General features: G+C 43.7%; 2 protein-coding genes across 2 annotated transcripts in view; both read left to right on the top strand.

Moving 5' to 3' along the window:
• The first annotated feature begins 15,138 nt into the window (after positions 1–15,138).
• DGKD (diacylglycerol kinase, delta 130kDa) lies at positions 15,139–57,932 on the top strand. The gene is made up of 29 exons (XM_009886521.1): positions 15,139–15,243; positions 16,063–16,143; positions 31,084–31,188; positions 32,032–32,164; positions 33,046–33,152; positions 33,714–33,839; positions 34,925–35,027; positions 35,552–35,714; positions 38,904–39,012; positions 39,768–39,907; positions 40,651–40,735; positions 41,293–41,387; positions 41,487–41,586; positions 41,741–42,014; positions 43,877–44,038; positions 44,822–44,950; positions 45,904–46,000; positions 46,901–47,011; positions 47,744–47,840; positions 48,613–48,720; positions 49,330–49,443; positions 49,849–49,983; positions 52,601–52,752; positions 53,532–53,643; positions 53,807–53,899; positions 54,277–54,396; positions 54,731–54,848; positions 56,093–56,223; positions 57,379–57,932. Exons 1-29 carry the CDS (start codon positions 15,151–15,153, stop codon positions 57,466–57,468), a joined length of 3,483 nt encoding a protein of 1,160 aa, XP_009884823.1. The 5' UTR covers positions 15,139–15,150; the 3' UTR covers positions 57,469–57,932.
• An 8,278-nt stretch (positions 57,933–66,210) lies between these two features.
• The window catches only part of PROC (protein C (inactivator of coagulation factors Va and VIIIa)), a 9,701-nt gene continuing 9,143 nt past the window's right edge, over positions 66,211–66,768 (top strand). The window contains exons 1-2 of the mRNA XM_009886520.1: positions 66,211–66,277; positions 66,656–66,766. Coding sequence (XP_009884822.1) covers positions 66,211–66,277; positions 66,656–66,766 — 178 coding nt within the window. The remainder of the gene's footprint in view (positions 66,278–66,655; positions 66,767–66,768) is intronic.

The raw sequence follows: 66,768 nt of genomic DNA, 5'->3' as shown, positions 1-66,768 counted from the left end.
CAACACCGCCCCTCATAGACCTCATGACAACAACCCCCTCTCCCCCAACAGCTTTTCATGGCTTGCGAACTCCTAAATGCTCCTCAGGGAACCCCGTAACAGACTGTTTCCCGGGTGCCTGTCAACAGCTGCCCTGAAATGTCGTTCAGGGTCTGCCAACGACCCCCTAACGGCCCCAGGGCCTCCTGGAATTGTCTCCAGCCACCAAGCAGGTACCATCCCCAAACTGCCTCTCTGAAGCCATGTAGGAACCTCCCCAGTAGCCCATCTTAGGCCACCTTCTTCCCAGTGCCCAGGTTCAGACCTGCCAGGGCGCCTCTCTGTCCGAATGGCGATCAGCGTGCCCAGGCTCAGCAGGACCCTGCCTTACCTCTTTCCTTCCTTACTCTCTCCCCCTGTAATATTTTCTTGGAGTCATGGAAGTCAATTTTGGGCTCCTGCTCCCTGGTGCTGCCCTGCGTTGCCTGATATTTGAGCTCTAAGGACATCCTGTCCCTTCCTACCCCCTGAAGCAGGATCTCCCCTTTTTTCCCCCCATATCAGAGTTGCTACTAGGGGCTCTCTCCTGCCTTCCCCGAGGGCCCCTGCACAGCCCAGCCGTATCTCCCTGTCACATTGTGCCCTCCCACGTTACCACTTTCCTAATCCCCCTCCTCTGGCCCTGTTGGACATGGCACAGGCCATTGTCTCATATTCAGAGCTCTGTGCTCTGAAAGGTGCAGCCCACGCTGTTGTCCCTTACAGTCAGCTTGTGCCTCCCTCAGCATCCTTCCATCCTTTTCATGGTTGCATCCCAATTTTCCCCCTCTTGTACTGCGCCAATTTTCCTTTCTATAGCCATACGGCAATGTTTAGTCTCCTGTCTACTCAAACAGCGATCTTATGACTAGTTAGTCTTTGTTCCCAGCTTTTTCTGCCTTGCTTTGCCTGCCTGGTCAGGTAACAATCCTTTCCAGCCTGATTCTCTTGGCTCAGTCGGATTTTACCCCTCTGTGGCTCATTCTGGAACAATAACGCCATTTTAGGGGCAGTAACAGTATTCTGCAACTACAACTGTAGTTCCTCTGTATTGTTACTGTAAGAGAAGATGCAAAGATTTCCTTCAGCCGTAGGCTAGGAACCACCCACAGGGAGTTGCCGCCTTCTGTACTATTTTTACTATAGCTGCATGATTTTTCTTTGTAGCCCTTAAAGTCCTGTATAACTCAAGGACATAATCAGAGAATCATAGAATTGTTTAGGTTGGAAGGGACCTTAAAGATCATCTAGTCCATGGGCAGGGACACCTCCCACCAGCCCAGGTTGCTCAAGCCCCATTCTGGCCTTGCTTATCTTGTATTCATAGCGAAGGAGAGTAAATGTCTCTGCATAATGCAATGTCTGAAGCGTTATTCGTAGGAATCTTTTTTTCTGCTGGCTGGTTTGCCATGCTTTCAAACACAACGTATCATCATTCTGCTGCTTGTCGTCGTTTTGCTATATTGGTCCCAGTTCTGAAAAATCCCGTGACAAAGTACGGTCATACGTGAGGACCATGTGCTCACTTCATTACGCATGGCTGGGCTGTTTCCTCTGTCTGTGAAGTGCTGCTTACACCGTCACTCGCTTCTTGAATTAAGGCACTGAGGGTCTGGGCTGCGTGAGTGAGATGGTTCTATTGGCCACAGCAGGAAATGGTGAAGCCCTCTAGGTGGGTTGATGTTCAGTGTATCAAGCAGATCTCAGCCGGGGTGTAGCATCAGATGACCTGATCTAGTCTGTTAACCTGCTATGAAAAAAATTAGCCTTTTGGGATCTTTTCCCGCAGACAGGGTGCTGAATTTCAGAAATCTGTCTTGCTGGAGATGGGGTGAACCTTGTGATTTCTCCATACCACTTGTGGCAGGGGTCCTACGTGGGAAGGGAGGAAGGATGCCATAGTCAGTCTTTAATATCTATGTGGTGGTGTCTGTGATAAGAGCTAGGACATTAACTTTCTCAGTGCTAGAGCGGGGGAACTCTTGCTTGCAGTAGGGTGTTAAAGATGCTAAGGTAAAAGGTGCATTGGATTTTACTTTTGTTTGAATGTAGCAGAACACGTCCCCATGTCCCTGCTTAATCATTTGTCCTGTTTTACATCACTTCCTGCGTCAGCATGGCTGGAAAAAGCCTAAACCAGCCACTTGTACTATGCGAACATAAACATGTTAAGAACAGGGATTATAAACAGATATTGTCTACAGCTATTAAGCCTCCTGTGCGTTAATCTGCAGAAGACCTTCAACTAAACAGTGTCAAATTTTCCAAGTAAGCCCAGGTATTATGATATCAAGGATTGATTCATTCTGTTGCTTGTTGACGTCTTTTTGTTTCGTCCTCATCTTTTTTGCATGCTGCTCTATGTGTACTTTTTCCTTGCCCTGAGGGCAAGGAGCAAAGACAACTTTGTGAGTAATCATAGTTCTGATGAGACTTCGAGGAGGTTGCAGCTTGCTTCCTCTGTAAAGGCAGATCTAATTTTGAATTTGTCTATTGAATGACAGAGCAGACTGCCAGGAGCTGTAGAAGCTGTTGGGCAGGTCTGTCAGAGTGGCAGTAAGGGATGCAGGCAGACTTTTATTGTGCCCTGAGGATATAAATCTCTTCTAACCACATCTTTTGCTGTAGTTAGCTGAAGACCATGGCTGTAAGTACAGTTAAATCACTGTGGAAGCTTGCTGTTACGACAGCTTGAGCGCAAAGTCTGCTGTAGACATGGAGTTCTTCTGAACTGACTTGTTTGTCACAGTCACAAACACTTTGAAGATGAGTGTTTCTTCCTCTGGTCCTGTCATCTGTTTTCCCAAGAAACGCTGTAAAATTAAGCTGCTTGCTTACAAGACCGTAAAACTTCAGTGAACTTGTTTCTGAACCCACAGGTTGCCCAACTGCGTTTGGCTGAAACACATTGGTGTGGTCGTACTGTAGCGCAAAAAGAATTGTTGGATGTATAGGTACCATGACTTCGATGTGTCAGTGCCTGAAGGTAAATCATAGCTAACATTAGTTTAGCTGAAAAATCTGTCCCTTGTGAAGATACAGAGCAGGGGAAGGGGGAACAGAAAGCTAAGCATTTTGAACATGAAGTAACATGTTTTAATGTACTTACTTGTTTTTAGGTAGAAAGAATTTTTAAGGAAGAGAAGAAGGTGTAAGAGAACTATGTTTAGGAGTCTCTTAGTGATTATTATTTTGGGTAAAGAAAACCTCATATGATCAGGTATAGCTGGTAGTATAACTGCTGTTGTCTCAGCTGGCAAAGTAGTAGAGGCTGCACGGAGTGCTTGATCAGCCATTTTGAGACCTGTCGGACCTGTACCAGCATCAGACTTCATAGTGCACTGCTTTTAGCCTCTCTCCTGGTCTCAGGCTGGCATTGGTGCAGCAAGAGAAAGTGTTGGTCAACTAAGATAAAGTGGGTTTGAATGGATGGGAATTAGGAAAGCGTTGAAATAAAAAAAAGAAGGATGATGTGTGTGAGGAGGTGCAACAGCAGGAGCCTTGCTCCCCACCTTCTAAGCAGTATTGAGGACTCCACTGGAAGCAGCTGAAGTGGTAATATCATCTCAGTTGTCATCTGGCATGGATGAAGATAGAGTAATATCAAAAAGGTCCTGGGAGACGAGGGTGTGAAACAGAGGAGCACGGCACCTTTTATGAGCTCTGACAGTTAAGCACACTTCTTTCTTTGCACTTGGCCTTTCATTGCAAGCGTCACATTACAAACCTCAGAAAGCAGGAGAGTGGATGAATAGCCCGTCTTCTCATTTCATTCATCAGTTTGGTGTGATTTCCAGCGCGCTAGCTTTGGTATGTTGAGATCTCCGTTTGTTTACCAGACAGGATTTCAGCAGTGTCCTTGGGTGGCATCAGGAGGACTTCTTGTTTAGACTAATTCAGTCTGACTTCTGTTTACTTTTATGAGCAATTTCGCTGTAATATTTTAGATTTTATAGCCATTTATCGTTGCCTTGAACTTTTTAAGACAAGTTTGCAGTATATATTTCAACAGAGTTGCAAACAGAGCAAGCAGCTGTCTAGCTCCAGTAGCAGAGATATGTCAGGTTAATTTATATTATGAAAAGTACGATAAATTTACTAGTACTAAGCTTTATGCTGCGGTGGACAAACTTTGTTCAGTATCTGAACTAGTGAGTTTCCGATTTCTGTGCTGTGTAGCAGTCTGTGGTACAGATAACTTTCGCACTATGGGAGGTTGTGATTTTCTTTCTGATTAGTACCTTTGAGGTCTAGGAGCCACCCTGAAGCATACAGGCAAGAAAAAACAGGAGAAAGCAAAATATTTCTCCTCGTTTTTGTGCAGGTCTCCAGAGCAGACTAAACTGACTTCTCAAGTCGTATGGTAGGCAACATGAGCAATTAAAGAAAGCTCATTTTGTTTCTTCTTGTATTGCCTAATAGATAAAATGTCCTTTTTATAGGTAAAGAAATATTATTTTTATTTCTGGAGGGCAAATGTTTTAAGGTTTTCTGAGATGAGATTAGAGTGAGAAAACTGAGAAGTTCATTAGTTTGATACAAGTATTGAAAGAAGTATTATTATGAGAAGCAAAGCATTTCAGTAAAGAGGCAATGTAAAAGATATATGCAACAAATGAGGGATTTTTCAGGAATTTATAGCTTAATTCACGTTCTCTCTGTGGCATTTAAAACATTAAAATGTCTGTCTGGTTTTGTTATGCTGCCTTCTAACAGGGTGTCTAAAAGAGGACATTTTAGGAGTTTCACATGTCGTGAACTGGCATGGCTTGTGCCATAGTCCAGGTAGAAACTAGGAACGCTTCACTTAAAAAGAGAGATAATTGTTGCAAAAGAAGCTCTTGTGATTGAATTAAAACTGAACATCTTGAGCACAGGTTTTAAGGACATGAATTTTCTTGAGTTAACACCACAAACAGACTAGTTCCTTCTCTGAGCACTAAGGAAAAAGGTAGGATTTTAGGCCACGGTACATGGCTGTAAGAATATTTCTGTCCCTTAACTCAGTCTTCATTGCTTTGCTTGCTCCTCAGGCTCATCTGTTCTGACAAAATTTGGGAAGCCTCCCAGTGCTGTGTTACCACTGGTGTACTGTAGGTTTGCCTCGCTGCTGGAGAGTTTTGGATGCTATGTGAAAGCAACAGCTGTTACTTCCTTTTTAAAAAAAAAACAAAACAAAGCACAAAACCACACACACTTGTAGCTTTTCTCATTCCTTCTAACTATAGTTCAGGTTCCAGGAACTAAAGAGCTAACATTAAACTTTTGCATGTTTTGAGAACATGGATTTACTGAGACCGCATTGCTCAAAAGTACATTGCCAGACAAGTAATGGTTCTCTCAAATAAAATTAGAGACAAAATAAAATGGGTGTTAAAGGGTTTTTTGATTTTTTTAAAATAAAACTAAGTCAAATATTTAGAGTATTTCCCCCTACCCAAAACCTGTTACTACAAAAAAATCATTGATGTTTTACTTTGGAGGAGTACTGGATCATAGATGAAGACTATAAATGGAAACTGTAAAATGTCTATCTCCAGATTACCTGATTAGAAAATCCAGTATACCATGTAAGACTCTGCATAACTTTACTTTCTTTAATTACAAATCCAGGGTGATTCTTTCTAAAATCGCAGAAAACCTGCATACTTAAGAGAAAGCAGAAGTGAGATAAAGAAAGATTTTTGTATTCCTTATTTTCTTGAAAGCTTAAGGTTTACACTAGATAGTGTCACAGCGGCATCGGAAGTTTCAGGGAAAAATACTGTCCCAGTGAAAAGCACCTTCCTCTTGGAAAGTGTTTTTTCAAGATTTCAAACACACAAACCATTATTTAACGGAATTTTTATTAACTCTCCACTTAAACCATTTGCTCCCCGCTTTTTCCCCACTGAGTGGTTATTGCTTCTTGTTTCACTAAGAATTTATGTGTCTCTTAAAGAAAGAAGATGCTTCTGTTTGGTTCTGCAGCCCTGCGGGACAATTATCCAGGGACAGTTCAGCTTCAGGCAGACAAATAATTGAGGCAGCAGCAGCGATCCACATCAGCTGCCATCTTCCGTGGTCCCTTCTCACACGCTTTTATGTAAAGCACTCGGGAAAGTAACGAACTTATTGTGTGCATGCCTGCTTCAGCAGTCTGCACCTCCACTTCCAGTCCAGTGCTTCCACAGGGTATGGCGCTTACTGTCTGCGGTCCCTGCGCTACACCTGCACGGGAAAGCAGTTATACAGAGGAGGAGGTCCAAAACCTGCTGCCCGCCTTTCATCCAGAGAGGAAAAAGGTGGCTTGCCTGGCTAAAAGATTAGTAATTGATTAATACGTGATTACTCCATTTGGGTTTAGAGGAAATCTTTTTATTTCCTCGCAGTCTCATTGCTAAGTTGGAAAGCTTTACATCTGATACCTGTTCTGATGTTGTGGTTTGCTTTTTTTGAAAACAGAAGCGCCGTCTTGATTACATGATGTTTGCATCAAGCATGTTGTATTTAAGTCTTGCAAGTTTTAATAAATTTAACCACGTAATATTCTAGCAAGGAGAAGGGATACCACCTCAATTTCCCATACAGGGAATAGACATCCATACTTCTTGTATGAAATGCACAAAATCGCACAGGGCGTCCCCAGGGGATCTGAGGCAGGTATTACAAGCTCGGGGGTGATGTCTTGACTCGTGGGACAGCTGCCTTCGCATGGTCTTGAAAGGCAGAATTGTGGCTGATAAAATAGAGAGGGTGTGTTGCCTGCTTTTCAAACTGCTGTCTGCTGAGGCAAGTCAGAGCACTCATTCAGAATGTGTAGATCTATTGCTGAGATTTTATTAAAAATCAGTATTCTGGGAACTCGTGCCAGCCCCTTCTGTTCTGTTTAGCTGAAAGTTAACAAAATGGTGTTCCCAGGGCTGTGCTAATCTTCCTTGTTGTTACTGGTGCTGATCAAGATGTCTTGGCATGGTCAAAGGTATTTGCAGGACGTTAAAACAGGGAAAATGCAAAAACAAATTAAAAACTTTGGAGTATCCTTTAAAAATGATGTTAAATGGATGAGGAAAAAAAAACTTAAAAGCATAGGTTGTTTAATACATAAATATGGAAAATCTGATAAGGACAATTGTTACAGATGAGATAAAAATAAATTCTAAGATACCTTAAGTATTAATTAAATGGCTGAAGGCCAAAAGCCGCTTTCTACTCTCAACAGTGTAATCCCATTGGAATACCAGTTGGAGTAAAAGGATCAGGATTTGGCCCTACATCTACCAGTCACTACCAAATAAGGCTTCTTGCAGAATTCAGTAGCGGAGTTGATGGGAATCCAGACACAGTGGGAGGAAGCTGTCGTTCTCTCAGCCTCCTCGACACAAGGGCAAAGGATTCAGTTATCTTCCTCAAGGTATAACTTTCACTTTCCCGTGTCCTGAAGTTCTCGTACCAGTGCTTTCTGCTGGCTTTTCCTTCCTACTTGGCCAAGATCTCCATGACGTTTAGCAGTATGGGAAGGATGGGGTGGTTATGATTGCGAGGATGAGATCCGCAGCTGTATTCTGGATGTGCTTTCCCTTATGTTCGCTATTCTCGTAATAGCACCGATCGCGCCTTCCCAGCCTGACACTCTTATATCAAATGGCCCTGACATGCCGCTATGGTAAGTGCCTGCCTCATTCTACCAGCTGGTGAAGTGGATGGGCGGGCTTAGATGGGCAACAGCACTTTTTGGCTCTCTTTGAGTGAATAAAAGTGTTATTTAAGATGTAGTGATACAGGCTATAGCATTAGAGGATTCTGTGTTCAACGCTGTGATTCACAGTGAGGTTGTATTGCTGAGTTTCGGCAGCAGGGCAGTGCGCTTCTGAGTTAATACAGGGGAGTCTGCGGTGCTGGTGCGTAGCTGTGTGACAGGCGCATCTCGGCGCTAAAGGTTTCACAGCAGGTAATGTGTTTTGATATTTTTTGTGTATGGGAAAAATGCCCTAAGGAAGGGGTGTAGTTGTGTATGTAATTTAAGATGGTAGAAAAAATAACAGCATGTTTTTCATGTAATGTATAAAGTTCATGTTTAATTAGTACCCTTTAAAATTTTACTCCATGCCAAAGTTTTCAGGTGGCTTTTAAACTGTTGCCTTTTTGGCTTTGATTATCTCTGTGGGTGGATTTGAGCCCTTATCTTCCAGCTTTGTTACAGTTTGCTGAGATGACTTGAGCTTCGTGCTCAATTCTCCTCTTTTGATAAATGTGTTTGGGAAGGATGCCTGGAGCCTATGGAAAGCATACTGAGGGCTTAAGCAGTAGCGTGCCAGGAGTTGTCCAGCTACTCATCCTGAATCAGAGTGTACTGGTGTGTTTTTCATTCTCTCTTCTAAGTAGCTGACCAGAGTATTCTTCTATTTTAAGTACTTTGCTCAGAGCTCTCTAACTGAGCTTATTTTACCAGGGAGCTGTGTGATGATACGCTGGTATGTTGTATTTCCTTTCCCATATACGTGCAATCTTTCTGCATGCTTTCAAATTTGTTTTTCTTTGTTAATTTTTTCATTTTAGCTAGGAGTGCTTGTTCGTTTTAGAACAGAATTGTTCACAATAGTAGCAGCTGAACATGGTATTGGAAAGAAGCTGGTTCAAAGACCTATTCTTTGTTTACTGGCTGCAGCATTAACTCAAGGAAGAATGAGGTGTTGGAACGTTTGTTTATCTGTGCCAAGGCACATCCTCTAAGTCAAACCCCATTTCAGTATTTTATTTGATTCAAACTCCTGTTTTTCACTGCTGATCCGCAGAATAAGCTTGCATTTCCTGTTGCAGTGACATCTCGGCTACACGATCAACAACAGATCGCTGCACGCTGCTCTGAATTCTGCTTGTCTTAGTAGTTGCAGAGAGGCTGTAGCGAGAGCCGTTGGCCGAGCTCACCCTTAGTCTCTTACTGGCTACGCAGAGTTCAACTAACACCGCAGAGCTGGAGCTTAGAAAAGAGGGGGGATAGGGAGGGTGGTTGTTAGGGGAGATTTTGCAGGTTCTCCCTTGTTATTATACAGAGGTCTGTGCTGTAACCTGATATGGGTGCTTCCCAGTTTATAAAGCATAGGTTATTAGAACAGAATGGTATTGAACAATGTACACTAAAAGCCTAGACAGTATCCCCTTCATCAGTGGAGAGCTCAGCTTCTGTTACTGGATCGTTGACTCACAACCCTAGCTTCTATTTTGGCATTTGATTCCTGTGGCTGACCTGATTTTCTTTTCTTTTTTCCCTCTTCTGGTGTCCTTTTGTTGCAGTCAGTTCAGATAATGTCTTGTCCTTTTCATACCAGTGAAAGAAGTCCCGAACAGGACTATGCAACCTGTAAATTTGTCCTCCCCTATAGATTTGTAGGGCTTTCTGTGTGTCCTGTACTTAGAATTGCTTTACTGATCCAGATTTCCCCCCTCCGAGCTTCCTGGAGTTAATTTGCAGGGTGTGACCACTGTCTGGTGGAAGGATGTTGCTCTTGGATTAGCTTGTTAACCCCGAGCCTTTTGACCTTTCATGTCTTGTTCTACGGGGTTGGTTAGATTTATTCCTGTAATTTCTTTGTTGGATTTGCTGTATTTCACTTGATTTCTAAATAATTATGAGTTCTGTATTTATGACCACAAAGAGCTTTTATGAAACCAGCTACTAAAACCGTTTTACCTACAAGGTACAGCACTCCAGATTTGTACCTGCCCTAGCATGGCAAAACTATCTTGACATGTTTAAGTGACTGCAGTTCTACTCCCATCTTTTTTGCCACAGCACACTCGAAGTCAGTGACTAGATGAGGTTGGTTTGGTCCCTGGGGATCAACTGCCTGTAAAATTCCTTAGTAAGCATATATAAAGATAGCCTGTCAGTTCCGCATATGCTTTTTCATTTTGTTTTCTCCTTCTCTGTGCCTTTAGTGCTTTCTTTAGTGAGTTATTTGTTGTCTGGCATCAGCACCCTGCTCAATGTTTTATAGTACATACAAATAAAAACACTCTGTGCCCTGAAGTTTTTACATTCTGAAGACACATGGAAAACAGAGAAATCCAGATGTTGAGAACTTTGGGATTCTTTAGTTGCTGTTGAGGTAGTTTTGAATGATTTTGCTTTCACCTTGTATACAGTTCTTTGTCTGCGTTGGAAAGCAATATCAGTGAAGCAAGCTTCTTGTTTCAGACGTGCTGTACTGAATAACTGCCCCTGAGAATATGTCATGATCTCAGCTGCAAAATGGGTTGTATTGCGCTTCCTCTGTCTATATCAAACACAGTTTGGATCCTCCCTGTGCCAAAGGACACTTGCCAGCCTGACAGCTGGGTTGATAGTTGCCTTCAGTCTGGCTAATAGGCTCTTGATTTCCAGATTAGGAAATTAGTTATATCAAGAGCCCTATTTCCAAATGGGGCAAGAGGCTTAAGCTTCAGAGAGGGGTGAGCTGCTCCTGTGTTTCATGTAGTGAGCAGGAGAAAAAGTGTTGTGCTCTGAAAGCAGCTGAATTCTGACGTGATCGTCCTTAATGTTTTACTAGAATCATTCACATTATCAGTATAGAAAGCATTTAATCTGTGCTCTCTGATCTCCTGATGTGGGTTACTGGGTACAGAGACACTTCAGACAAGTAATTCTGCAAGAAATACGACTGTGTCTTGCTGGTTTTGTGAATGACTACTGTTAATCATTTGGCTTCTTGTTCTTACGAGGTGGGACTGCATGAGGGGGAAGCACTGAAGCACAAGGCTCTCCCTGTCTTAAGTCCTTGTTTTGAGTCCTTTGAGTTGTTTAAAACCATTCCTGTTGAGGTCAGCAGCAAAACTTTTCTTCTGTCAGTTCAGGATTAGGCCTAAACCCTGCACCCGTTTTGGCAGAAGAAATCTAAGAATGTATTATTTCTCTTCCTAAATGTCAGATTTTAAAAGGGGATGAGTTGTGGGGAGGGTTGTGTATTGCTTTCTGTGGACTGAATTTTTTTTTGCAGGAAGTTGCTTTTCTTCAAGGCCAAACATAAATAGCGAGATGTTAGAAATTTCCTAGGCCCTGCCTTTCTTCTGTCTAATTGTGTTCTTTGCAGAGACGCTTAAGACTCTCTGCTACGTACAGTGGTGCTTTAAATTGTCAGTTTGTTCAGTAACGTTCTTTACACTGTTCTGTAATATGATAAAAGGGGTCACTGTTGAAACTAGCAGCACATCAATTTAGGCTTGATCCAAGAAGATACTTCATTTTCACGGTGTTGTCTGCCTATGGAGTGCCATGCCACAGGACACCATGCTGGAGAGAAGCTCAGCGGGATAGAAAGCAGTCTGGATAGTTCCATCACAAACAATTTTTATATTTATCCTTGACAGGATGCATGTAATCAAACCTCATGATGTTTCAGGGCAGCAGCTTTTCCCATAGGATCCAATATATGACACTAAAACCAGATTTAACTCTCTCTTTTTGTTATGGCATAAGTAATTTCACTGTTGTCTTGATGAATTACATGGCTGTTAATCTGATCAGAGTAGATCTTCAATTAAAAAAGCTACAGAGAGGCTGGTGAGCAGAAATAACTTCAGCTCCGCCCTTTTATTTCATTCGATGTCACTTTGCTGTCAGGTCCTTTCCCCAGTTAATTTTCTTCAGCTGCATTCCTCTGCAAGTAGCAAGTCCTTTGGCTGTAAAATTAAAATAGAGGAGGAGAAAGGCAGCGATGTCTGAATCATTTTATAAAGTCATCTTGATCTTATCTCCAGCTCTTTCCGCCCAAACCCACCAAACTCTTTACTGAGCTGTGTGCCTATAAATAGAACAGCCGCTCTCGTGCAGAGATGGGCAGCTCTGAACCAGAGCCTTGTTTTCTCTGAGCAGCGCATGCATGCGAGAGCTCGCTTCTCACTGGCCTTTCATGTCTCACTTACGTAGCCGTGAGGTTTTCTATAGATAGAGGCTGGGGCCATTCTGTCTCTTCTGCTGGTGAAATCTCTGGGGAAAAAAAAAAAAAAAAAAAAAAAAAAAAAAAAAAAAAGAGGGTTCTGTTTAAAAGAGGAATGGAGGAATGCAGGTCTTGTGCAGAGGTGAGTGAGCCCTGCCGAGGTGAGGGAGCCGCCCGTGTGCGACACTCGGGAGCTGAGTATGGCAGATGGGAGCTGCGGGGAGCTGACGCAAAGCAGAGGTGGTGTTTTGCTGTGAGTTACTCTCCTGGTGGGCTGGACAAGAGTTTGAGTGGCCAGAGCGCGGCTGACCGAGCTTGGGGAGCGCCGGGCTCTGGCTGACCCCAGTTAAGCATATCTGTGAATAAGCGTAGCAACAGAGCTCTGAAATCTCCTCCTTCAAGTTGCTATTTTTTGATCAGATTCCTGGCTGACTTGATATCTTAGAGTTTTGCATCCTGGGAGTCTTCCTCAGGATTTTTAATTCCTCTTGAACTTCAGTTCAGGGCTTTGCAGAATTCAGTAGCAATTTTCTGTGTCATTTTTTAATTATATGTGGTTTTGTCCAAGGACTGCAAAAGATCTCTCCATGTTTCTGTCTTAATCTGGAAAATCTCTTGCTACTTTCCCATTTTCTGCTCTGTTGAAAGTGAACTGCAGAAATGTGTGATTTCCTTAGCATGGTAATTTAGATGCTGTTGCTTTACATTTGTCTTTGATACTCAGGTGTTAGAGGTTAAAGTAACTGATCAGATAGACACATATATATATATATTCTAGGAGGACTCCACAGAGTTGGGCAGTGCTGTTTGTTCCACTTGGCAGCTGGGAGATGGAGACATGCAGAGTGAAAATGGCTTTCCTGGGGTCTCGTAAAATGTCCGTGGTGGAGTAGAAGCCTGAATGCACCCTTCCCAATTCCAGATGTGTGCCTTCGGCTCTGGCCTCCCTTCAGGGTCGTTTCAGCAAGGGATGCTGGTGGGTCAGTCTTTGAACTCCATTTTCTCTTGCACTGAAGCTTCAGATTAAGATCATGGTTGAGTTTCAGATTCTTTGCGTAGCACCAGCTCTAAGTTAGTTTAAAATCTTGTTTCTCGGTGTCACTATGTTGTGTTTAACTTTCGGACCCTGAAGCTGTTCCTAGATGCCTTATGGCTTCTTAGAGTGAATTCCTACTGCTGTGTTCCTGTCGTGACTTGTGGAAAATGGGTTCCAAGGTGTCTTTCAGCAACTGCTTCAGAGCTGTGGGGAGCTGGTGAGGCAGCCAGCCATTTTTTGGTACAAGCTTAGTCTTCGATCGTGCATTTTCATTATCTGTTTTCATTCTGCTGAAAGTACCGTGGAGTTTGATGATTCCTGATTGAACCAGGCACACTAAGTTGGTGTTTGCCTGAGCACTGACAGGTATTTCTGCCAGTGTGCAGGTGGCTTTGTGAAACAGAGCACTGGGAAATAGTGAAGTCTGGGGTTCGGTAGCCTCAGAGTCGGCCAGGTCCCAGGCTCCAAGGTAGATGATCTTTCTTTTGGAGGAGATAGGGGAGCTCTCACCCTTTTCTCTTTCCCAACGGACCGTATATAATGGTTCCTATGGCCAGCGGCTCTCTTTCAGATCTGGGGGTATGTGGGAACCTGCTCTTCCCCAGCTGATTTGTGAGTAGAGACATCACCAAGGTGGTCCAGGCGCCGTGATCTCTTGGGCCAGTTTGAGGATGGCTCAATCTGGTAAGAGAGGAGCATGTATTGTCAGACGGATGTTTCTTCTTATAGTCAGCGTTTTTTTTCCAAGTGCTTTTTGAGGAAACTTTGAGCTTGGCAAGGGCCAGTGTGTGTGGAAAGTATTAAAATCTGCAGCTGTTTCAAAAAGGAAAGACCCACATTAGAAATATATATAGCATTTTAAAAGCAAGTTTAGTGCCCTGGAAAGGATTTCTAAAATGAACTAAACCCTGTGGATCAGCAAGAGTATTTATTCTGTGCTCTGTAGTAGCCTGGCAGTGTACATGTAATACTGTGTTTCTAATTAATTGATACTCATCAGTGACCTGACTTTGTTACAGCTCTGAGTTACACTGAGACCTCTGGTATGTTAAAGCTGTGTCATTTTCCTGGCATCAAGATACAGAATAACCTGTCTTACAAGATTGTTGACTATTTGTTTCCTGTGGCTTAACTGTGTGTTTATCGCATTGGTCTCTCTTGGCAGGCGCTGGGTTCCTGGGGGCTGTTTCTTGGGGAGAGAAGTAGGTTCCTCGTGGTACTGAGGCATGACAGCACTGTTAACAGTTCCTGGGCAATATCTTCAGTCATTAATTTGGGGCTGAACCCTCAGCTCTGACTCTTCTGCCTTTTGTCTTTCTAAACTGCAGTTTTTGAGATTATTTTCATGTAGCTGTCAGCATTCAAAATCTCTTCTCAGCGAAGGAATCAAATGTATTTGTCGAGGTAGAATGAAGTGCATGTGGATTAAATACATACCTCTATGTATGCATAGTATGTGAGTGAGCATATGGGACTGTGTATGCTGGTATGTCAATCTAGTTATAAAGCAGTTAAAGAAAAAAAAAAAAGGTCGTGTGCGTAGACAGTTTTGGCACTCCAGCCCTGGGAAATGGCAGGCAGCCAGAGAGTACTGAGGCAGGGCCAAGACTATCTGAAGAATACCAAATGCTGAAGTTGGATATAGCTCCTTCTTTGCTCTAGTTTCCCTCTTCACCCTGTGGGCCTGCAGCTTGCCAGCTCTGTGCCAGGTAGATGCTGCTAATTTCACATGGCAGGGATGGAGATAGGGATGGATACACTGTGGTGTGTATGTGCTTGTCATCAAATGGCAATTAAATGAAAGGCACAATTACCCACAACTGAAATCTGACCTCAGCGAGTTTAACTGTTACGCTCCCCGAGTCATTGTTAGACTTTGAAATGCTCATTCAGTCTTAAGTTATTTATCTTCTTTGGTATCGTGGTAGGACTGGAGACAAGGATAAAACCGCACCCCAGTGTAGATTATGCATTGTGATAGTTTAATCTTGTTAAATTCACTTGCTTATGTGCAATGAATTTGTTAAGCACTTCCAGCAGAGGGCACTAAGATTATTGATCTTAAACTCCAGTCTTTTTTGGTATGGGTGTATAGTGGGAGTGCATAAAAGATGCCTGTAAATAAAACGTATGTTTCACCCCTCTCCCCTCTTTGTGTTGTAGACTATCATAAAAGAGGGGATGCTGATGAAACAGACCAGCTCCTTCCAGCGCTGGAAGAGACGATATTTTAAGCTGCGAGGACGAACGCTCTACTATGCAAAAACTGCTAAGGTAAGGTCTTGGCAATATGTACGAGTCCAAGGGAAGAAAGTCAGTGGTGGAGTTTTTGGAGGCAGATGGGTGTCTGTGAGAAGGCAGCCCTCAGTAGAGAAAAGAGCACACGCTCTGAAAGCACCTGTCTTCAGGTTTTGTAGCTGCTAGAAGATCCCTGTGTTTTGCCTCATACTTGGAAATCCTTGGTTTTGAAGTGAAGCATCATGTGGACCTGTGATACTGTTTTTTACTTATTTTTTTCCCCTTGGTGCATTTTAGTAGGGAATGGGCTCTGAATCAATACAAGTTGAAAAAGAAGGGAGAAGATATGAATGAAAAGAGGAAATGGAGGAGATAAGCAAGGCTAGAATTTACCAAATCAGAGCTGCCGTGTATCTGGTTTAGTACATTGATAGTCAACTAGATAAATCTGTCTCCTTTCACAAGAACAAAGCCTATAATTATTTTTTTTTAAATGATCCCTTAATAAAAATAAAGTCATCATGTTCACTGACTGAAGACAGGCAAGTGCAAGCCCCAGTGTATGGAACATGTATGTAGACTTCCGAATCCTTCATGTTGTTGGTGCTGGGTCTTTCCTTCAAATCACAAAAGGCTGTGATGGGGTGTGCTACACAGACATGTATGTCCCTTTAGGTCTGCTGCTTATATCTGGGATTCACGTTGCACATGGCTCTGAGCAACCTGATTTAGTTGAAGATGTCTCTGCTCATTGGAAGGGGGTTGAACTAGATGGCCTTTAAAGGTCCCTTCCAATCCAAACGATTCTATGATTCTGTGAACAATTCATTGAGGCTTTGAATTTTTTCTTTCCAGTCCATTATTTTTGATGAGGTGGATCTGACCGATGCCAGTGTGGCAGAATCCAGCACTAAGAATGTCAACAACAGCTTCACGGTAGGATTTTTTGCATTGTTTTCTGTTCTTCTTGCATCTTTTCCCCCACATCCCTTCTCTTTTGCAGAGTTTAAAAACATCTGAACAATCTTCACAGCCTCCTTCACTAAAAAAAAAATAAAAAATCATAAACTTATTTTTCTTTGCAACATCAGAACTGATTTCCACATACAGGGGAAATACCTTGGGTTACTATGTATAGTGCTAAAACTTTGCATTCAGGGATTTTTTTTACCTATAAGCTAGGAGGGTTTGATAGAATCCATTTACACAGTGGGACAGAAAATTTTGTTCTGCTGAGGGAGTTAGGGGTGATGTTAAATGTTTATGTTGGAAATCTTCCTAAAGGAATTTAGTTTTCCCTTCAGGCCTTAAAACATGTAAACTTCTTTCTCTGACTTTATTTGTATGTGGCTGTATGTATGTTTATATATGCACACTATATATAGTGGCAAAGCAAAAGGAGGACAAAAAGAAGTTACACAGAAATAACTGGAATTGGTTTAGGATACTTTTTAGATGTGGAATACGTGCTAAATATTTGCAATCTGGAAATGTGGTGGTGTCAGTACTTCATTTTATCCAGGCTTAGTAACTGGGAGAAAAAATGATTATATTTCTGAGGGGCAGGTGTTCTGCAAGCTCCATTTTGGGGGAAACACCTGGTGTGCAGAAAAAAAGTCTTTAACAGCAGCCATGGAGGGCGAGTGTCGAGCAGCAGTGTGAACTTCAGAGTTGGCTAACAGCAGTAACCTCCGTACAGCCTCCGAAGGGCTCAAAAGGAAGGAGAGAGGAGGGTGTGGAGAAAGGGGGCGGTCTTGGTCTAAGGCAAGGTGAAGGGAGGAGCAATCCAGGTGGAGGGAGGAAGAGGAAGCTGATCCTGTAGGGTGGTGACCAAGACTGAGCAGCGTACCTTGCCGTGCAGCAGTAGTGACCCACTGCTTTAAACATCTAGCAAAGGATGTTTCTGTTACGTAGCTGTAAATTTTTGCTTTATCAGTACCTGTGCAAAGCAGCTGTGGTGCCCACCCTATGTCCAGATGAAACCCCAACACTTCCTCCAAGTTTGAAAACACTTTCTGCATTCATAATTGGATGAGTAGGAGGACATTTGGGTCTGATAGTAAATATTGATATCATGTGTCAGTGTGTGTGCACAGAGAGAAGAATATGGCAGTGATTTCAGTAGGGGATACATTTTCAAGAGTATGAAGTTATTTACCTATTAATAAAGCATTTTTTCTTGGGTCTTGCTTCAGTTTTCCCCCATGTAAATAAAGACTGATTTTTCAGGTAAGCAAATGTACTGCTACTGTTTTGCTTATTATTATAGTTGGGAGAGATCTAATCTCCATCAGGGACACGATGTGTAGGGCCAGGAGGAAATAGTGTGTTTGCTCTCTCAGATTGCCCCATCTGAGTCCAACAGTGAAGAGTTACTTCCATGACTATGGTATCGGGCTCTGCCAGTCCCTGCCTTCCCTAGGAGGTAAAGAGTATAGCATTGCTTTGAGGCTCCAGTAGCAGATACAGCTTGCGCTATCTCCAGCTGATCACTGTACCACAGGGCTCATCTTTCCTCTTAATTTCTATCTACTCTTTTGATTGATGGCTTACAGAGGGGTTTGACTATGGTTTACCATGAGCCTAGTCTTGCTGCTGTTTGGTCTGCCACATCACTGCCGTCAGTGCTTTCGATTCCTTGCAGTCTTGCCATTTGCTCTTGGTTTTCTTTGAGAGCACTGTTTCCCCCTCCACCGACCCAGCTCAATTCCTTTCTAAAATTCAGAGTTCTTTGATGCATTTTTTTTTTTTTCCTGTTTCAAATCAGCGGGACTCACTATTGAGTTTTTGTCCTAACCTGGAAATATCCAACATTTGTTGTACAGCAGAGACAGTTATTCTAGAGTTTTAGGTGTTCTAGTTTTCTTTTTGTTTCTGTGTTTTCTTCAATGGAGACTGGTAGTTTTGGATTTAATACAGAGTAGTTTCTTTCTGAGGAAACTCATCATCTTTCTAGGCATCTGTACTGCTTAATGTGTAGATTCTGAAGGTCAGGTTGCATGAATGACACTCCTGAGGTACTAACAAAGGAGACAGGAAACAAAAACACTAGATAAACCACTCGGAGGAGCAATGTGGATCCAAAGCAAGGAGGTAATAAGGGGTGACCAGTCAGAGGAGAGACTGGTGAAAGGGCAGTGAGGAGCACGGGGAGGCAGCACCATGAGAGAAGGAAACCAGAGCACAGAGCCAACAAAGATTATGTTGCATAAACAGAGGAATAAGGTTAAAAAATATAGCTGCCAGTAAACCTTTTACATGGGACATAAGTCAGACAGCTAGTTTGCTTGCTGCCAGTAGGCAGGAGAGTGAGAAAAGTGAGTATTAAGACACAGACCTCTTCCTCTAAAAAGAAGAGTGTGCAATACAGGTTCCACTGTTGTTTACTTAGTTAATCTTGCATAGATTTCTTCAGTAAATGTATCGTGTTTGCAATGGGGACAGTTTTCAGGACTGCTACCCAGAGTTGATGGATATGTGACTATAGCATGGGCTGGGAGCGTGTGACTAGGGGCATCTTTTAACTTAAGATGTTGTACAGCTCCATCCCCCGAGAGGTGTAAGGAAAAGCTTTATGTTTAGCTATTGTTCCTTTAGGTCAGGCAGTGTGGCTGCAGAGTTATTTAGCAGGAAGCCTCTGGGAACAAATCATGTAACAACCCCATGCCAGGTCTCTCTTCTCAGGAGGACTGTAGATGTAATATTTGCTGGTTCTGTCACATCTCTGCAACCTCTGTCCTTCGAAGTTGTCTGTCTACGAGGTAAATTCTTCTGGGATGTCTGGGCTGTGACTGGTTCTTTCCATGTACGATCCCTTAGTACCTGGTTTATAGATCCCTGACCAATGGATTTGGCTAGGGCTGCTGTCTTTCACAGGGCCTTGGAGAGGATCTGCTGTGGTGCAAACTCAATGATAACCATGTTGTCCTGGTACTTCAGACCCATTTATTTCAGAGAGTGGTCATCTTTTAGCCTGGATTCTTGCTGTCAGTGTGTCCCTACGTTTGTACTCCTTATGAAAGAGATCAGCAGCACTGGATGGTTGAGGTCAAAGCCTGACCCTAACTTCTGAGCAGAGCTTTCCTGGCCGTACCCTCAAAACCTCTTGTGATTTCTAAAAAGCAGATGATTTGGGATCACACTGGTACATTGGGTCTTCCCAGTGAAACTTCAGCTGTTTCCATGAACTGTTTTTTCTTGGACACTGCAATTTCACAGTAACTTGATTGGTTGATGTGCCTGTCTAAAGCATTAACCTGCAGTTACTCCAGGAGCATTAAAACAAAATACGTGATGAGGATGAGTTCCATACTTCAAACCTGGAATAGTTGTTTCTCTGGATCATGCCAGGAAGCCTGGGCTTTGGGGATAATTCTCCAAAGTGACTGCTTTACCCGTGTCGTGGACCTGAACCATCCAGTGTGCCCATTCTCCCCTACAAAGCCTGTAAGGTTTGGGGGAGCACCAGTTGCTCTATTGTCTATTGCTCAGGCCAGCACTTTGCCACCACGGCTGTCCCCCCCAGAGTCTTTGAAAGGACTTTGGGTCATCTCCTTAGGCCCATTTTTGTAAATGTTTGTGTGGTGAATAAATTCTTACTCCTCGGGTTGGTGTGTTGGCTGAAGATCTGCTCTTTTCTAGAAGCTGCCAACTGAATTGAGCCTACCGCCTTCAATGCAATTGGCACAGCCGATGGACTGATTCCTTATCAGTTCATTCACCCTTTCCTGCCTTGTGCAGGATTTGTATAAAGCTAAAGGGGGAAAAAAATCTCAAGTATCTGTTCTTTAATACTAATAAAAAATACCTGTCATCAACAGGAGAGGGCCCAGGAAGGACATCAGATCTTTCCAGGTATATATTTTGTGTTTTGATATGATTCTCACATGGTGTTTTTGTAAATGTTTTCCAGTTATTGCTAGCAAGTGGTGGTGTGGACTTTCACCCTCATTCACATAAGACATATTACAACATTCACTTCCCATCCCATCCCTTCTTATTCAGACCTTTGAGATCCCGTAGGAGAAAGCTCCTCTCTGTGGAGAGAGATGTGTGTAGTTTGGTTTCTTCTTTCTGACGCTTTAGTGGAAGTGAAGCTCCGTCAGAGCGTGGTGTTGAGTGCCAGGAGCCATGCTGTTGACCCCTCCTCCGTAGTTAAAGGCTTTTCACTGGAAGAGGTGGAGCTTGAACTCCTGAGCTCCTGTAAACCCTTTTCTGTTGGGAAGTACCTCTCAGCTCAGCCGCAGACAGGAAACAGCATATTATTACAGTCAGCGCCTGCCTCTCCACTTCACTGCCGTCAGAAGGAAACTTATCCCAGCTCCTCCTTAAGCAGACAGCTAATCAGCTTGTGGCCAATGGAACATAGCTCAGAAAGACTGACCACAGAGGAGGCTAATTCTATTAATTGCTTGTCAAGCAATCTGTTCAGGTTTTTTTTTCTGAGGGAGTAGTCTGCTCTGGACACTAGTTTAGAGGAAGATTGAACGTGAAAGGTAAGAGCAGGAGTCCGAGTTCTCTGGACTGAGCGTTGAGAAACATGGCACCTGTGCCAGCATAACAGATCAGCAGGAGCTCAGGTTCTTTGCAATAGGTTTGCTACAAGCTCTTACTGTTCAAGTGTTCTTTCCTCTGTGGATTTATGTAGATAAGTTCTCCAGAATCAGGGTAAAGGGAAATGTGCCTGCGGTGCTGTTGGAAGTGCTGCACCCATCAGTTAAGAAATCCTGTTTATTAGCTGATGATTCACCCTGACCAATGTCACAGGAGAGAGGAAGTATTGAGATTAGAGTAACACCTCTCTTTCAGAGCTCTTGCATGACTGGAGGCGACAATGGTTGTGCTAGCTTGAGGAACAGGGAGTTGCTGGTGCTCCTGAGTGAGAGCATGCTGTCATCTCTGAGAAGCAGTATGGATGTCATTCTCCAGCTGTACGGAAGCCTGAGGTGTGCTACAATTTTTTGTTACTACAATCTTGTTACTTAGTGCTGACTTTCTTCAGCAGCAAAGATGCCAGTTTCTGTCTTGTGAGGTTTTGTGAGACTGTCTGATCTCTTTCAGACTGTATTTTTTTGCTGTATTGTCCTAGGGCTTGTTGGGGCTGTGGAGAAATAGCATGAATCTTCATTTTGGGGTAATTAACCTTTCCTAAAAACACAGGGTAAAGTGCTTGAGCTTTAACAAAAGATAAAAGTACTGAGGGTGCTTTCTGATGGGCAGGGTATTGTTGTTGATGTCTGCAAATCCATTTCATAATGAAGTGAAAGTGCCTTTGCCTCTTCTGTGATTTTGTGTTAAGTAGAATTATTTGTATTGGTGCTTTTAAGTGAAAATACGTTCTCTGCAGAGTTTGGTTTTGAAAGAGTGAATAGAGCTGCTGAAACTACGTCGGGCAGCAAGTCTGCTGCTTGCGTCTAGCGCAGGAGCTGTGTGCCTGTAAGGCACTGTTGAAACAAGAGGAACCCAGATCAGAGGTTATTTGTGCTGGTTTGAAATACAAGCTTCGAGAAGGAGCATGTGACTTATTTTTATGAGGAGAAAGAATATAAGAACTTTTGTTACGAGCTGTTTGCAGAAAGTCAGACTTGGACTTCGAGCATGGGCTGATAGAGATCAGGGAAATTTGCGTGGTTTGACACTTACACAGATTCCCCAAACCTCAGCCCTTTGAAAAAGATGGGCTTGAATGTCTGCTGCGGGGAGTCAGTGGGCTGCCTAGCGAGGGAGGGGGGATCTTCCTCCCTTGCTTCCTCAGCGCGGGGGCGAGGGACCCAGAGGGAAGGCATCACCTCTCGGAAGCGGGCAAAAAGACTTCCTACTCTGGGGGCATAGTTAGTCAGGGGAGTCTCCAAGTGTCCTGGTTCCTCACCTTGCTTATTGTACAGTCATGGAATGCCTTGCGGAGGTATGGAAAAGGGAAAGATTAGAAAAGAAGGACTTTGTGAAAGGGATGATTCCTCCCTCCTTCTTTTTAAACTCTCTCCTCTAAATTGGACAAAGTTAGAGTGCACGTTGGAAAGTCTGGCTTTGCTGGGGGTTGTGTCTCTTCCACACCCATGTGTGTATACACGTTCAGGATTGTACACTCTCTGCTAGTGCTCTTACTCTGTTTACATTGGCAGCTGTCAGAATTTCCTTTATAAGCAAGTGAAAATATGAGTAGAGCCATGAATTGCCATGTCCAGAACTGCTCTGCTGTTCCCCCCCTCCCTTCATTAAGTGCAGTTCGGTCCCCATTTCCTGTCAGAACTGCTGCAGTTTCAAAATACTTTGCTATTTTAGTAGTTTGTAATCCAGACTTCAGGGCAGTTTTTTTCTGCTTGAGAAAAGGCCCTTTGGTAAACAGACCATTCTGAGTCACTGTTAGTCAGTGAAAATAGTCATTTAAAATCCTTTCATGTCAAGGATTTTTAGGACTCTTAATCCAGCCTTCTGCAGGAGCTGGTCGTTGTTCTGCTCGCACAAAAGAAGGAAAAATCTGGAGAAAAACCATCGAAGAGAAGATAAACATGGAAGAAGAGTTAGAGAGTCTGGAAGAAGTTGCTGTGGGTGGAGAGATCTGGCAATTGCTACTGTATGTTACAGAATGACCCCAAAATATGCTAGGAGTTTTTGAGAAAGATGAAGCTACTGTAAGAGAAAGAGGTCAGGCTGTGCTTTATGTATTTTACTGTGAGACAGGGTAGATAGAGAGCTGGAAAGTGAAGGCAACTGTTTGTGAAGAGCTTTTGTTTCTCTAAAGGGAAGTTTACTGCTTTGAAATTAGTCTCTGTTATTGCCCTTGTGCCTGAACACTAGGAGCTTTTGTTTGATAATCTCTTTGCTCTTTGTAACCTTCCTGTCTCGTTGGTGCTTTATCTACCTTCCTGAGCAAGACTGCAGATGCCAGCGTCTTCTCCCCCTCCCAGGTGAGGACAGAAAGGTAGAACAACCTATGATAAACAGGAGGTCATTTGAGAACGCGATGGGTTTAGGTTTACATAGGAGTTGCTTTAGAAGGAAAAGATTTCTTGTTATGCACATCTTTACTCTGGTCACTTTGACAAGCAGGGAGAGGCTTGCTAATATTATTTGCAGAAATGAGGTCTCCCTACTTGCGGTGCTTGTCGTGGTTTCGCTGTTGCGGTGCATGAAACAAGACTTGTCTTTGCCTGGTGACCTAGTGTGGAAAGCTACTGGGTTCATCAAGTCCTTGAAAGCTATTAGTTTCCTTTCGTGCTAGCGACCAGCCTCTTTTCAACACAGCTGAGGTTAGGGGGCTGCGAGGAGCTGTTACGAACAATAAGCTGTCAGTAACGGGTCATTTTCCTACCGTGGACAAGGTCTTTTGTTGCTCAATCCTGTGATTTATTAGCTGCTAACCTTGATGTGTATGAGCCCACTGAGACAGCAGCTCTACCACTGGGGAACATTGACCTGCCCCTCTGTTCTCCATGGTTTTGCTTCTGTTTGAGTGAGCAGGAAGGTTTCTCTGAAATATCCTTTACGTTCCCAAATATGCTGCCCTTTCTGAACAGGGTAGTTCTGTTTGGGAACTCTTTTCCTGGCAGGACTGCATCCGTTGGACAACAGATGAAGAAGGGATGTGTGTGCGCGCATCTGCTGCACGAAGTGGAGGGCGGGTGGGTAACAGAGCTTTGCTAAGGTGCTCTGGCAGTCGGCATGGCAGCCCTGTCCATTCCCATCTGGTGCCACTTCCATGTAGATCTCTAGTGATTAATATGCATGAATTACCAGGATTGTCTGCATTTATACCTGCTAACAGTGGCAAAGGCGTTCTTGCATACTCTAGGTTTTGACATGTTAAGTGGTTGCAAAAGTCCTAAAATCCTCTCCTCGTCTGTACTCCTCTTACCAATTGCCAAGACCAGGAATGTGCCTTGTTTAGGAACAGATTTTCCAGAAGCATGTAGGAATGTGACCCTGGTATGAGAGATGATAATTTTCCCAGGGAACGCTCTGTCTGGTCTGCTTTCCCGCTGCAGCATCGGGGAAGATAGGGAGTGGGAGAGAGCACAGATGGAGGGTCAGCGTGAGTTGAACTTGATCTGCGGGCACAGCGTAGCGGCGGTAAGTGCCAATGACAGTGCTCAGAGAAGATGCGCTTGTAATGTGCAGCCCCCTGGCAGATGAGGTATATATTGCAAGATGAATGAACTTAATAATATAAAAATGGTCCTGAAGAGACCATGATGCGTGCTGTACCTATTTTCCTATGCAAATGAGCTGTCCTGGATTTTACAGGTTGAAAATTAAAGTAAAGCAGTCACGTGGAAGTTGGGGATAAAATACCCAGCATAGTGCAAACAAAGATTTGGGCACTTGAGGAAAATCTTGTTATTGCTATTTAAAAAAAAAAAAAAAAGGCAGAATTGGTATAACTATAAGAACATTAATGACTGGTTTTATTTGGTGGAAATGAGAGTTTCCGTAGGTGGAAGATGGTCATTTTAGCAGGAAATCTTGCACTATAAAAATAAATGTAAAACTGGTGCATTCCTCCAGTGTCATATGAAAAGCTTCTTCTTTCTTTCCCCTTCAGGGTAGCATCAGGTTTTGAGGAAAGAGAATCGGAGCAATTCTAGAGAGCTCTAACTGACCTCTGCAGTGAGTTAACAGGACTGAATTTGTTGGCAAAACTGGGTGAAAGCTGAGTTGCAAATGGGAAGAGGGATATTGTCTGTGGAGGAAGGCAAGCCTCGGTCCCCCATGAGTCTAAGCATTGATACTTGTATTATTTCTCGCTTCCAAACTATAGAGACCTAATGAAATCACACTGACTTGCGCTCTAAGGCTTTACGGGCCTGATGCTCAGCTCCAGATTGTTTCGGAAGCTGACATCAATGAGACAGGCTTTTAAGATTTTTAGTGTAAAGGACTGGATTGAGTCTGAAACTCATGCTTTCATCTTCCTTTCTTCTCCCTTTTTCACAGTTGTCTTTTTAACCTTGTGTATTTGCTGAGGGAGTAGCATTGCTTAGTCCACACGTAGTCCATTTTGCCGCCTGTGAGTTCAGCAATGGTGTTTGAAACATATAGTGACTTTGCTGATGAACGCAGGCTAGGTGTTTCAATGTATACCAGTGTCCATTTAACTACTGCTGTTGCTGGAGCGGGAGCTGAAGTGGATAAAATGGCTGGGTCCTCATTATAATCTCACCCAATTTTCCTTCCTGAGTTTTTGGGTTCACGGGATACAAAAGCTTGCTCCAGTATACAAAAAGCAGACATAGCAGTTAGCTACAGATGGTGGACGTTTTCCCCGCCTTTGCCATATGTGATCAAGCTGAAGTTTTTGCCTGCACCAACACCGTTCTCACAGCTATTTTATTTTTTCTAGTGGCAGTTCCTAGGTCTTCTGAGCTCCAGAAATTCCTGTTGTCCCTGTACCCAATGCATCAGCTGTTTGGAATAATCCAGGACCTCTTTGGGGGATTTATGGCTAGCACCTTTGACTATATTTGAACAGGATGTGAGTAAAAGGAAGCAGTCAGAGTGAGCAGGTGTTCTCACGCACCCGCTTTTGGCCACTCCGAGAAATGTATCACATCAGAAAAACTATATTTAGCAAAGTTGTATGTCCCCCCGGCCCCGTTTCGCCCCGCAGCGTATCTTCAGGCAGCTCCGTGATTGGGCCAGTGTGATCTTAACTTGTTTTGCCATCTTTTGTGGTCACTGAGCTCACCAGATCTACTCTGATAACAAACGGTCCCAATGCATGTTTGGCCAGACTGTCACTTTTTTGCTGAGAAGTTTCTGGGCAGCCAGAAAATGCTGAAAGAGGAAGTGAGCAGAGATGATAAAGTTGTCTTTGATGGCAGCAAGACCAGAGAATGAAGTTTATGCTCTGGCTGCTGAGTGGAGGAAGGTTGCTCCGTACAGCAAAACACCAAAGGGTGAAGCATAGCAGATTTCTATTTAAAAGTTGGTCTAATATAAGGAGTCTTTTTTGGGCTGCCTTTCTAATCCAATTATTCACAGCTGTTCACTGGGGAAGGACATTCAGGGACATCCAGTCCATTTTTAGAATGTGAAATGAGAAATTTTCTTTGGTTGGCTCTGTTGTTTGCCAGCTGGCCTGATCTGAAATGTCAATAAACTGGTGTTAGTTTTGGACAGGGGAGTGTGGGTCAACATGAGGGGTGGGGGTTAACAGCTGGTAAGAGGGCATGTGCTGTATGAAGAAGAGGCAGAGGAGGTGAAGCTAAATTTTGGAGAAGTGTCAGGGGAGCATCAGTATTTGCCCAAGACTGCCAATGAAGACATGGCTTTTTTCAGATTTAGATTTTTTTTTTAGGTTTAGAGTGAGCAAGCTTGAAAATTGAGAGTTTCTCTGATAGATTTGAGATGGCTCGTCTGCATAGAGGTCACGTAACTGTCTGCAAAGAGTGATCTGGTGGGATTGTCACCATAATTCCCACAAAAGAATTTCTGGGATTTTATACGCGGTGAGGCGTTTGTAAATTAAGCTGTGTCCTGATTTGAAATGTCTTTAAGCCTTCCTGCCATTCCCATCCATCCTTATGCCTTTTCAGGACTGATTTAGAGGGATTGGTGTTTTTTCCCCCCCCCATGACTGTTGTTGAGCTCTTTTGCTGCTCAGTGTTAGGTCTCAACAAAGTCACCACATGGTGAGCTCTGGGCACATGGGCATCCAGTTCCTACTAAGGAGTGAAATCTAAAGAACCACACCCAAAAGTTCAATAGCATTTAGGATCAAAAAAGTATGTTAGCTTTTAATATTCCCTTTTTAGGAAGAACAAACACTTTTAATTTACGTAATTGCTCATATCTTGATAAAATTCTGAGCTGTTTCAGGGCAGGAACACTCAGAGTTCTGCCAATCCCCAAACAGGCCAAAATATTTAGGATTATAAATAAATCTTAAAACTTTTTATTGTGGTGGTTTTTTTTTTAAACTCCTAGCAAGGCAGCCCCCATCCTAACTCAAAAGCAATCAGATCGTTGTTTTTGTGCTCTCCATTTATATGAGAACAAGAGGTCACTGGATGACATTACTGCTTTGTAAATTTAGAACAAATAAAAGGAAATGCTGCTTCACCTAGTGCGTCGTCATCCTGTGGAATATACTGTTCCAGGATGTTAGTCAAAAGCTGTAGCCGGAACATAAAAAATAGCTGGACCATGCTCATTTCTAGCCATGTTTGCCAACAGGGATGACCAAACCTCGTGTTCCAGAGCATTGGCTCGTTGCAGCTGTAGCTGAGAGCAAACACCCCAGCCTCCCTGGCTGGGAAAGGACAGCTTTTCAGGGGGGAGTTTGCTGTGGCTTCTTTTGGAGATGACAAGAATGACTTTGGTTTTTGTGCAAGATGTTAGATTGATCACCGGTCTCGTCTAGACAGCGCAGTGTATGTAATAGCCTTTCTCCCTCTGTTAGTGTCCTTCTGCAGGTGAAATCACTGGCTCGAGTAGAAGGAGGTAAAAGTGGTAGGATGAGTGTTTTTCTTTCCCTGTGAGTGAGAGCGTGTTTCTGTTAATCTCGGTTCTGCCCATACTGAGGACCCGTGTTGTGGCGTGCCTGTGGCACATCAGCCGGCGCAGGTAAGAGAGCAGCGGCTGCCTGCAGCGCAGGGAAAGCAGACGGCTCTTACACTCGTGGGGTACCCGCTGTTGGGCCGGTGTGGGTGTACGTGTGTGTGAGGCTGTGTGGAAGGTGAGAACTGTCGAACCATTCTGTGCAGGAAGTGCCCCTATTAACGTGTTTCTGGATTCCTAATTATCCTCGTTAAAATGTTTAACTGTAACACCGCTGCATGTTAATCAGAAAAACAGGTTTGTATGGTTTCTTAATTTCCCCAAAGAATTGTTACACTGGTTACATTAAAATCTTATCTGTCCTTCACAGTGAAGCCTGAATTGTCCCAATTTGTCCTCCTTAGAATAGGAGTGAGGTTTGAGATTATATTCTTCTATTTCCCGTCTCTGACAATACCAGTAAATCCCAATGCAAATGTTGCTTTAGAACTGACTAATGGGGAATGCTCTTCATAAATCTAACTTGCACAAAGTTACATTTTATTTGCAGTGTTTTAGTTACACAATAGACCCTTTATTTTAATTCTTTGACTCTTTGTCTGGATGATTCAAATATGAAAAGCTTCTTGATCTCTTTATTTGTCCTCTCGTCTTAAAAACTTTAACTTTGTTCTTTGAATAGAGGATTGTCCAACGCTGAATGTGGGGATTTTTAAGATGATGCAGGAGGTGACTTAAGAAGGAATTAGTGATTTTCTATATTGGACAGTCTCTCCAGTGATCCAGGAAGTCAGTAGCCTCAGAAATTAATTCTTATCAAAGGGAGTGTCTGCATTTCTGTATTTTATGCCAATTTTTTAGATACCATGTGTTCCAAGGGGATTTTAAAATGATACTATGTACTTTGCATTTGCCTTCCCCTCCCCCCCACCAAAAAAAGAGAGGAAAATAGGAAAAGGGACAGCATTGAATAGGAGTGTTCTGAAATGGGATTGTGATGATAATAAATTAATTTTACCAACTGTTTTAAATTATTTTTCCCCACTGCCCAGGAGTGTGCCAGTGGCTTGTTGAATCAACTGATAGTTCCTTATGAAAACTGGCTGGTTTTAAGGCGATGAAAGGTCCTTGGATGCTTCGTCCTGGGATGTTTGGACTTTACATAGAGTACTGTTGCACATATGCAATTATAGATGTTCTTGGCTTTGCTGCCTGAAAAAAGTGGGGCCCTGTGTTGTCTGAACAAATTACTTGAACTTGGGTTTACTTCCAGGGAAAAAGCTGCTTCCTCTTAGCAGGGCTTCAGAGATGCTGCTTGTTCTCTAACTTCACGCTGATTTTTGCAGTAGGGTTTCATGCTCTGTAAAAGGTTTCTCTAGGGTAGCCTTTCTTACATACACAGTTTCTGATGGAAATACAGTTAATCACCCACTTCTCCACTTTCCCAAGGAAAAAGAAAGACTCCTGTGTTTACCTTCTTTGGGAATAAATTTTATCAGAGCTGAAATTGTTTAAAGGAAAAGTCAGGGAAGAGAGAAGGAGTTCTTCAAAGTTTTATTTTTAGAAAATTGTAAACATTTATTTCTGTTTGCTTACAATTGATACAGATCAGGTGATTTTGTCCAAGATAGAATGCTCCATGCCAAAACTATGTTGCTAATATTAATGGCCAGTCCTTGCTTTAAAAAGGTATTTAGCTCCATTGTCTACTTAGTGTGCCGGTAGTGCCCTTTTCTAGGTTTTAGTAATACCTCTGGGTAAAGATAGTGTTATTGCAAGTGACTGCTGCAGTCTATCCTATGAAAAGAAATATATTTTGAAAATTGAAGGGCTTAAAGCAGAAATTTACAAGTGTATAATTTTTGCTGACATTACACGCACATTTCTTGGTGGGTGCTCTGATGCAGTTCAATATCAACTTCAGAGGTTTTTATTTTTAACCTGTTCTACGAATCATAATGAGAGAAGTGAGAAACAGACTGGAAAATGGTAGTTAACAGGGGTCATGTATTAGGGTGATGTGCGTGGTTTTTTAGTGTTCCTTAACAAAACTTCAGCTGCAGGGTTGTTAGAGCCACACAGGCTTCATCAACCTGACACAATCCTGTTTTTTTTCAGTTGTTTCAGATATTAGGGTACAATTTGCTGGAAAAGCAGATGATAAAGACAATTTTTTTATGTACAAAATGTAGAGGGGCACAGGAAAGTCTGGGCTGCTGGAAGTGTTTGGAGTTCACATAAAGGAGAGCCTTTTTATTTTTGTTAGTGGTGCCCAATCTTAATGGAGCTTCTCTTAAATCCAGATCTTGCAAACACTTCAGTATTGGTCTAATTTAAGAAGTCAGTTGGATGGAAATCAGTACAGAGGTGTGCATAGGGAGACAGTTTTAGTAGGTTAAGATAACTGCAGTCTGGTGAAGAAAGTCTTGGGAAGAATAAATGTTGATTTATAGTCAAGTCTGGACCCCAGCTGAATGGGCAGCCCTGTGGACAGCAGACGTCCTCTGAAGAGCTAGGAGCTTTTATTTCTCTCTGCTGCCGCCATCTGACTAAAGGAGAGAGCATTGGTGGTAGGCTGCACAGAGACGCCTGCTTTCCTGGGCAGAGGGGAGCTTTGGCTGCCCTACGTGTCTTCTGCTGGTTTCTTAAAACTCTGAACAACTAACACAGAGCAACTAATGCATGGGAATTAGCCCGGGGTAAAAATACACTGAGGAGAATATTTTCAGAGGAAGGCAAACTCGCCACAACCTCAAGCTGCTAGTGGAACATTTGTTGGAATATCTTTTATGTAATAAATGTAGAACAAGCCCTCGGGAAGCATGAGGGTTCAAAATACAACGATTTCTCTTCTAGATTGCTTATTGTGTTTGATTTCTCCCCTCTTCCCTCCCAGCTTGTCATGACTCTAAACAGGTTTTTAGTATGATGTTACAGAACATGTTATCTAGTTTATTAATTGCTAGAAACTGGTGTATTATGGTGTTAACAAAATGTTTTAATGTTGTTGCCAATTTAAAAAGTCATTAAATACTTAAAAAAAGAACAAATAACAACTTATGCAAGTTCTGCACATGTAATATATTAACTTTTACTGCTCTGTGCTTGATTTGTCTTGTGCTGTTATTTGGGCCCGAGAGATTTCTTTACTTGGTTCAGTATTGGGAATGACAGCTAAAATCTCTGTGGTTCTGTACATTTATGAAGGAATTAATTTGTGTTACAGTGGAAGAGAAAAGTAGTTGAAAGGTGCAAATAACTGTTCTGTTGTGCCTCTGAAAATAGCTTCGATAGAGCACTCTGGTGATAACGTGTTCTCTTGCTGTCTCTCACTGACATGCCTGGAATACACACTATTAATTTTCTCTCACTCTTAAGATTATCACTCCATGTCGGAAGCTTATCCTTTGTGCTGATAACAGAAAAGAGATGGAAGATTGGATTGCAGCACTGAAGACTGTACAAAACCGCGAACATTTTGAGGTAAGAGGAGAATGTGTTCCTTTGCACTCTCTGCCTCCTCTCCTAACTAACAGCTTGCTTTGAGATTGGAGTCAGCTTCTAGTGAAGTTAATAGAAGTTGGGTTTATTGACTATAATGGGTATAGCGTTAGGCCTTCTATAAAAACTATCCCAAATACACTGAAGTGTTTCTCCAAAGAATTCTTGTGGCTTTGTACGCTCTCCCTTGGTAACTTTGAGAGCACTTTTCAGAGTATGGGTAGGTTATGAAACACAGTTCTCCCATTGTCTTTTCACTCTTCAGTTATCCTCCCTGTCCTAATTCACGTCTTGCCTGCTTGGTACTCTGCCTACTTCAGTGCATCTGTTTGCTTTCTGGTGCTGCAGTTAGACCAGCAGTGCCACCAAAAGAACCTGTTGTGTTTTCCCCACTCTGATGCTTGTCTCCCTGTTGTCTCCTCCCTTATGCTGACAGAAGCGTTCCTCTGCTATTCAATAAACCAGGTCGGGGAACTGATCTTGCTGAAAACTTAATCCAACAAAAAAATGGGGAGGGGAAGGATCAACTCTTCAGCAGATAAATTCTCTAGTTCATTTCCTTATACACACTTGGAGTGAGACAAGGATGGGAGGTAGGACAGGAGCAGGAATGAAGGTGTGGCTGCTTTTTCCAAGTAGTCTCTTCTGGCTTAAAGACCTTCTTGAGTTACAGCTAGTATGTATAAACTGCATGTGGCCTACTCTTCACTAGTAAAAGCGTTCTGTTTCCGCCTTTCCTGACTGCTACGTGCAAAATTTTGTTTTAAGAAAAAAAGGTCTTGTTGGTCTACTTTAGACTTTGCTGTAATACATTTATTTTATTAGTCTACCCAGTACAGCATGGACCACTTCTCAGGGATGCATAACTGGTACGCCTGCTCACATGCTCGGCCGACGTACTGCAATGTGTGTCGGGAGGCATTGTCTGGAGTCACATCACATGGGCTGTCATGTGAAGGTAAGCGTGCTCTCTTCTCTCCCGTTTCGGGAGCATCATCTTTATAGCTGAGTGCCATGTTCCAGAGATAATTTAAGAGGAATGTTATTAACAGTCTGCAAAAAGATTTAGTAAAATGCTGCATAATAAGTTTGAGAGAGCCACAGGCTGTGTATGAGACTGAAGGTCTTTTCTGGACCTGATGTTGAAACCTTTCGCTGCTGAATCTCTTTGGCTTCACAGAGAATTTTCCTGCAGAAGTCAAGATCACGATCTTGGCATTTTGTAAAAGGATGCTAGATGTGATGATGTTTTCCTGCTGGTTCTAGTGTTGGACCCAATAGTAATATAGCTGATTATTTTTTTTTTGCCATATACCCAAATACTGCCATCCCTTATTAAAATCATGCTTCTGAAGTGAACAGATATGTACTGCTGAGGTATCAGATAGAATATTCATAAGAATACTCCTGTTCATAAGCATAATCGTACTTGTAAGAACATCCTTGTTAAGTGTTTGAACGCCAGGAAGTTATTCTTTTCAGCTTTGGTGTAGCAGACATGCCTGGCTGCGCACAGCTCATACTTCTAGCTTGAGTGAGGTTACACCCACACTGTGTAAAAGGATGCAGGGGTGTATGACTATGTAAATCATGTCAAATTTAACAAGGTGATAACTTAACTTGGTACAAGCAACTGGCAAAAGTGACAAGGCAGGAATTAATAGCTAGCTCATCTTACTCCGTATGCTTAGAGCTGATAGTTTTGGCAGTGCTAACAAGGGTAGTGTGTGCCCATGCTTTCTTCTGGAGCCAAATATGGTCACTTGGGAAAGCTTTTGCACAGACTGCCACATTACATGTTCTGGGGCAGGATTAATGTATTTTTTTCTTCCTTTCTAGTGTGCAAGTTTAAAGCCCACAAGCGGTGTGCTGTGCGGGCAACCAATAATTGCAAGTGGACAACTCTGGCCTCTATTGGGAAGGATATCATTGAGGATGAAGATGGGGTAGGTGTTAGTCTTAATTCTTCTAGCCTGATCTTGATGTGGAAGCACTGGCATGTGCTCTACAGCTTTCTTCACTGTACAAATGGCAGATTCTGCCTTTGTGTGTTAACGATGCGGGAAAGGCCTTTACTGTCCGAGCATGAGATTCTGCATGGAAAGTCCGACAGCGTAGCAAGGACTCCATAATAGGAAGAAACTCCTGCTATGGACTGGGGGAAGTTGAGGTTAAATGATTGGAGGCCTGGGGAACCTGGTCTGGGTTTTGGCAAAAGAAAAACAAATGAGTGGTTGGAACAGTACCTAACATATGAGATGTCTGATGCAAATCAATGTTTCCTGACTCTAGCCCAGGGCAAGTCACCTGGTCTCTTTGTGCTTGAACGTGATGTAAAATGCCAAAAGAGATCCTTGGGTATTTTCTAGAAATTGCCTTTGCTGTCCTTAAACAGTGCGTATAAAGATTTGCCTCTCTGTATGTCTCAGTGCCACAGTGCGTCCTGCACTCTTTGAGTTGCACTCTGGGAAGTCCATATTGCTTTTCTCCCTCTGTACCGTTTGCAGATATCCATGCCACATCAGTGGCTGGAAGGAAACCTGCCTGTGAGTGCCAAATGCACTGTGTGTGATAAAACCTGTGGCAGTGTCCTACGTTTGCAAGACTGGCGCTGCCTGTGGTGCAAAGCCATGGTGAGTTGATAAACACGACCATTTCGGTAAAAGGATAGTCTTTGATCAGCTCTTTGGTGTGTTCTTTTAATGACATTTAGTTAAAATGAAATCTCTAACTGTGCTGTCAGTATTTGCCATGAAGGACTCTATTGTTCTTTCTCCAGATGATAAACAGCCTGCAAGAGATAGAAATTTAAATTTCTGCTGAAAAGTATCACTGTCGTGCATAAAAGACCTAAAATAAGTATCTGACTTCTTTGCAAGCTCATTTTCTTTTGATAGTGAGCTTTCATAGAAGAATCTAATTACACTAGATATGGATCAATGCCTCAGGCATGGGAAATGTTGGATTTTAAGGAGCCATTATTTGTCATTTCTGCAAGTTGAAAAGGTGCAACACAAAAAGAAGATAAAGAATACTAAGCTATTTTAATAGTAGTAATTTCCCTTCCCATTGCAATAGGTTTCTCTTGCCTAACCACTGCAGTGATGCAGAGCTTGCTGTTTCCAGTTGTCTATAATTTTAATAAAAGAGGTATAGCAAAATATGTGTTTATAATGTGTGGGGTGGGGGCTCAAACACCAAGCAAACGCTCTATCTTGCAGTCTTTGTGTACCAGAAATGACCGAAGTGCCGTACTCTACTTGGGGTTTCCTTTTTTGGTGGCTTTATTCATCCCTCCTTCTCTTCCCTCGTATGTGCCTCATACCTTCCTGCTTTATTTTTTGCTTTCTTGTTTTCTTGAATTTCCGACTTTTTCTTTTGTTGCTACTTTTGATCTCTCACCTGAGGCTAGAATTTTGAAAGCAGAATGCTTCGGGGCTCTTAAGGCCACATTATCTGTTACCTGGTCATCTCAGCACTCAAAGTGCTAGTCTCATAAATTCAAACGGCAGACAAAGTACATACTAATGGAAAGAGGATAATTAGTAGAAGACTCTGATTAGATCATTCTTAAAATAAATTCTTTGATTGACATTTCCTTGGATTCCCCCCCATTCCTTTCTTACTCTTCCTTTACAACCTCTTGTTGGGTGGCTTTATGAATTATACTACAGTGCCCCAAAGAGTCTGAATGCATGTCTTTTGTTGGTGTTTTCAGGTACACACAGCATGTAAAGAGTTGTTGCCAAACAAGTGCCCTCTTGGGCTGTGCAAAGTATCTGTCATTCCTCCTACTGCTCTTAACAGCATTGATTCAGATGGTAAGTATCGCTAGTAAGTAGTGCCTTCTTTCTCTTCCTCTCAGTTACAGTGCCTTCAGCTAACACTGTTAATGCCAGACTCTGTCAACTGAAAATTCTGCTTTTTGATGTTGCTGAAATTCCAGACTGGAAGATATTGCTGAAGTATGGCAGTGAACTGTTTGCTTTGCTTTTGCATTCAGTTTATTACCCTGTAACGTCAGTATTTGCTGAGCTGCAGCTGTTAAAATTTATTGAGAACAACTATATTGTAGAAGCAGTTTGGGAAGGTTGGGGAAGCTGAAAATTTTGGCGTACTGCTAGGAGATAAGTGTGACATTTGGCAGCATGAGGTGTGGTTCGTGCTGGATTCAGGCTGTGTGCATTTGGCGTTTACCCAGTGAGTGCCATAAGCACAAGGAAAGTATTAGCTTCTTCATAGCTGTGCAGGGGTGTGGGGTGTTGGTTTTTTTCTCACTCCATTTCCATGGGTAGCTTCACATCTTTTGGCTTTTCCTCCCTTTCCCTTCCCTTTTCCTTGACAGGTTTCTGGAAAGCTACTTGTCCCCCTTCTTGCACAAGCCCTTTGTTGGTCTTTGTCAATTCAAAAAGTGGAGACAACCAAGGTGTAAAATTTCTACGAAGATTCAAACAGCTACTGAATCCAGCCCAGGTCTTTGATCTCATGAATGGAGGGCCTCACCTTGGGTAAGCAGATATTCTATGGAAGCACACATTTCTTGTATGAATACCAGAAAAGTACGAGTGATTTATTTGATTATAAGCTCATCCTCAGATATAGAGTCATAGAATCGTTAGAGTTGGAAGAGACTGTAAAGATCATCTAGTTCCAGCACCCCTGCCATGGGCAGGGACACCTTCCACTAGACCAGGTTGCTCCAAGCCCCGTCCAGCCTGGCCTTGAACACCTCCAGGGATGGGGCAGCCACAACTTCCCTGGGCAACCTGTTCCAGTGCCTCGCCACCCTCAGGGTAAAAAATTTCTTCCTATTATCTAATCTAAATCTACCCTCTTTCCATTTAAAACCATTACCCCTTGTCCCATCACTACACTCCCTGATAACAAGTCCCTCTCTACCTTTTCTGTAAGCCCCTTTTAGGTACTGAAAGATTGATATAAGGTCTCCCTGGAGCCTTCCCTTCTCCAGGCTGAACAACCCCAACTCTCTCAGCCTGTCTTCGTAGGAGAGCTGCTCCAGCCCTCTGATCATCTTTGTGGTCCTCTGGACCCGCTCCAGCTGGTCTGTGTCCTCCTCATGTTGGGGGCCCCAGAGCTGGACATAGTACTGCAGGTGAGGTCTCACCAGAGCAGAGGCCTTGCCCTGCCGGCCACGCTGCTTTTGATGCAGCCTGGGACGTGGTTGGCTTTCTGGGCTGTGAGTGCACATTGCTAGCTCATGTTGAGCTTCTCATCCACCAACATCCCCAAGTCCTCCTCAGGGCTGCTTTCAATCCATTCTCCACCCAGCCTGTGTTTGTGCTTGAGGTTGCCCTGACCCACGTGCAGGACCTTGCACTTGACCTTGTTGAACTTCATGAGGTTTGCACAGGCCCACTTCTCAAGCCTGTCAAGGTCCCTCTGGATGGCATCCCTTCCCTCCAGCCTGTCAACTGCTCCACACAGCTTGGTGTCATCGGCAAACTTGCTGAGGGTGCACTCAACCCCACCATCCATGTCTCCAACAAAGATGTTAAACAGCATCGGTCCCAGTACCGACCCCTGAGGAAAGCCACTCATCACTGCTTGCCACTTGGACATTGAGCAACTCTGAGTGTGGCCATCCAGCCCATTCCTTATCCACCCAGTGGTTCATCTGTCAAATCCACGTCTCTCCAATTTAGAGACAAGGATGTCATGCAGGACAGCGTCAAATATAACAAGGAACCTATTCCTCAGAGAAGACTGAACACATACGAAGTTTGGAGGGGTTTTTCCCTCTTTGTGTTTAGTGTTATTGATTAGCTAAAACGAAAAATGTTGAAAAAAGTTATTATTTCCATTCATCAGTAACAGCAGGACAGCTTGAGCGGTTTGGGGGAAATTCCAGAAACACTCCCCTGGAAGAAGACCAAGCATGGGAAGCCTGAATCCAGAAGAAAACTTGTCAGCAAACAGACTTGTAACAGGCATCCTGATGTACTGTTAATGAGAGTTAACTTGAGTTAAATCAGGTGAACAAACAAATGTCAGAGATAGCAAACGGGTATTGTCAAAATGAGATTTATCCAGAAATAACTTACCTGGAAAGTATATGAAACTTCCATCGCTTGAAGATTTTATGGTAATATTGGGAAAACATATCTTATGAATGCTTTTGGTAAAGCTGGTTCTGCCCTGGGATCTACATGGCATTTCAGGCTTGTTTACCAGATTATACTAGAATATCTATGGATTAAAAAAAAAAGTTAGCATTGTGGAATAAATACCTTTAGTGTATTTCTACAACTCTGTTTTAAAAAAAAAAAAAAAATTGGTCTCCAGTTCGCTCCCTCCAAATGTTTCTCTGTTGCATTGGATTTGAGTAACTTTTGTCATGAATGGGTGCTTCTTATAGTAAGAGCCGACACAAGGTGAATTTCCTTCATATTTTTCTAAATGTGCTCAAAGTCTGTGACTAAGACCTGTAGGTGCAGGGTGCTAAATCTGGGAGTGTCCACTCCTGGATGAGTGACCAGTAAGTTCTGCTTTCCTGAGAACCGTTTTGGTTTCTTGCCATAGTGCATTGGAAAACACTGACCTTTAAAACTGCAGCATGCTGTCCAGGGAATGTGTTTGGCTGATAAATAATTTATAGAAAACTCTTATAATGAAATCATTTTCTTCTTCCCCTCCCTAGTTGGACTGACTGTAGAGAGGAATTTTGCTTTTAAGCAGGAGAGAAGGGAAGGGAGGGAATCAATTCTTTTCTCAAGCTGTGGTGCACACTTCTAAAACAGCTGCTCTTGTTCGCTTTCTTAAAAAGGAAATTGGTACAGGGTAAAGGCTGATTCTTAATAATTTAAATATTCTCAACTGGTGCCAGTCAATCTGTACCATAAGATGTTGTCATTTCTGACAGACGTTTTTCATGTGTCAGCAGGGCTTGAAGAAGTAAGGATTTACTACATCATGTACTACAGTAAATCCTGTTTAGGTAACAATAAAAAAATAAATATATACAAACCCAAAATAAAAGCAGGCAGTAGTTCTGGAAAATGTTCAGTATGAAGCATGGCTTCAAACAACTTAAGGAGAGGTTGTTTTTAATATTCTGCAAAGGGTGAATAGAGAAATTCACACTTGTCTTGATGGTAAGTTGTTTGCTTGCCTGCAGGACAGACAAAGTGCCAGAGCATTGATTTATGTTGCTTTCCCAGAAGGACTAAAGCTTATGGGGCTTTACATCCTCTTACAGTTGTCTGCTTACTGAATGACTGCATAAAGTTCCCACTCTTCAAGCTTTGCTTTAATTGGTGTGGCCTTGAGTGTGAAGGCAGTGACATCAGAGCACTCCGAACAGTGACAAATAACTAGTGTTAGGCTGAACACAGCAAATCTGCAAAAAGGAATTAATTCAATGGATAATGAGCTATCACATGCTTGTTTCCTCTTCTGTACAGACAAGTGCCCTGCTTTAGTAGAGGAGTATGTCTGGGACGTATTTCTGTGGTGAACAGTTATTGTAAATAGCTTAGCTGTATTTATAATTCCTTATTTATAATCATTCCTTATTTATAATCATCTGTAATCTGAGAGTGCCTCATGTTCATTGTGAAATCAGAGCCTACTTTAAGCAAATCTGCCATGTTTGTTACCTAGATTGGAATTGGTTTTTGTTTCTTTATATAGCGTCTGATTGTTCTTCTCTCTTGCTTTTTTCTTTCCCTTCTCTGTAGTTTACGCTTATTCCAGAAATTTGACACTTTCCGGATTCTAGTTTGCGGTGGGGATGGAAGCGTTGGCTGGGTTCTCTCTGAAATTGATAGCCTCAATCTTCACAAGCAGGTACGTGCCCAGCAAGCTCAGTCGGATGAAAGAATGAAGGAATAACAAAGCATGAGTTGAAGAGGACTTTTTGTGATCATACAGATGTAGTTTGCCCCAGGACTGAAGCCACATGTAGCTTACCACAGCAGTAGTGTTGCAGTAGTTTTCTGCAAGAAGCTGTACCGGACTAATTCATTATTCCTATCTTCATTGCTGCCCCACAACTCCCTCTTACAAGATCCTGCTTTTGGAGTGGCTCTGAGTTACTTCTCTCCGTTGCCAACAGAGACTTACACTCAGAAAGGGCTGCAGTTAGAAAACTGGGTTTTCCACAAGGGTAGTGCTCCTCATCTGTTCCCTTTAATTCTCATGGTGGTGTTTCTGTGTCCTGGTATAGACAGAAGCTTCTTTGGAGTAGAGGTATCATACAGTGTTTAATTTGTTTCCATTTTGTCTTGGAGATGTCTATGCTAATTTTACAGGAGAAGCAATAGCACCACCTGATGGTTAAATAAATATATCTGTAGAAGGGGTTACTTTTAGTAAGATGCTCCTAGCTGTAATACACTCCTCTTTCAGTTAACAACTTAAGATTAGAGGAAAGTTTTCCTTCCTTGCACACTTTTCTGGCTGTTTTTCTTTCTTTATTCCCTGGGACTAGCTGTTTCTCAGTGACTGGTCTGTGTAAGGAATCGATCATGTTACTTGTGGCTGTTTGTAGCTTGTGTTTTCCCATTTGAATATCAGTTTTGGTTTCCTTCTCTCTGATGCAGTGCCAGCTGGGAGTGCTGCCCCTGGGAACAGGGAATGACCTTGCCCGTGTGTTAGGCTGGGGGTCTGCTTGTGATGATGATACCCAACTCCCGCAGATCCTGGAGAAGCTGGAGAGGGCCAGTACCAAAATGCTGGACAGGTGAGTAACCATCACTAACATCCCTCCCTCTTCAATAGTTGTGTGAAAATATCCTTCCAGGAGAACTGGGCAGTTCTTGATTCTACCCAGCTGCTGGACTTCTTACTAATGCCAGTAACGTTTTTTCTTTGATAATTCTCTCTCACCCTTTAGCAACAAAAGGTAGTCTGTCTTTCTATGTCACTGCTGCAGAATAGTAATGAGTGGAATTGTCTGATGTCCAGTGTCCTCTCTTGTGTTCCAGAGTTCTTGTCAATTGAATTTGACAGGCATACAGTCATGATTTATTTTTTTAAGCTAATTGTTTTCTTGGTAAATTTGAACCAATTTATCTTGAGTTTGGCATAGAAATGAAAGCTGAATGCAGAAGTGGACATCTTTACCCCTAGTATTGATATCGCCTATCTATCTTTGAATATTTAAAAATGCTTCTTTTCTTTAGAGTTGCATCTTGGCATCTGTTACACTGAATCGAGTAACTCCTGTAGAATTTCTGTGAGAGAGGGAAGAAGTACAGAGAAGGTCCTTGTGCTGTAGGATACTTGTTCGTAGTGTCGTCCTTTCCTCTTCCCCCAGTTCAGCCCCTCTGCAGTTCCATCACAACCCTGTGGCTTCCTTACATCAGTCACGCCCCTGCCAAAGTGCAATTTGTTCTGCTTGAGGTTCTAACTTGTTATGTTAGCCTTTGGATAAAGGAGGAAGTCATCTGCAACAGCTATGATTGAAAGTCTCCTTTTCAACAGGTGGAGCATCATGGTGTATGAAACCAAACTCCCTCGCCAGGCCTCCACTTCCACGGTCACTGAAGATTTCAGTGAGGATTCTGAGGTACCTCCTGAGACGCAGAGGGCAGGGGACTGGAGCAATGGCCTCAGAACAGACACGATAGGAGGGAGTGGTTGAGTGCAAATGGAGCAAGCCTGAGCTGTGACTTGGGTGAAGCAGGAGCTACAAAGTCAATAAGTATTGTGCAGAAGGATGGAGGTTGGGTTACCAGAGTCAACAACCAGAATGGGGAATGGGAGGAAAATGCTTTGGAACAGGACAGAGGGGAAACGATCAACTTTTATCTGCTGTCATGACATCACGTTATTGAAATCGTGGAAAGCTGCATGGCAGTCGTAAGACCCGTAAAAACCCAATTTTAGATCCATAGTTAATCAGAGACTCTAAGAACTGCACTACTGATGATTTTTAGGTTCAGAATTAGTTTCTTTATCAGATTCAGATCTTCAATGGGTAACTGAGCCCTGGACCACAGAACTTTTCCAGGGCAAATAGAACCTGTAGAATGATAGGTACTCTCTGGGGAGCCGGGGTTACACAGCATATGTTGTAACGCTGGGAAGCAGCACCCCCGTGGCTTTGTTTCTGACTGTCACCAGGTGCAGAAGATTCTCTTCTATGAAGACTCTGTGGCTGCCCATTTGTCCAAAATTCTAACTTCTGACCAACACTCAGTAGTCATCTCCTCAGCCAAGTGAGTACTTGCAGGACAGCTGCTCTCAGTGAAAGTTGTACTGTGAAGATCCTGAGACGATCCTCGCATGAGTTTGTTTTCACTATGTTCTTCGTCTAGGGTGCTTTGTGAGACAGTGAAGGATTTTGTGGCTCGAGCAGGGAAAGCCTATGAGAAAGCAACAGAAAGCTCAGAGGAATCAGAGGTCATGGCCAGAAAGGTAAAGTTGGAAAAATTGTTTGGGTTTCTGATTCTGAAGTGGAAAACTGCTCTGTTTTCAGAGAACTAGGACAGCAGCAGTTCAGCAAGCACTAAAAGAATGAGCTACCGAGTCTACTGTTAGTTCTACTCAAATGTTCTTCTTCGCCTTATAGTGCTCTGTCCTGAAGGAGAAGCTGGACTCATTGCTGAAGACACTGAACGATGAATCTCAAGCATCTTCATCTCTGCCAAACCCTCCTCCCACCATTGCAGAGGAAACCGAAGATGGTGATGGGTCAGGCAGTGCTTGTGATTCTTCTAGTGATCGGTCGGTGGGCTCGTCGTGTACTGCACGGCCCCAGATATTTCGCCCCCGAGAACAGCTCATGTTGAGAGCCAACAGCTTGAAAAAAGCCATTCGTCAGATAATAGAGCATGCAGAAAAAGGTAACCTGTTAGGAGTCCTGCTTGTGACTTGTTACAGGCTCTTCAGAAGTATAGATTTCCTTTGTTCCAGAGGGGAGTGGGGTTCTTTATTAAAAACAGCTTTCCTGAGCTAGAGAAGCTATTCAGTAAGCCTGGCTGTTTAGTTTCAGTATCGTCTCTGCCAAGCCCACCTGTTTGAAACATTGCTTGGTAAATGAGCCTGAAGTTTAAGGTATGTTCTCTCCCATAGGGCTGGTTTAGGAAGTTACTGCCCTCCCACACTCTGTTCGTTTGTGTTTCCTGTCTGTCCCCACCCATACCACAATTGTGTCAGCGCAACTGTTTGTGTGGCCTTGCTGTAAAACAGATCTGAAAATACTTGGGAAGAAAGTATTTTAAGTATTTTAACTTGGATTGTTTCAGAAATCTCTTTATAGTACAGCCCAGCAAAACAGTGCAGTGGCACAACTGCAAGAGAGGGCAGGAACTTCTTAAACTAGCTTTGTCACTGGGAAAATGTTCTAATACTGCCCCCAGATGCAAATCCGTTCTGCTCCGATGTAACTTCCTAGGCAGGTGACCCTCTTCTCCACATCTTGACCCTTATCTCTCTCCAGCCACTCACACGCATAGCTCAAAGTTTCATTTCCTTCAAAAGGCGTCAGTCTCCCAGATGTTAGTCATAAACTCAGTGGTTTAACTTAGACCAAAGGAAGTACTTAACAGCTTATTACTGGAGATAAAAGCACTGAAGTTGCAGATGTGACGTCCATGCACACCTAAATGTGCGCTACGAACAGCTAGGTAGTCAGTTACAGATCATTGCAATGCTGCTTGGATTTCCAGCACTGCCGTATTGCATACAACCTATCCTGCAGGCAAAGTCAGATGAGATGATGGAAGTTGAGCAAACAGCCTGCTTCTGGTGAAGCAGAGGTCTTGACCTGACTGCCGCCCTATTTTGCTGCTGCTCACCTTTGCCAGTTTGATGTTTGTTGGAGTTCTTTTGGAGCCCAACCAATTTCCTTAATCCAGCAAGAAGAGTTTCTATTTCTGCTGGGCTAGAGGGTTGGATTGCCTTGTGGGTAGTTTTGATGAACTTCAGAGTCAGCACAAGGGAGGGGAAGAGAGTGGAAGAAGGAGGGCTTGGCCTCCTGCAGAGGCAGCGAGCTGGTAGATCGGCTGAGGGCTGTTCGCAGAGCTGTGCCCTGTGAGGGGTTGCTGGGGAGGAAGGCCTATTGATGACACGCAAAGGAAGTTTTGATTTCTTTAGGCAACATGCTAGCGTTTAATTGTTACCAGCTTTTGGGCAAACTCCAGTTACGTTTCAGATGTATTTGTTCAACTTCTCCAAACTGTTTTTCTTCTTCCAAAGTATGTAATCTGATTCATTCCTTTGTATTGTTTTATACCAACTGCTCTTTTCTTCCTCCTGTGTGTCTAAGTGCCCTTTTCAAGTGGCTTGTCCTATTGCCCCAGTACAGATTAAGCAAACAAAATTCATTAAATTTATCATTTAATGTCCATCTGGTTAGAATTTCTGGCAACATCTAAATGCAAGTAAATGGAAGTCCATCACCTGCAGCACAGTTTACTTCTCAGGAAGGCTGAATACCTGTAGCATTAATGGTGGACATTTCTATTTAGAGTCTCATTGCTGAAGAGCTCAGCAAAGATAACAGGAGGCTAAGCCAGCCCCGTTCCAAAAGCTCTCCAAAAGCTTAGTTGAGACAAATGATATAGGAAAGCTTTCTGTTATTCCTGTTCTTTCCTTTAAGGAATCAGGGCCTTTAGAGTCCTATCCTGTTGTTACTTGTATCAGTGGGAGGTGTTCGTTGCTGGAAGAGCTGTGAGGCACTTGCCTACTTTCTCTTTCCTTACAGCTGTAGATGAGCAGAATGCCCAGACCCAGGAGCAAGAGGGCTTCCTCCTTAGTCTCTCAGCCTCTGAAGAGGGCAAGGAGCTGAGGAACGAGGATAAAATCTCCCTGCAGTCATCACACAGCAGCAGCTATGGAGTGTCCAAAGGGAGGAGCCAGCGGAAAGGTACTGCTCCGGGGCTGCCACTGTACAGATCTTGCCTGTGAATTACAGTTCTGTTAGTGGTAAAAAGTGAGGGAGGTGTTACGTCTCTTACCTTCCAAGTTCTGTTTTTCTCTAATTTTTGAAGGATTGCTCTTCAGATGCCAGCCCTTGCACGTTTCTATGCTCTAGCCTGTGCATCGTACACCCCACTTTTTGCTACACCTCTGACGGCTGGTCCATGATCTTAGCATATGGAACCTAGGATTCAGAAATTTTCTTGCACCTTAGCCAGTAATCTGGGTTCTCTTGGCTTTCAGTGCTTCGACAAGGACAGTCTTGAGCATTTTTCATGTCATCTGCCTGATGATATTTCTCTGTAAGCCCCTGCCATCCTTTGCAGATGACAGAGAATGGAAGCCAGTTTGCTTTAATAATTGTGTTATGTGAGTAATTTGTTAGAGATCCCTGATCATTGTAAATATATTTGGAACTTATCTGAGTAGTGATCGGGAGCCAAATACCCTGTCTGTTGTGCTGCTGGCACCAGCATTTTCTCATCTCCATTTCTAATATTTGCATGTGGCATTTTGGTACCTCCAATCTGTGAGGTTTTCTGGCTGCACATATGCCACATCTCTGTCTCTTAATGACTGGTTCTGTCAACTCTTTGTTTTGTGGTGGCTAGAGCGTTCTGCTGTTGAGTGATTCCTTACCCAGTCTTGCTGCTTGGGCTCTGCTGCTATGCGCTGGTCTGAATTACAGTGTTATGTTTGTCAATAGCCATGTTTGTGTTGTGTTTTACAGCGTCCAAGTCTCCTTGCGAAAGACTGATAAACAAAGGAAGTTTGTCGCTGGGCAGCTCTGCATCTCTTCCTCCCCAGACAGGAAACCGGGACAACTTGCCAATGCTGAACACAAAAATCCTCTACCCAAGTAAGTGTAACACCCACCACTTCCCATTGAAGCAGCCAACTGGAGTATGGGTGACAGCAGCGCAGGCTGCAGTCTCCACCTGAAAACACGAAACTGTCCTGCCTGATGTCCTTTTGTGCAGAATCCACGTGGAGAGAAATCCCTTTGTGGATGACTCTCCACTAGGGCTGAAAAGTGGAGGCTTGGAGGGAGGTGTAGTAGTTTCCAGTGAGTAGCTGAGACCTAGGCACACATTTTTATTAACACTGTGCAGTGGCAGAATTTAGATGCCAATTACAAGGAGATACTGAGCTAAAAGTAACCTTGGGAAGGCTGATATGATGCTGCTGAGAGAGGTTTCTGAAGAGTGGCATCCATAGACTGGGAGCAGCAGTCCATTCATGTGAAGGCTGAAGTCAGTGGAGGTGCTCAGACACAGCGGAATTCCCACCTCCCACATCTTCCATAGCAGCATTGTGGTGCTGTCCTTCTACCTCTTCCCCCCAAATTACCTGTTCAAATTGTTTATTCTGGAAGCAGGTAATTTCTTTTCTCTCTGACAAAGCTACTGTTTGTGGGTTGCCAGTAATTCTTGAGCAACTTGGAGAGTAACTTCAGTCCTACTCTTCTCTCCGTACTCATTGAAGCAAGGATATTGCACGTCTCACCTTGCAACAAAAAAGCTACTGCAGTGAATACACTCCTATTTCCAGTTTCCATGTGTCTGTATGATTGTGCTGCTGGCCTGAGGTGATACCCTGTCAATCAGAAACCCTGCAGGCAGCCCCGGAAACCCTTCTCCTCATTGAGAGCTAAGCCTTCTGGAGTGGAGGAAAGCGCTATTGTTATTTGCTTTCCACAGTGAATGACAAGAGTTAATATATTCTGCTCTGTTGTCTTGTCCCTGAAATTGAAGTAACCTGTTTTCTGCTTATTACTAATCACACTCTTCCCTGTGGTCAATTTTCCTACAGATATTCGTGCTGGCATGTCTGGTTCTTTGCCTGGGAGCTCTGTCATCAGCCGATTGTTGATCCATGCTGATCCCTTTAACTCTGAGCCTGAAAATCTGTGAGTATGCCCAGGAGGTTGAAGGGAGGGAATGGGCGTTTCTGAATGGATCTCAGCAGAGAAGCAGATTAGTTTATAGAGCTAAATAATGGACTGCAGCAGCCCAGAGTGTAAATGAATTCATATGCTGCGTGCCAGTGAGGATCAGCTTATGTAGTTATACATGCAGTGACGCATCTGACTCGTGGTAGATGATTTTTAGGTGAAAATGAAACCTAGATCAGTCTTCTACCTACACTCAGAGATGACTCCCTCCACAGTAACCTGGGGGGGAATCACTACTCTTACAGCATGGAGGCCTGAGAAAGGCCATGGGCAGGCCACAACAGGGGAGGCAGTGGGGAGATGTGATGTGAAGACTTTCTCAGGCTATTTCTGCTAAACTGTTTAACAGTAAAAATCCAGTGATACAGGCTTCAAGGTTTTTTCATGGGGTTCAGTGCCCCGGAGATGAGTAGTGGAAACTTTCGAGCTCATTTGTCAGTCTCTCTGTAGGTAACACCTGATATATATATATAAGCAATTGGCATGGCTAATGTTTTGTGAGACCTTTTACACAATGTCAGTGACCAGCAACATAGCTTTTTTTGTAAATGAAGTGTAGGCTTCTGAGTACGTTCCTGTGGCAAGGGGAGAATTCCTCTGCAAATCTTGCGGCTGTGAAGTCTTATGGACAGAGGCTGCAGGCCAGGAACCTCTGCTCAATAGCCACTTTTATGGTATTCTTTGTGGGCTTTATGCAGTTCCCAGCAGTGCTTATCAGAGCACGTTGGCATACAGCCTTCTTGTTCTTCACCTTTTTATGCAACAGAATTACGAGGTGGCCAGAGGAGGCATGTGAGATGTATATCAAATGGTATGTAGACCTAGGAATGGGAGTTTTGCTCTTTTGTTCTGCAGTGAATGTTACACAGAGAAGTGTGTCATGAATAATTACTTTGGAATTGGACTGGATGCAAAGATTTCTTTGGACTTCAACAACAAACGTGATGAGCACCCAGAGAAATGCAGGTGGGTTTGGGTTTGGCTTTGGCTTGCCTTTGGCTGCTGCCAGAAGTGACTGAAACCACTTTGTGTTTCTGTGCAGTTTTGAAGCCGATTGTGTATAAGTGTGCTCAATAAGTATATTGTCAATCTTGTCTGCAAGGCTTGAAATCACGATGGAGGACATTAGCTACCGATTTACTACCGATTCATTATGCTGTTGTGGCTAGTATAAGATCTTTGAGCAGCTACATCAGTGTGGATTTAGCGCGTTGGTTCTCTTTACTTCATGATCTCACTCACCGATCTTCTCCTGGGCTTGCTGTTTAGTCATGAGAGAATCTCCTCTCAGCTCTAAATGCCACTTAATACGAATGACAGGTTTTGGCCTTTTGAATACCTGGGCAACTACAGGACACTTTGTGTAACCTGGGATTGGTACATTTGCTATACTGGAGCTAATACTGTGAAACGCTGTTGATGTCCTGGTGTACGAGATTGACAAGCTCTGTGCCAGGGAAATCTGTGTAATTCTGGTAATACGTGTTAGTCATCCTCAATTCCTACCTGACATTTATTTAAAGGGGAGTAGTTTCGTAGCACAAGGAATGACCATTTTGAGTGCCTGACCCTTCTGGAAGCAAAGTACCTTTGTGTTTCAGGACTTAGGAGGTATCATTTTGATGTGGGGGTTTTTTCCCTCCAAGTGAAAAGGTAAGTGCTTATGCTAACTTTTTCTCTTTTGATTTGCCCCCTTAGAAGTCGTACTAAAAACATGATGTGGTACGGAGTACTGGGGACCAAGGAGCTGCTACACAGAACATATAAAAACCTGGAGCAGAAAGTCTTGCTGGAGGTGAGGAATTAGCATGCCCTTCTGTTGCTAAAACTATGATGCTTAATTGCATCTCCTTCAGACACTTTGATTTTGGCACAGTGATGCTACTTGGTGATGTTAGGGTGTTTCCCTTCCCTGCCTGAAACAATGTACTTGCTGTATCTCACCCGCAGCTAGCTAAAAGGGGCTTTTCCCGGTTCTGGAAGATAACTTTTATTCTCAGCCTGTAAGGGAAGTGTCATCCTGAGGGAAAGCTGTCCCCTACTCAGTATTCAGCACAGATAAGATTGTCATGTTACATGTGGTATCTCATGTGAATTCAATATTTTAGGAAGTAGGTGCAGTGGAAATCTCTTCGTTTAACTACACTATAATGTGCATCAAACTGGAAAAGAAGTCTTCTTGTATGGGCTACGTACAGCGTAAACAGGTAGCTTGCAGGAGGAGACTCTCTTCACAGCAGACCGCATAGTTGTTTCAGAAGTTTTATTCCCCATTCTGGGAGGAATAAACCAAAAGTTTTTGCCACGCCTCTCAGGTGTGCCCTGTTCTTGTTTGGGGAAAAGAAGCAACAGTATCCTTCTAAAACCACCCTCTGCCAGAGGAGAGGTGGTTCATGAGATGTCACCGGATATGTTCTGCTCTGTTAGTTCAAGAGTAAGCTGGAAGAAACCTGAATTAATTTTTTACCAAGCTGTGCAGGCTGTTTTCTGTTCTTAGAGGATGTGCTCTGGCAGGAGGGGCTCTCTGCTGCTGTGCTGAGAGTAGTGTTGCCTTCTTTTCTGTGTAGTGTGACGGGAGGCCAATCCCTTTGCCCAGTCTCCAGGGAATCGCCGTACTCAACATTCCCAGCTATGCAGGAGGCACCAACTTCTGGGGGGGAACCAAGGAAGATGATGTGAGTATTCTCTAAGGCAATCCAGGAAATGTTTTTACTTACTGTTGCTTCTGGAGTCATAGCCCCTGAGAATGGTGCTTGGAAGAAGAGGGCGAGGGACCTGTCTTGCATGTACTTTCTCCGTGAAGTGGATAGGATGCTGAAGTCCAGTCTTCAGCAGCTTTGCACCCAAGCAGTCTGTAATGATTCAGAAAGAATAAAAATGCTGTCCTGAGCATTTGGACTTTCAGGAAGTGCTGGAGATTGGCCTTTTCCCCTCAGACTGCCTGAGAAGTAAAGCCCCTTAAAGACAAAGGGAGTTAGGTCCAGTCAGAAACGTTGTATTATTTGAGATGAAAAAGTGCGTACTCTCATAAGAATAATTATTGCCTTGAAGCCCACAGCCTTTGTGTTAGCTGCCATTGGAAGCACAGTGGGAATATCAAGGCTCCCTTTTTCTCCCTCCTAGATCACTGCAAATCTTGATCTTCTAGCCTCGTTGTTAATTTTGTACAGATTAAAAAGTGCAATTAAAAGCCAACCCCCAAATCTTCACCAGTAGGGGGTAAAGGAAACTGCTCCCAACAGAGCTGTAGTCAACTGAATTCTCTCTCCCTTGTGTCTGGCTAGACATTTACAGCGCCCTCCTTTGATGACAAGATTTTGGAGGTGGTAGCAGTGTTTGGTAGCATGCAGATGGCAGTGTCACGCGTGATAAATCTACAGCATCACCGGATTGCACAGGTATCAGTTGCTTTTGTGAGCTCTTCTTGCCTCCTCCATCTCCGGCTTGTGATGTTTTTGCCAATTTCGATCCATAAATCTCTCCTTTGTGCTCTCTCTTATACATGGAAAGAGCATCCACCAGGGTGCATATGAGCACGTCCAGGGGCAATTTGGGCATGGAATCATTTGCTAGCATTCATTGTGGTATGAGTTAGACCACCAATTCAAATACAGATTAGTCCAAAGATGCAGCAAATGGTCCGTGCTGCACAAGGGCAAGGTGTGCTCTGCCACCAGGCACGTGTGCCTCTAGTAGCCCCAAAGCTACAGTTGCTGGGGAAGCATTTTGGCAAGAAAGAGAATGTCTTATGCTTTTGGAAAAACAACATTTTAGAGCTTCTCTGAGGCAACCATTTCTTGCAGTGTCGGACAGTGAAGATAGCAATCCTGGGAGAAGAAGGAGTTCCTGTGCAAGTGGATGGAGAAGCCTGGATCCAGCCTCCGGGTTACATTTGGATTGTTCATAAGAACAGAGCACAGACCCTCACCCGAGACAGGGTAAGAGCAGCCTTGCATACACTTTGTAGTACACACATGTTTTGACGTCACATGTTCCTGAGGGGCATGGCAGCAGCCACACAGGAAAGCTTATCTTTGTGAATGTAAGCGGCATATTTTGCTACACACCAAAAGACTTTTTGGAAAGAACATGATTAAACTTGCATTCACCACTTGGGAAATGGCATAAATAAGGTTGTTTATGCAAGCTTATTTTGCTTCCTCTTCTAGGTGTCTTGTGACAGCATTTCTTAACGCGCTTGCATGCTCTTTTTCCCACAGGATGCCTGTCTCACCGAATGCTGCGGATTGTCTAGATTCAGCTGTTCAAAATTTTAATTTCTCATTATTGTTCAGTATGTGGCTTATACCTCCTTATGCAAGTAAAGCAGCATCTTATGCCTTGTTCAGCAGTGCATGTCTGTCTCATCTCGTACTTTTCAAATATATTTGATGAGTACCAGCACATAAGGAACATCCTTGCTGTTTTACTGTATTACTGAATGGTGGTAAGCTAAAGGAAAGGATAAAGGCCTTGTTGTGGTACAAACAGGCTTTATGGTTCCACCCAACTCTGTAACTGTCTATGGATAAACGGTTTAGTTGATACTTTCCAGCATAATGCCCCTTTACTCAGCTTCCAGAGCAAACTGAAGTCCTCTGCAAAGGACTCATCTGCTGCATAACAAGAAAAAAGAACAACCAAGAGGAAAAAGGGAAAGCAGCCTGATACAGGCCTGAGGCATATTCCCTGGTAGGATGATACAAGTGTGGTGGTATGAAAAGAAAGCCAAGGTGGGCGTACAAAGCTCCTGTCATGGGTCTTGGGTATTGCCCTGTCCTACCCTTGAGCTGGGAGAGAACAGTGGGTATTGGTGCAGATGTTGGGGAGAGGAGGAGACAGGAATAGTGTTCACAGTCTTTCCTGGAGGGACAGTGAGCTTCTGCAATGTCATGCCGAGACTTTAGGGGGGGGTGACTGAAGGAGATAGCACAGATAGCAAGGGGGAACAAGATTACTGCTGTAAAAGTGGGAGGGAGGAAAGGAGAGGAAACCTACGTGTGGGGATGGTGGGAAAGGCAGAGTGAAGCACAAGAGGTAGAGAGGACACACAAGTGCCTAGTGAGCGTGCTGTGTGTGTTGCACCATCTGAAGCCATGGCTATGATTATGTCATCCCAGTCCTCGTTGCCTGCAGACCCGTTTTGCAAGCATGGAATTGCCACTGAGGAAGAGGTTCTGGTTTTGCAGAGCAACATTCAGCTTTTGTATTGACTGTGGACTTAAGCTTGTTTTTCCTGCTGTCCTTTTGATCATCGGTGCACACCCCGTTGCAAATATGTCCTGTGCAGTAGATGAAGTGGGGTCTTCTCTTCATGTGTGTGACCCTGTGTCTTTGGTAGCATTTTTCAAATGTGATTTGGAGTATTTAGTTTCCTAAACTGAAGATAGAGAAACTCAAATTTCCTCGTGTGGCCTACTCTGACTGAAGAGTCATCAGCAAGGTTGAGATCAGCAGATGGCTTGCACTGAGCTGACAGAGCCTGGTTTTGTCCTGTATGAGAAGCATTAGGGGAAGGGAATGCTTTTTACCACAGGGCTTCAGCGGGTATTCGCAGACACAGGAGAATGGTGTGTCCCCGGAACCTTGGGTCGTCCCCAAAGGCAGTTGTGTTCCAGTGGATAGTGGCTTTTCTGCTCCATCCATCTTCTCTCTCTACCCTTAGTCCCGTGCTCCTTACCTAGTCTGTACTCACCTCATTTGACTGCCCAGGCCCAGGATCCATGACTACCATTTTCTTCCCCTTTCCCATCCACCCATCACAGTCAATCTCCTTTCCTTTTCTGGCTCCCCAGATGCTGATTTTTTTTTATTTTTTTTTTCCATGGAAGCTTCACACCCCTGCTTGTTAGCCTCATCATCTTCTCTGAATTATTTTTCCTATTTCAGTCTTCCCCTCCCACAGTCCCTTCTCTTGTCTAACCTTCTCTCTTGCCATTTTTTGTGCTCATTGATCCGTCTCTCCGTGACCTGAGGCTTTGTATGTCAGTTTTCATTCTCACCATATCCAATTTTGATCCTTCTGCATCGGATCCGTTTTGCTTCTTCCTGTACTGCTAGCTGATGCCAACAGGAATATCAGTAAGGGTGCAGGTAGGGCAGGTCCTAGCTCAGTTCATCTGCTTGTCACACCGATTACTGGGGAAACCCAATTTACTTCCCGATAAGGAGGAGCCTTGAACATTTTCAACTTCCAGCTTTGAGATGTCACTTGAAGAGATGTGCAGTAATGCTGAAGCGTAGAGGCGATATAGCTGCTCAAGGGAAAGGCTGCCAGCAGTAGGGAATTGGTGGATTTTGCTAGTCTGGCCCTCAGAATTGGCCTAGCAATTTTGACTAAAACTAGGCTTAAGCAAAAATTGAGCCAAGGCAGGCATGTGGCATGGAAAACTTCAGCACAGGCAGCTAGTTAGCAAAGTTATAAGCAGCTGAACAACCGGGTCCTGCAATGAAAAGTGTCTATACCAGATCTACACATTTTACAGGCATAGGCACAGCTGTTGTTTTTTTATAGGAGTTTTACAAGATATCTTAGTTTGCTTGCTCTCTTTTTAGGCATTTGAGAGCACCCTGAAGTCCTGGGAGGACAAACAGAAGTGTGAGTTGTCCCGACCCTCCTCTTTCTCTCTGCAACCAGAGATCATGTCCGAAGAAGAATCCACCCAGATCAACCAGTTTGGTCAAGCTGCAGGTGCTCTGATCCACAGGTGGGACTCAATTTACTTTTGGGGAATAGAGCCCTCTTTTGGTGCCTGAAGTTCTTGTCTGACTCCCTGTTCTTGGAGAAGTTTCTGTTCGCTCTTATCTTCTGCAGTGCTGGTCCATGTCACTGGGGTAGCATCGTTCATTATGCACTGTCCCAGCTGCATGAGGACTGAAGTCGAATAAGCTTTGTTAGGATATTCCGACCAAAAAATATCACTTTCATGAGCAAACATGGATCCTTTAATCCAGAAAGAACCCATTATCTTTGAATATCAATGATTTTTATCAGAAATGAAACAAAGGCCTCTCTAGCTCAGATGACGAGTTGGGTTCTTATAACCCTGATGCCAAGCAAAGATTCTGGAAGAAGTCTCTGTGTGCTCACTTGCTCATCCTTTACTCAGACATTCAGCTCCTTGGTCTGAGCCTCTCAGAAAATTCCCAGAGTCATATCAGAAAAGTGTTAATTAAACTGCCGTATGTGCAGCTGCCTTTCACATCACTGTGGCCATGCTAAAATGTCTAGGTCTTATTTCAAACTGGTCCCAACTTGTGTGCAGAATTGAATATGCACCTGGAGCGGTGCATGTGAAATCCGCCTTGCTTTGCCTACGCTTGCTCGCTGTAGCAGGGAGAATTGCCCTGCTTTGCCAGAGGCTGTGCCCCTCCCGTGCTTTATCCCTGCTCTCCTCACTCAGATGGGTATTAAAAGGAGATACCCAGTCAGAAAAGATCTCCTGCTTTGAGCATATGCTGATGCAATCTGTAATTCTCTCTTTAGCATTCGGGAGATAGCGCAATCCTATCAGGACATGGAACAGGAGCTTGCCCATGCTGTCAATGCCAGCTCCAAGTCTATGGACAAAGTCTACGCTAAATCCAAGTCTACAGAGGTACTTTACTCACTTGGCATCTCCCATTTTGTCCTTGTTCCATAGCTCTTGGTTTTCCTTTCTGATTGACCAAAAGTAGGCCTTGCTTGTCTGAGACTTCCTTTTGACTGCTCAGACCTCTGCATTTCCAGGCTTAATTTGCGCATGAATTGCTTCCCTGCAGGGTCTGAACTGCAGCCTTGTTGTAGAGATGGTGAATAATGTCAAAGCCCTGCATAACGAGACAGAGCTGCTGCTGGCAGGCAAGATGGCACTGGTAAGAAGCACAAACCAGGAATAAAGCAGCCTCTCACTTTCTCTCCTCTCTTACTGTTGCCTTGGCAAGCAACATTTTTCTGGTCTTGGTCTTTGTCTTTGTAACAAGTTGGTTTAAATGTTCATCATTTAAATTCATCTGGGAATTAGGATGGTGTTGCTGCATAGGCACGATGAGCGGTCAGCTAGCTTGTGGGGAGTTTGGAGCTCAGAAAAGATGAAAATCGTTAACTTGGTAACCTCTGGGCAGAGTGCCTGCTGTGCACTTCCTTTTAAAAGGAGGAACGACTTGGTTAGCTAGGAATTTCAAGGCAAGGGCCTCAGTGTATGTTCCACCATATGGCTTTTAACTCTGCCTTACTGCCATTTCTGATCCAGCAATTAGATCCTCCACAGAAGGAGCAGCTCCAAGCAGCCCTGGCAGACATGGACCTCCAACTGAGGAAACTGGCAGACATCCCTTGGCTGTGGCAGCTTATGGAGCCCTGCGATGAGGAGGTGAGGAGGACCGAGGCTGTATTCCCTTAGCTGTTCTCTTTTTCACTAGTTGGCTGTGTTTGACTTCCTGTGAATATACAACTGATTGGAGAAAAAATCATTAAGAAGGAAACTTGACTCTGTAGGGCTAAAGAAAGTAATTTCCTGCTAAAGTCCCTCTCCTGACATGGAATCAACTTTCTCTGTTTCCTTTCCTGTCTTGATCAGAATGAGTTTAGAATTTTTTTTTCTTCTCTTCAAGGTCATGGAGCTGAGCTTGACAGTACTTGTTGCTCTTGGTCTGTTCCAATCAATTTATGACTGTTTGCCTGATTTCCCCTTTTCATTCTTACAGAACCAGATGCTGGATTATTCTAAACGCAGCCGCAGTGGCAAATTCCGGCTGGTGACCAAGTTTAAAAAGGAGAAGAACAACAAAAATAAGGAGACTCATAGTACCATGGGATTGCCGGGTACCAAGTCTGCTCGTTCATTGTGTCCCTTTGTCACACCAGTGTGGTCACACCACTGTTCTCCGTCTGTCTGTTTCCTCTCTTATTCTCTCCCTCTTCTGTTTCATGTGCATCTGCCTTTTCTTGGAAGTCTAGTCTGTCTTTTCTACATGGCAAAGCAGCTTTTGGTCCGTTCTAAGTCACGATCCCCCAGTACTACACAAATATTCCTGAGCAGAAACAGGAGTTATCCTCTGAAGAATTCTGCCTACATCTAGACATTTTCAGGGACATTTAGGGGGTGCTTAGGAAAGTGAATTTGAGGATTTTGGCATTTTAGGTGTCAGAACGACTGTGGGGCCCAAGTCCGCATAACTCCAGTCTTTTCACTGCTAATTCTCTGTGACATGGTTAATGATGGTTTTCTCATTGATTCACCCTGCGACTTTAATCAAGTTTCTTGTCTAATTGACTGGGGATCAGCATCACCACAGGTGCGCCCTGACCTTTAATCCTACTGGTCAGTAGATAAAAACTGGCCATGAATCAACAAATTGCCATTCAAGACACTTTCTGTCCAATTGGGTTAGTTGATTTTTGGTTTATATTCTCCTTACAAAGACTTTCTTCTTCTAAAATTCAGAAGTACTACCTGTTCTGTGGGGCCCTGAGTCCTGTCCTCTGCCATGGAGTTGTGGGTACAGTCTCTTTCTGTCTGACAGGCTGGTGCTCATTCATTGCCTCCCACAACTTGGGAACTTTGTTATTCTCTTATTTAGAGGCTGTGCAAGAAGGTGGAAGTCTAAACTCTTCCTCTCTCCCTCAGATTTGGAGAGAGATTGCCATTTTTTTTGCTGAGCGCAAGTGCTTGTGCATAATAGAAATCTAATCTGTTCTTGATTATTCACGATATATTTTATGACTCCATTGTTTTGTAAGCAAAGGAATATCACTGAATTCACTCTTCTTAAACATGGGGGTAAACTTTAAAAAGCATATCCAGTCCCATCAAGAGAGTGATGGACTTCCTCCAGGCTTTTCTGCAGCTAGCCTCTGCTTAAGAGAACACCTCTTAACTTTCTCTGCCCTACCTCCTTTGTTTGAAACTGTAGGTCGTGCTATCAGTCCTTGCCCTCCCCTTGGTTTGAGGCTGTGGTACTGCTTGTCCTCCTTCTCTGGCACTGAGTGCTGATGGTGTCCTCATCTCTCACTGTCTTCTGGGGTTCTGGGTACTCAATGCACTCCTGCTTTTCCGTCTCTAACAGTTCACCTCTGGGGAACGGAGGAGGTTGCGGCCTGGCTTGAGCATCTCAGTCTTTGTGAGTATAAGGATATCTTCATCCGGCATGACGTCCGGGGCTCTGAGCTCCTGCACCTCGAACGGAGGGACCTCAAGGTACTTTCATGATCAGCTCATGAGAAATAGCCAGCTGCATCTGCATGAGCTTCTGTGCTGAATGTGCTTGGAAATGGTCTGCCCACTGTTCATTCCACGTGCCTTGGCAAGATGAACGGGTTCACTGCGGCCTCATTTTATTTTTTCACTATTTCAGGTCACCTGATTTTTGATAGCAGGGAGATAGAACAGCTAGTTGAGAGACCAGCTGTCTGATTCTGCCACAGCTTCCTGGAGATAAATGCTGTCCAGCACACAGATTGCAGATAGTGTTCTTGATAGTCTCTGATTTTAATGATGGAATGGAAGTTTTCAACTTCTCGGCTCCTGTACCATCTTTGCAGAACGTACTGTGATTGGGAAGATTTGGGTCTTATGTGGTAGTTACTGGACAAACAGATCATCACACTTCTTTTGTTACAAGAAAAAACATCGTGGTCTTTGATGAGGCTGCTAGATAGAATAATTTTAAATAGTGCTTAGTAACCACATTACAACTTTTCATCTCCTCACCAGGAGATGCTTTCTCTACAGAGAAAAATTGAAAGTGGTGGTTCTTTGCATGTGCAAGAGATTTCTGTCGTCATTCTGGTGACTGACATATAGTAGAAAAATACTTTGTGAAGTAGTGCATGGCATTTATTGAATGCCCCTTGGATCTTCATTGGTGATTTTGACCATCTTCCTGTTCTGAGGTTTGCTGTAATCTGTGTAGCTGATTCCTCTGCATGCCATCCAGCTACAGCCTGTGTTTTGTTGCACGGTACCCAAGTGTTGACACATTCATCTGATGTGACCAGTGACTAGTTGGTTCTTTCTGCATGTTTTGGCTACTAACTTAGGTCCTTGAGATTGGTATGCTCTTTCTGTTCCTTTGCTTTGGCCTTTAACAGTCAAAGCAAGCAATTTGCATTTCTGGCTAATGGTCTGTAGTTGTTTCTCTCCATTACTCTGTGCCTGCTCATTATCCTGTCATGCTCTGATAGCTTTTTGACACATGGTTTGAGGTTCCATATATAACCGTCAGGTTTGTAATCCTTCTGGTTGGTTTCCTCCTCTCTTTGTAACTGGCTGACTAGTTTGTAACCATTGCTTGGCCACCTGGAATTTCTCCCCTGCCTTTCTTCTTAGGTAAGGTTTTCTCTTTTCTTCCAGGACCTGGGTGTGACCAAAGTGGGTCACATGAAGAGGATACTGCACGGGATCAAGGAGCTGAGTCGGAGTACTCCTGCCAGCGAGGTTTAGCCTCAGTTTTCACAGCCTGTGTCTACCATTCCCCGTAACTGCACAGCAGTCACCTCACAGAGCAGATGTGCTCACAACTGTCTCTACTGAACAGCCAAACTGTACCTGTTCAGAGCTCATATCAACCAAGCATGGTGCTACCTTTTTTCCTGTGGGGTACGGCTGCATCCAGTCAAGAGGCACCTTATCTGCGGTCAGGCAGAGCCTCCCGGAAGAGAACTCACTTGCTGTTTGAAGAACCATGTCACCTGACGTGGGAAGTTCTGGTTCCAGTGACAGTGCAGGACTCCTGAGAATTGCAACACAGCTACCTTTACTGGATAACTTCATCACAGTAGAATTATTCAGGGCAAATGATATATTGGCCAGTCTTAGTTCAGGAGCATCTGACAGACTTTTCAGACCCCAAACTTTCCCGCTCATCCGTGTATCACACCTGTATCTTAGAGCATTTAAGTGGGACAAAGCTTGTCCTTGTGTCTTACTGATCCCTTTCTAATGCACCTGTGGTTGCGTCCGATTTCCGTCAGAAATTCAGAGCCAGTACAGACCTCTTGCCGATGAATACCCAGTGATTCTCACTCCCTTATGCCTTGCAACAAACAATGCATGTGGTTCAAGCGGCGGTTTGCACCAGCTTGCGGGGTCTTCTGCAGGGCCTGGCTCTCCTCTTCCAGCCAGTGGCAATGGTACAACCTTTAAGTTTTCAGGCATCACAAACAATTGTTCAAAAATCCTTGGCAGTGAGACAAAATTCTGGAGAGCCAAAAGATTACAGGAGATCCGCTCCGACATTCCCCCTTCTGAATTCATCTTCAGGAGATGAGATGAAAGGGAGAGGAACACTAATTAGCTGTTTGGGCGGTGCGAAAGGTGTAATGTAATGGAGTGAGAAATGGAACAATTTGCTCCGTCTTGGTGGGGGGAACAGCATGACTGGCAGTGGCCAGGAGCAGCTTCCTGCCCGTTTAGTGCCACCTTTGTGGCCACAGACCACAGAGCTGTTTCTTGACTTCAGCTTGCGGTGCAGGAAACTATTTGTGTCACAAGAGATAATGATTTATCTGTAGTTGCATCTTTTCGCCTGTCTTGGTTCTAGTGGCTTTTCCACCTTGCTTCTCTCTCTTGCTGCCTTGCTCCTTCACTCCAAGGTGGATACCAAAAGATTAGGGTGGCTCAGTCCTCCTGGCTTGTACCCCTGAGAGAGATACTGTGTGCTGTCAAACATTAGGGCTTCTGTAAGAGCACTGAGAGAAGGAGGATTGTTACTGAGCGGATGAGTAATGAAAACTGGAGTGAATTGGTAAATTGCCTTTGGTACCACCAGCAGTGGAGCATGGAAAAATCAGTGCCTCTGAATCAGTGTTCCTAGATGGCCTTCAAATTTCCACGGTATTGCCTGACCCCAGTCGGGAGACTGTTAAAGCCCGAAGACCAGCATGCATAGTTATATTGCCATGTTTATCACTGCGAAGGGACTTAGGGAACATTCAGTGCTGTAAAGCTGGAGGGACAGAAGGAATTTTTAATTAGTTTGTCGTTTTGTATGTATTTACTGTTTTTTTATTATTACAGAGTGGTGCCTTTCTGGCTATGGTTGCAGACAGCAAAATGGCCACATACACAGTGGCATAAAAGATAATTTCCTGAGGACATCATTCTTTGGTATTTGTAAGGATTTTATCAAATTGACATCAGCTCTCTAGTCTAACAACAGTCAGTCAAGTTATTTTATGTAAAGACTTGTCAGCTTAAAAAGGTCATGGGCTGATTTCATGCTGGGCAAACTCAATTGCATTCTTTAAGATTTCACAAAGGATTATTCTGACTCTCCCTATCTGTTTTCAACTACTTGTCATTCACCCACATGTCTCTTCTCAGTCTAGCGAGTGACAGGGTTTGCTCATAAGAAGTTAACAGAAGACTAAATGTGCTTGATCCAGCTAGCAGAATTTCTGATATGAATACTGTGGGGACTGAGCAAAAAATGTTCAGCTTTGCCCTGAATTTGTTTCTCCTATCTGTACATTGGCAATTGCTTCCAGAGCCATATTTTTTCTTTATCAGTACAGCTCTCCCCCCGCCCCGTATTGAATTCCTGAGGTATCAAATAAGTAGGAATTGTAGACATAGTGTATTTTCCCACTTGCTTGTTGAGGCACAGAGCAGCATCTGCATGAGAATGAGGAGAAACCTCCATTAAGGAGAGCTCCAGGACACAGCCATCCTTGCTGGTGACAGTAAGGTGCAGCCCGCTGCCTCTCCCCAGGAGTACGCAGGGTTAGGACATTCATGTGCCTGCCCAGGAGAGCACAGCCTGGGGCACAGGGCGGGCGATAACTCTGGAGAAGAGGTGAGATCTGTGTTTGTTCCTGTACGTGGTGAAGGAGCTGTTCTTGCTGTGAAGTTTCTCCAGGTAACCTTATGGTTAAACGTGCATAAACAATACGCACTTGCCTTGCATAATTCCTGGGGGATTAAATTCTTGCCTCAATAGAAACAGCTCCTCTCTTCCTGCTCAGAGGAACAGGGGAATCCAAAGAGTTTATAGATTCAGGCGTGTTCCTTAATTGGTGCCATATCTGAAGAGGCCTTAAGGCCATTAGCCATCTGCTGTGAGCGATGATGCCTGCACAGACCAGTCTTCATTTCTTTTATGATCTGTCATGTCGATGGGTTCAGATCCTTTTTGTGTATGTGCACGTTTTGTCAAAGGGTTCATAGCCAGCATATTCCTATCTATTGCTTACCGGAGGTGGGGAGGGAGTTCTACCTTCTTTCAAGAGCTAGAAAATGGGATCCACATTTAACTTGAGTGCCTTTGAATATATGTTAAGCTCTATGTGTCTCACTGGGAATAATGCAGATTTCTGTTGCAGAGTTTTTGTGAATAGATGAGGACGATTTGTGTCAAACGTTAGTGAGAGCTATCTGCAAAGTAGGGAGCCAGGCTGAACTTCTGGCTTACATTATTATGAGTTCCTCTTCTGGCATCTAATAATTTTTTGTGGGAGAGAAACTCAGGAAAGACAATTAGTAAAAAAATCTGCTTTACCAAAAAAGAGACTCTCCTGCAGTCTCAGGTAAAAAACACCAGCTTGAGAGAAGCTAGAACTGCACGTATAGCGCATATGTTTAGTCTCAAAAAATGCTACTCGTGCGGCACCTTCTGTTTTATCATCCCTCACCCTTGGCAGTGATGCTGAGGCAGTGTCTGCAGTGAGCTGGGCATGCAGTTTCTTCTGCTAGGAAGAGGTTTTAGTATGTTATCTCACATTCTGGCACTGCCCTGGATCTTTAACTTTAACGGCAGATTCTGGGGAATAACATACCCTGCGTTACGACATTTCGGTTCAGTGGGAGCGCACGCAATGGAGCCTCGAGGGAGGTTTGGCCCCGTTGTCAGCGGCGTTCAGCTCTGGGCTACCTTTGGGAGGGCTCTTAGCGCTAATACAGTCTTTCTGGTTTCGCTTGTGGGATCTTAGTGCTGAGAGCAGGCGTCCCCCGCTGCGGCAGGAGCCGGCTCTTTGCAGCAGAGGGGAGCTGTGCCGCTGGGTGCCCGGAGGAGCCGGCCTGGCCGGGCTGCGCAAGAGCCGGGCACTCGGGAGCCCCCAGCGCTGCCGAGGCCTTCAGTGCCAGTCCTGGGCACGTTTCGGCACCCAAATCATATGGAAAGCTTTGTTCATTGTTTTAGTATTATTTAAAAATGTGCATATTCTCTATGTGATTTTAAAAAAGGACTGTTTACACGAAATATTTTGTATCGTAAGATGTGTGTACTGTAAAAAGAAAAAAAGAGGAAAGGATGAAAAATGATGTTTTTCTACAAGTGTCAGCAGTGACTGCATGTCTATATCATCGTCCACCGACCGTTGTTCCTCAGGGGTCTCCCCGCCATTCCTGTGATCTTGTCAAAAGCATAGGGAAGCAAGTGAATCCCTGTACAGTCTTGGGAAGAAGGTTTTGTGCCTTAAGAATGGGACCTGCTTCCCTCCTATTTATTGTGTTAATTTATACAGTGATTACCTTGGAAATGTCTCTTGTATTTTTTTTTTGTACATAGTTTACTGTTGATTGTTGTAAATAAGTTTTTCTTGTATATAAAGTAAACATGTTTCTGAGCTTCCAGTAAAGGTTCTCTGTTACTGATTTCATTGTGTGAGAGGGCTGCAGTGCCCGTCTGGTGGGAACTGGCTAATAAAAATCTGTGCTGTGATAAAATGGCTTTATCCTGAGTTGGATCAGAAGTTCGGAGCTGTTCCTTAGAGAGGAGTGAAATGGTAAATGTGATTGTTGTAGATTAGTTTTGTAGCATTTCTTTGTGTTGGTTTAATTGGCATGGCGTAGACATCATGTAGTTTATTTTTATCAGCTATATCTCTGCAGCGAACAAAAGAAGAGTTGTTTTAAACATGGTGGTTCTGCTGCTGCTCATAGCTCCACTGTCTGCAAAGCCACAGCTAGATGGGAAGACCCTCTCAGAAACTCGTCAGGGTATTAGTTAACTCCATGTGCTTGTAGACCTCTCCTCAGGTGTGGTGGTGTGACCCCATCTTCTGGTCATGGTGGTGCAGTGCCATGATGAGAGGGGAACAGTTGTTTTCTACTCCACTTGGGCTTCTGTGCATTCAATTTATTGCAGGCAATATATACAGTAGCTAGAACAAGTGAAAGTGCATTTACAAAAAGTGGGAGAAATGAATTTTCTCATGAAATGTTGCCTGTAAACTTGAAACTAGAAGATTTGGAAGTGTTTGGGTAAGCAATCCATGGATTGGATTGTGTCTGTACAGATGGATGTGTTTGTAAGATGCTGACAAGAAACTTCTGGCAGATTGCTTTTAAACTGAGGGGTTGGTCGAAGAGTTCCATAGTACTGTTGAAAAGTAAATGGGAAGTAACTCATAATGGTCGTGAATATTTTCTGTGTCAAAAAGACTACTGTACTTGATAATTAGACTGAAGGATTTACTTTGTCTTTGTGAGGAGGGAATATTTATGTGACAGCAACATAAGAAGTCTTAATAATGTTATATACTGTTGCAAGATGAAAATAGTAATATTGACCATTACAATGTTAGTTGCCTAGTCCTAGTAATAAGAAAAAAAATTATTGCCTTTGCTCTCACACACTGGACCCGAGCATCAAGCTCTGCGTTAAGTAGCACAACAGGAAACATGCAAAGAAAGCAGCAGCAGAGGGACGAAGATGTGCTTACTCCTCTGATACAGGTAATTTGGTTTGGTATTTTTTTTATTTATGTGGCAGAAGCCAATAGCAAGAAACTCTTTGCCCCCCTCAATGTATCTTTACCGGGCTATCGGACCTGCTCAGGGCTGCCATCCTCTTGGCTTGGTTGGTAATTACCAAATGGATCTTGGGAGGCTGGAGTGGGTTTGGAGAGGGGTGTGCTGTAAAGATCTTGAAGTGCCGATGAGCCGGTTTTTAAAATGTATTCTGCTGCACTCCCCCTTGCCCTATGTGTTGTTCGGTTGAGTTTTTTAATGTGTTTCATTTTTTTACTGCAATGTAAAGCGTCAGGAGAGTAGAGAAGTCGAGGAAATCTGCTCCCACTGAATGGACAGCACTGGAAACGAACAGGTTTAGAAGCCTGGTCCGTCCTTGCCTGTAAAGCAGCTTCAGAGTCATCAGGTAAATTCCTTGTTTGGCTACTGCGTGCCTGGTTGGGATGAATAATTGTGCACCCACCAGCGGGACCTTGAGCAGTGTGGGGTGTTTAGTTCTGACAAGGGCAGAATGGAAAGGTTCTGAGACTGCAGAAAGTGACATTTTGTGTTAACAACAGCTAAGAGGCATTGCAACTAGCAACTTCTGTCTGAAGAGTTCCAGCATTTTGCTGGCTTACCAAATGGCCCGGAAGGTAGTGAGCCGTCGTGCTTTCACAAGAAAGGACGTGCTCTGAGCTGCCTCCCTGCGCGCCGGCTCTCCACAGGGAGCTGTGCCTGCCTTCCTGGCCACGCGTTTCTGTGCTCGTGTGGGAGCTGTGCAAAACCTCAGCCTCAGAGGACCCTTTCTCTTTGAAGAGCAGCCTGAGGAGATGTGATTCGGCATGGTTTCCTAGGGAAGCGGGAGCGGTCTGGTTTGTCTGGTGCGGTGTGTATCAGCCTGTCTTTCCCCTTTTAATGCCTGTTTGGAACTTACTGTCTCACGTCAGATGGTTCATGGGGAGACACGGCTCACAGAACATTGCGTTTCTTTAAGTCTTGCAAGGAATCGGTAGCCAGGATGAGAGGGAGGCCTTGGTGGTGCTCTTTTGTGCTGAGGGGCTCCAGTGCGCATATAGGAAGTAGACCTAGGGCTTTGATTGCTCAGTGAACTATTCAGATTTGGGCTTGTTACAAAGCTTTTAGCTTTTTTTATACACAGGGGAACCAAGAAGAATGAAGTGTGCAGTCTGATGCGCTCTTTCGCTTCAGGTTGTAAGGGGGGATATCTTTAAGTTGTGAAATTTGAAAGATCTGTGATACTTTTTTACTGCAAGGAGGTGATTTCCTTCAATTATTAATGCCTGTTTGTAACACTGTGATTCAAAACTCTCTACAGTGTTAATTAAAATAATGTGGAGCCTCTGTCTTGCCAGTCTCTCGTGAAGTTGCTCTCTTTTCTCCTCTTTCCCCTCTTCTAGCCCTCCTCAGAAAAATCACTACTCTTTTTAATGAAGGTGAACTAGCAAGTAGTGATCCCAACACTGTAACTGTTTAGATTGAAATGGTTACCTGGCGTGCAAAACTGGGCAAATCTTGAAGTATCCTGGAGCATCTTTTCTTCTGCATCTCCCCTGTGCCTGGAGTCACCTGAGAGCCCAAGTGCTGGCTTTTAAAATACATATTTTTGCACTGCAGTAGCATGAGAAATGGGAAAGCAGGAATTTCAACACCCCCAAACACACAGGCTGATGAAAAACTAAATTCATTCTTTCTGAGTATCAGTACAGGTTTAAGAAAAAAACCCAAGCTTTTTGGGAGGCTGGCTCATCGGTTTGGATGTTTTAGGTTGGCAGTTGATGTACGTGTCCTGAATTTCCAACCTATACCAAGTCTTAGATACAAAAGTGTACTCAAAAGCACATAACCTATGTGGTGGCAAAGCACTATTTCTAGATAGACAGATCAGCTACAAATATTATGAATAATACATGGAATATATGGTACTACACTTGTTTCTTTTCAGATTTCCTATTTTGTTTCCTGTCTTCAAGCTTTTTTCATAAACTTTATTTTCAGAAAAAATCTGTTATCGTTAATCTCAGTTGAAATTTTCTTGTTGAATGGCTGAACTGAGGATAAAGAATATATCAGTAGAGCTTTGCAGTGCACACATTTGCCTCAGCTGTAATTTTAGATGCCGCAATCTTGTATTTTTTTTTAGCACAAGTCCCAGATGGATGAACTTTGAAACTTTTGTTTAAAGAGAGCTTGTTTTCAAGACAGTCCATGGCCAAGTTTGTAAGGGAAAAAGAAAAAAAAAGTTTTATAAGCAGTTGGAGCTTTCCTGAACAGTGTCACTGGACGTGAGCTGAGATCCTGGGGAGGCCCACCTTTTCCTGACACCCGGTGGCACTTTCTCGAGTGAAGGACCCCTAAGGACATGGGGTTGCACAGGTAATTTGCTTGAAGATGTCAGGCGCTGTACAGGTTGCAGAGGTGCCGCTGCACAACCTGCTTTCAGAGAAGGGGAACACGCTGGTTTGTACCGTCTCTGATGCAAGAAAACTTGAGAAAAGGATTGTGGTTTTTCTCTAAAATGTTTAATATTCAAAATTCAATAGAAGATTTTGTGCTGATGACAGCCAATCCAGTACACCAAAATATGGAGCATGCTGGTACAAACTTTTTGCCCTGCCTCCTCCCAGCAGGCAGCTGGTGGGACAGGCACAGCCTGCTCGTGGCTGCAAGGGGGGTAGTTGTCTTGGGTGTTCTGGGCTGGAAACTTTGACGAGAAAGTAAAGTGGGAGGACTCTTAAAAATCATGCCCCTTAAAAATATGTGCTCCTTTTGGGTGATTGCATGCTTTGAGAAGCCGGTAGGATCTCTCGAGATACCTCAGCATTGGTGTGGTTATGCTTACATACTAAATATAACCGCTCGCCAGACAATTAGAAGAAAAAAGAAAAAGAGAGATTTGGAAAAGGCCAAGTGGATGCCTCAGCTGTTTCACTTTTCTCTTGCACACAGGTAAATTGTCAAGCTCCCCCTGAGCACTGTTTGTTTAATGACTAAAAAGAAAGCACTTCATGTCACTCCGAAGAGTAAATATTGGAAGTTATGGATTAACTAAGTTCCAGCAGAGCTCATGGCAGAAGAATAGATCACGCTGATTCCTACTGAATAAAGAAAGCAGTAAGTGCTTCAAAAGTATTGTATCCTCCGGGATTTCGAAGTACAGCTTGCTTTAATGAAGCATAAAGCTTGTCAAAAATGTCCGGTGACAAGGGGAGGATGTCGGGGCAGACGAGGAGTGTTCTGGGGGAGCTGCTGGTGGGTTAAAGGGAGCTAGCAAACCAGTCTGGAGGGCCTCTGATGAACGGCTGCTTTGGAGCTGTAATCAAAGAGAAAGCCATGGCACAACACAGCATTCAGCAAGGGAGCTGCTCTGAGAAAAACAAGGGAAAGATTTTTTTTTGAATAGAAACTGTCTGCAGCATGGGGGTCGTGCTGCAGCTCAGCAGTGGTCTCTCCTTCACACCTACCTTCTCTTCTTTAGGTGGCTCCTGCTGCAGTATGTGGAAGCTCATCACCATAGGGGTGCTGCTGGCTGCCTGCTCTTCACCAGTCTGTAGTACCTCAAGTAAGTTTTCATTTTAGAGGTACCCTTCACCCTTTTCCAGTCAGTGCAAGTGTGTTTCCTGCTTCTCTGTCAGTCACAGGGAGCGATCATTCCCGTCAGGGGGGTTTGAATTCCTCTAGCAGAGGTTCACAGGCAGTGCTGGGCCGTGATGGCTGCCTGGTCGCAGCCCTCCTGAGCCCTGCGAGCCGTCTGACCGTCCCAGGGCAGAGGCTGGAGCTTGCTCCTGCAGCGCAGCACTGGCAGCCCGTGGTTTCTAGGGCAGGCTGTCTTGCTGTGCTAGAGAGGGGCTGTTGCTCTGATAAGTGCCCTTTGGGAAGGACCACTGCCAGTTTTCAGTCAGCTCTTTTTCTTGCTTGTGCTTTCACGTTTTTGCTTCAGTATTTTACAGCAATAAAGATGCAAACCAAGTCCTGAAAATCCAGAAACGGGCAAACTCTTTTCTGGAGGAGCTCAAACCAGGCTCTGTGGAACGCGAGTGCATTGAAGAGCGG

Source organism: Charadrius vociferus, unplaced genomic scaffold, assembly GCF_000708025.1.
Source record: "Charadrius vociferus isolate BGI_N301 unplaced genomic scaffold, ASM70802v2 scaffold1346, whole genome shotgun sequence".
Taxonomy (NCBI): domain Eukaryota; kingdom Metazoa; phylum Chordata; class Aves; order Charadriiformes; family Charadriidae; genus Charadrius; species Charadrius vociferus.
Note: the sequence above shows the minus strand (reverse complement) of the source record. Positions and strands in the feature narration are given on the sequence as shown.

Bases quoted from the DNA above. Each gene is read 5' to 3' on its own strand.
- DGKD (XM_009886521.1), top strand. From the start codon at position 15,151: ATGCTGATGAAACAGACCAGCTCCTTCCAGCGCTGGAAGAGACGATAT. The intron at 44,039-44,821 runs GTACTGCTCCGG...TGTGTTTTACAG, and splicing joins AGGGAGGAGCCAGCGGAAAG to CGTCCAAGTCTCCTTGCGAA. The intron at 53,644-53,806 runs GTACTTTACTCA...GCTTCCCTGCAG, and splicing joins CTAAATCCAAGTCTACAGAG to GGTCTGAACTGCAGCCTTGT.